The sequence below is a fragment of the Mytilus edulis genome, chromosome 13, assembly GCF_963676685.1.
Source record: "Mytilus edulis chromosome 13, xbMytEdul2.2, whole genome shotgun sequence".
Lineage (NCBI taxonomy): Eukaryota > Metazoa > Mollusca > Bivalvia > Mytilida > Mytilidae > Mytilus > Mytilus edulis.
Genome location: NC_092356.1, coordinates 30,261,228 through 30,322,330, shown reverse-complemented (window position 1 = coordinate 30,322,330; position 61,103 = coordinate 30,261,228). Strand labels below are relative to the sequence as shown.

The following is a 61,103-nucleotide window of genomic DNA, read 5'->3' as shown; positions in this document are numbered from 1 at the left end:
TTGAACCAACCGTTTTTTCAGAAAAATTACACTGGTTATATAAGAGGGACGAAAGATACCAAAGGGACAGTCAAACTCATCAATCTAAAACAAACTGACAACGCCATGGCAAAAAATGAAAAAGACAAACAAACAACAGCACACACGACACAACATAGAAAACTAAAGAATAAACAACACGAACCCCACCAAAAAAACTAGGGGTGATCTCAGATCTCATTTCTTTATATAGCAGTTGACAAACACCAATTTTGATCATTGAGAAGCTAAATACATGTATTCCTTTTACAGCACAACGTAATTAAAACGTTTAGATGACTTTACAGAGTTATCTCCCTGTTGTGTTAGGTACCACCTTAAGAATGCTATTTACAGGGAAATTTGAGGGCGGTCATACAGTCGATGTCTCAATAGTTTGAGGGCCAATCTCACTCATTGATGGATATAAATTTACAAGATGGAAAATAGTTTTAGGTGTAATACAACCAAACCATGGTACGTCACATCCGGTTGTTTACGAAAATAGGTCGAAAAAATGTATTCCCTTGGATTTGACAGTTGTAGGTAATTAATCCTTCATTTTATTGAAGTAAAAAATTTCTGTTTCATAAACGTATGTCTTGGGTATTTCAAATCACTATTATTATTTTATTTTGGGTTTCTGTAGAATACTTTATAAACTTGAGTTTACATGGTTCCTAAACCTTGTACACAGGTTAGATAAGGGGAGAAATTTGATTTGTTAACTTCCAGTTATGGTTATTTTCTTGTATGCAATGAAATATTATGTGAAATTTTTCGATAGTACTGGAGAGATTAAAACTCATGCCTAGTATTTCTTTATTCAAAATAAAAATAACTTCTGCACATTTTTTTGAAAAATGCAAATTTAACCAAGACTAATAGGGGAAAATCAATGGTGGTATTACACCTAATAACCCTGTAGCCCGATAGAGCAAATACACCGCTGGACCGTCACAAGTTAAGAGGTAGACATTTATTCATTCACATACACACACACATACCGATATACCGAACACATTTGTTTTATACATCTAGAAATAAATTGAAACAATGTCTTGTTATTGGACACACTTTTGGAACGTGTACGAAGTTCGGTTTCTTGGTTTAACGTATATTTTCGCATTTGAACTTGTAATAGTTAATATAAATCTCAAAGAGCAATACTCACATTATTTGTATCACAAACAAATTACAATTGTATAACAATCAAACAATCAAACCTTCTTGACAAGAAGAATCGATTCTACAGAAACAATACAACATCATATTAAACATGGTGAAATGCAACAACTATTTTATCATATCTTTTTTATCCTCCAATCAGTGTACATTTTTTTTTAGTTCGAGGTTTTCGAGGTTTTCTCGATTTGACCATGTATAGAAACTGAAAGTTAAACGTATTTTGTTTTTAAATCTTTGGCTTTCCATCCTTTTTGCCTCCTACTAGATGATTATTTAGAAAGTTTCTGCTTGACTTTGATAATAAAAAAGTTGAGAAAATGTCATAAACTAGTCGAGGTGAAATCACCGACCATTTCTACAGTTGCTACATCTACAGCATTCGGTCTCTGGCAATCATATCACATCTTATTCTATATTAAACTTTGAGTTAGTTTATCTAATGGTGAACTGAAGTGTACCCATATCCAGTTTAACATTCAATGCGATGCAACCCTTTGTCAAGGTCTTGTAGGGATTGTTGTCATGAATTTAAAAGCCATATCCTTCTCTTCTCTCATATGTAAAAAAAATATATTAAGTATTCACCAATTTACAATGGGACGATAGCTGTAGTTATTATGAGAATAATTATATTTTAAAATAGATTTCGTTTTCAATGTTACAAATGATTAAAAGTACTATATAGGTACCATCATCAGTTTTGCATGCACATATTTTGAATATCACAAAGAACTCCCCAATGATGCCCCATCGGATGGGGATGAGCAGAATTCTTCTTCCCATTCAATTAGTTCCTTCTTTAGTAACCAGAATGTCCTTTCAGAGGAACCGTGCTTCCTAAGTTCAACTCCAACCTGAAACAAACAAATTACCTTGATCTTAACACTAAAAACGAATAAAAAATTTTGAATTATGCTTAGTGTGTAGAATTATATAATAATCATTATTCCATCATGGTATGAATGTCAATGAGACAACTCTCCACAAGAGACCAAATAACACAGAAATTAACAACCATAGGTCACCGTACGGCTTTCAACAATGAGCACAGCCCATACCGAAATGTCATGTATTATATAATCAAATGCTGTTTTGAACCATCGGATTTCAGGTTTGCTTTAAAAAAAAATCATTTGTAAACTGCCGATTACCTTCGAAACAATAATGTGTCCATAGAACAAGGAAGCCCCAATCAAACTCTCATTTGTATGTTCAGTAGACCGTAAAATTGGCATATTAATGAGAAAGATCACATCATTGGAAACTTGTGTATTAAGTTTCTAGTTAATTGAAGTTCAACTTTAACCTGTAGCGGGACAGACGCACAGGCCTAAAAACAAAATCCCCATACATGGGGCACAAAAATAGAAAATCCTTCAATGAAAGAAATCTTGTTGGTACACTTACATCAGTTTGTAGTTCTCAAATGAAAAGCCATTATTATAGGATTAAACGGCATTTTAAAGGAATTCCTTTAAAAAGGCGTTTAATCCTTATAATTCTTTAAAACTGGAAATAGAGAAAATATGTTTCCAAACTCGTTACCTCTATCCCACGTAAGTTGTATATTTGTGTCATTGAATAGGCCTGGCGCATGAATTTGTTTGTTGGCTTACGCAAAGATATGTACTCCTTGAAATTTGCAATCTGATAAAAATAAACTACAAAAATTCTTATTATCATTCAAACGAATCTTTTTGTTTTTGTTATCTTATTTAACAATTAAAGTGCAGTGAAATAAATTTTGTTAACGTCTGTATTATTATCGCCGCCATCTTGTTTACATTGGTTACGAAAAGAAGTTCGGTCAACGTCGTCTATCGAAAAATAACCAACGTCGAAATCAACTACAGGAAGTCTTCTCGACCAATCATATCAACGTATTACATAATATGCAAATCATATATGAATTATTCAATTTTCAAGGCATAAAGCGACGAATGGAATGGTAATAGTATTGATCAGGGCCGTAACTAGTGTTCTAATTCAGGGGAGGCAGGGATTTGGGGCCGCCGACTGAGTGAGGCCCCCAAGAGAGGGGGTTGGGGTGGTAAAATGGCTAAAAATTACCCGTTTTCCTTCGATTTCCTTACTCTAAGAGACATCAGTATTGCTTGAAGTTGGAAACAATTTTTATGCAAAAACAAGCTGAGATTGCTGTTTGGGGTGGGCCAAGGCTCCTTCTTAAAGGCAAGTTATTTTAATAACTTATTTTATGCAAACGACGAAAACCATTAATTCATTTCTTTTTGATTATTTTCATAATCCTTTGGGGAACCCCTGCTTTACACTCTTTTGACTGAATGCCCATTGGTTAGTTTCTTCACTATGTATTTTATTACACTTTCTTGCTTATCTACAGATTGATAGTTTTGTAAACAAGATTTTCATTTTGAGATTTTATAAACTTTTTATTAGATATTCGGACTTTTATACCGATACAATGTTTGAATATGTGTAAGCAAGGAACTACGTAAATTTTATTTAAGCATTCGTTCGTGCATATTATTCCTTTTGAACTGATGTAGTGATGATGCAGCTCTCTCGATCGCCATCTTGAATATTTTATGTGCACGAACATAGATTATGAATATGTAAACATATCGTACACATTATAGGAACATTATGTAATAGTGTATTCCACAACAATGATCATGATGATATATACGATAAATCTTTTAAGCACTTGAGTTTTTGAACTTTTACCACTATTGTTGTAAGTCGGAATTTATTCAAGCTTTATGCGGAAGTTACCTGTTACCTATTCTGTACTTTCCACCTTTATCAGATGAACCACTTCAGTTGGAATATCCTCTTGAAGTGTAGAATCCCTTATATTCACTATTGGATTAAAAACATCTTCTTTATACACTTATATACACCGCCACCACACTTATTTAAAAGTATTCAAACTGTATATACAGTCATATTTTAAAATCTAAAACTTGATAGATTCATCCATTGTTATTTTGTCCTTTATCTCACTTGTGTCTCTCTCCTCATCAATAGAATATATATTTGATTTGTATGTTCGTTCTCGTCGTCCTAAATATTGACATCGTACCTAATGTTTTGATACTAATACACAGTTTTATTTCACGTCTCACTCAAGCTTTTTCAAATGAACCAAAGTTACAACCTGTGTTTAATTACGCGTCACGTAGCTATGATATGTAATGGCATTGTTGGATTTTATACAAACTGTATTCAGAAGATGTTTCGTTGGTTCGCTCTACAGTAGTCGTTCTATTAACCGACATTTTTTGTAAGGTATTGATAATACAAGAAACAAAAAATATGATTTTACGTCTCACTAAAGCTTTAACAAATTACCCAAAGCTACAACATTTGCTTTAATTCAGCACAACGTAGTGGTAGATATATAGTGTGAAATGGCATTGGTGGATTTATTCCAACTTTATTTTGAAAGAGTGTTGTCTGTTCGTTTCTCATTGTCCTATAAATTGGCGTTTTATCAAATGTATTGATACTAAATAACAACTTTATTACCTGTCTCACTCAAGCTTTAACAAATGACTTGAAGTTACAACCTAACCGGAATTATGCGTCACATACATATGTACATGTAGATGAGTGTGTAATGACATTGGTAGATTTTAAACATGTACAAACTTTATCCAGAGGACGTTTCGTTTGTTCGTTCTCATCATCAAGCTTTAACCAATAATTGAATGTTAAACCTGGCTTTAATTCAGTGCAACTTAGTGGGAATGTAATGGTATTGGTGGAGGCACAGTGGACAAGTTGCAAAATAATGCAGCCTACATTATACAGTTTAAACCATCAGTGATCAATTTGAAAATGAAAGTAATGGCATGTGCGATGCAATCTTAAAACCACATACATGCATAAGCATGTAGGAAGCCCCTCATGGGGGGGGTCCTAGTAATCACATAATCACCATTTTGCCAATATAATCACATAATCATTAAATATTTGCTTATCTTTAGTAATCAAATAATCATAAACTAAAAATACAGTCCTAGGTAATCAAATAATCATGAAATATTTGGCTTAATAATCAAATAATCATTAAAAAACGGCCAAGTAATCACATAATCAAAAACCCCATGAGGGCCCTCATGTAGATTTGATGTGAGATTTATAAAATAAATTATAATTTTGTAAATTTTGTTTGTGTGAAAACTATTTTCATGAACAACCCCTGATTCAGTACAGATTGAAAAGTAAGAGAGAAAAGAATACAATTTAACTATACAAAATGTATATACATGTACATGTATTGTCATACAATATATTTGGTTAAAAGAATGAATAAAACTACAGGGACACTTACTGTATATTTGGGTTATTTTATTGAAGAAGCATCAATGGTTCATACATGTGTTGTTATGTTAAACATGTTAAATGTAACTATTTGTTTAATAAGGTTTATATATTTGAATTTAAAAAAAACAAACAAAAAAAAAACCATAATTTTTTAAAAACAAAATATTTAGTTAATCAGTTGATGTTTAATTAAACACTGTATCTATTTAGAACATGTTAATCATGTCCATATATATATATTCCTTTATAGAACATAAATTGGCATAAATATTTAATTTAGTTAAACATTGTATATTAATTAAAGCTCATGTACATGCACTTGTTCAATATTTGTTGGTTAAATATTATATACTCATGATACTTGTTCCATAGACATAATAGATTTATATAGCGTATGTACACTGTATTTGTAAATTGATGTTCATAAAAGATTGATTGATAGGTGTTTCATCCCACTGTTGGTAATATACATGTACATGTACATATCGCTAGATGGAATACAATTTTTAGATATAATCAATTTATATTTACATGTTCTTCAATGTCAATAGAATATTCTAGTTTTGCATGTTAGATATATATAATGTATATACATTGTAGATTAGGTTGAACATGTTTATTTTCAATAGAATGTGATTTTTATATTTATACATTTTATTCAATTTAATTTAATGTATTTATTCTCAAAGAACATTTTTTATAAATACAATATGTATATACTTTTTATTTAGATCATTTATTCATTCAATAGAATATGAATTTTATTTATTATTAGAGATATATATATTTGATGTACACATTATACATGTATTTGTTCATTAAAATTAGATTTTTAGATACATACAATTTATGTAAACTAAAAAAAATGTTGCATGTTGGTAAAAGACCAATTTATATTACTTTTAAACCATGTATTTGGTCATAGATGTTAGTAACAGACCACGGTTTTGGTCAATACATGTATATGTATATTATAATACAGTATATTAACCATGTATTAGGTCCATGAGGTTGGTAACTGACTATGTTTTGTTTAATAGAATAAGATTGTTATGTATGATATGTATTTGTTCAAAAGAATATGAATTGATTTATAAAGATATGTACTTTTTATGAACAGAATCTATTTTTATTAAATAGAATTTTTTTTTTTTGGTTTTTTGTTTATTTGATACATACATTTAATACTGTGTGTGTTTTAATTTTGTTATTATACATGTATGTTTCGTTTTTGGTCATTTTATATTATACATTGTATATTATAGTTTGTTTTAGATTTATGAGTTTGACTGTCCCTTTGGTATCTTTCGTCCCTCTTTTATAGTAAAAGGCCATGTATATGGTCATTATATGTTACATAGACCATAGTTTTGGTCAATAGATATTAGTAAAAAACCATAGTTTTTATCATTATATGTTACATAGACATGGTTTTGGTCGTTTGATATTATTATAGTAACAGACCATGTAATTGGTCATTATATGTTACGTAGATACCATGGTTTTGGTCGTTTGATATTATACATGTATATTATAGTAACAGACCATGTATTTGGTCATTATATATTACTAAGACCATGGTTTTGGTCAATAGATATTAGTAACAGACCATGTATTTGGTCATTATATGTGACGTAGACCATGGTTTTGTTTGTTTGGTATTATATATTATAGTAACAGACCATGTATTTGGTCATTATTGTTACGTAGACCATGGTTTTGGTCATTTGATATTATTATAGTAACAGACCATGTATTTGGTCATTATATGTTATGTAGAGACCATGGTTTTGGTCGTTTGATATTATATATTATTGTAACAGACCATGTATTTGGTCATTATAGGTTACTTAGAGACCATGGTTTTGGTCGTTTGATATTATTATCATGATTATAGTAACAGACGATGTTTTTTATTTTTGTCATTATATGTTACGTAGACCATGGTTTTGGTCTATTGGTATTATATATTATAGTAACAGACCATATATTTGGTCATTATATGTTACATAGACCATGGTTTTGGTCATTTGATATTATTATAGTAACAGACCATGTATATGGTCATTATATGTTACGTAGACCATGGTTTTGGTCATTTGATATTATTATAGTAACAGACCATGTATTTGGTCATTATATGTTACGTAGACCATGGTTTTGGTCGTTTTATATTATATATTATAGTAACAGACCATGTATTTGGTCATTATATGTTACGTAGACCATGGTTTTGGTCATTTGATATTATTATAGTAACAGACCATGTATTTGGTCATTATATGTTACGTAGACCATGTTTTTGGTCATTTGATATTATTATAGTAACAGACCAATTATTTGGTCATTATACGTTACGTAGAGACCATGGTTTTGGTCGTTTGATATTATTATAGTAACAGACTATGTATTTGGTCATTATATGTTACGTAGACCATGGTTTTGGTCAATAGATATTACTTTTAGACCATGTATTTGGTCAATAGATATTAGTAACAGACCATGGTTTTGGTCATTAATTGTTTAGTTTAGACCATGGTTTTGGTTTTTTATATTATATATTATAGTAACAGGCCATGGTTTTGGTCATTATATGTTACGTAGAACATGGTTTTGGTCAATAAATTTTAGTAACAGACAATGCATTTGGTCATTATATGTTATGTATAGACCATGCTTTTGGTCATTTGAATGATGTAACAAACCATGATTTAGGTCATTATATGTCACATACGACCATGGTTTTGGTCATAAGATATTTGTAACAGACCATGTATTTGGTCATTAAGTATGTGTTACAGAGATCATGTATTTGGTTAATAGATATTGATAACAGATCATGTATTTGGTTTATATATTATTTACAGACCATGTATTTGGTCAAAAGCTGTTGGTAACAAACCATGATTTTGGTCAATATATATCATGTATATTACTTTAAGACCATGTATTTGGTCAATAGAGTTAATAACAGACCCTTAATTTGGTCAATATATATAACTTTTAGACCTTATTTTGGTCAATAGAATATAATTTTAAGTTATATAAATTATGTGTATGTATTTTTTGTTCAATAGACAATGATTAAATGTATATTAAGTTTATGTGACCTAACATTTGTGTATAGAATATGATTTTTAAAATCAAACATGACCAGTTTACTTTAACCTGGTATTGTTCATTAGAATATGATTTTTAGATATATACATTTTAGGTAGACATTGCATTTGTTCAATATATTATGATGTTTAGATACAAGCATGACCTTTTTATGTGAATCATGTTTTGTTTAATAGAAAATGAATTTAGATATCTATACATTTTATGTAAACCATTTTTTTATTGAATGAGTGTACAATTTATGTAGACAATGTATTTGTTAAATAATATTTATATTTTATATGTAAACATCAATACAATATGATTTTTAGATATATAGTAATAATATACATTGTACATATACATTTGATGTAAACCATGTATTTGTTGATTTTATTCAATAGATGTTGTTTTTAGACCATGTATTTAGTTAATAGATGAACTACAATAAAATACCATATATTTATTGATAGACTTTACTTTTCATAGAACATGTATTTGGTCAAATAAAGTTGATGCTCAGTTATGCATTCAATATAAACCCTGTATTTGGTCAACAGAATTTGATGTTTCATACATTTTTTAAAAAAATGAACCTTTTCTTATAAACCATATTTTTGGTTAGTAGAATTTCATTTTCAGATATACATAACACATATATTTGATCATACATGTTTCATATGGACAATAGATCAAAATATAAGGAATATAGCTTTAAAAATTTGTACAGCTGAGAGATGCTGGTCTGAGTTACAGTTATGCTGCAATGATAAAATGCTTTAAAAGAGACTCCAATAGACAATGTTTTGACATTTCTAATATAATTACCTGCATGGGTCGGTAGTTAGTTTTAGAACTTTTTGTTTTTGTTTTCAAAAGTTCTACATAAAGTAAGCCTTTCAAAAAAATTATTTTTATGCACAAAATATGAATGTGTCATAGCAGTAGGATATCATGCTAGTTTAACTAAACTTAACTGCTTGGGCCGTTAAGTCATTATTACAAAATGAATGCTTGATGTAATCTCTCATTCGGATATTTGCTTATATGTCTTGCTCATTTAGTTGTTTTGTTTAGGTGAAAACTGTCTTTTATTGAAGTTTGATATTGTAATATATATATAATCACTGAAAAGATTGTTGACAAGGACATTGTCTCATTGTTATTTTGTTACTTCTTAAATGCTGTTATGTGGCCTATAATTATTAACATTAAATACATTGTGACCATGGATTTTTTTCTCAATATGGCTATAAATGACCCGTTTTTCTTCGATTTCCTTACTTTAAGAAATATCAGTAATGCTGGATCCTTGAAGCAATTTTAATGCAAACAATTATTACCTGTATTTAAAGATATTTTTATTAGAAATCAAACTGGTAAGTTAAAAGAACATATAAAGCAACTAAGATCATGGAACGCAAGATAATTTTTTTTATCGCGGACCTTGAATTTCAATATTGTTTAAAGCTGAAAAGACATGTATATTACTAAAAACAGGAACTTTAAATACAGTCAAGTATATACTTAGTATAGAAAGTCCCTGCTACAACGAATGGGGGTGAACTACTAAGGCATTAACCATAATGTTCTCGTACGATCAAGAAAAGCGGTTAAAACAGCTGATTCAGCCGGTAACGAATTCCTGATATCATAAAATATTCACAATTCAAAGGGAGCTTCCTCTGCTTAATTGAGCCCCTAAATAAATGTGAATAGTTAAGCTTTATTCAAAATTGTCGAAAGGAAAGTTTCATATGTGGTTTCGTACGAATACTGAATAACAGACGGACGGCCACACAAAAAAAAAAACCCAAAATATAAATACTGTAACGGTTCACTTTCGATCAAAAATCCGGAAAATGACACATAAATCACGTATCATGATAACACTGTTAAAACTGTAAACTTGTGTTGTTTATTATATAAATTCAAGTTCTTGGTGTACATAATGTCAAAATTTCATTTTATTACTTCCAAAAAAAAATTTGGTGTAGAAAATTAACTGCCTCCCCTGCCTCATATGTAGTTACGGCCCTGTTGTTACTATCTAACCATGCCATTTTCTTTTGAGCACTCTTCATGTTCATGTTTGCAAGTGATGTATTTATAGTTTATTGTTGGATTTTCTCGCTCGAGCCGGTACGTATGAGATAACCAATGATAATCTGTTTATCGCTATTTTACCATGACTACGTTGTTAATTTTATTGACAACGCAATGTGGGCCTTTGTTTCTAGCGATAATTTTTCATATTATTCTACTTTGCTGAGAAATATAGATTCCACAACTGCAACAAGTGTATTACGATATTTCTCCACTCGAGACAGTTAACTTTTGATATTTTAAGCGTGAGGCTTGCAGATCTTTTTAACGTATTAAAATTTAACTGTTGAGAGTGGAGACGTATCGTAAAACTCGTGGTTATAGTGGTGGAATCTGTTTATTTTATGATTTTTATCCTTTTTTTTTTTTTATAAGATTTGGTGAAAGTAGTGTATTTTTTATGTGACGTCAACAGGCATAGCCGAATTTTTTCATGACGTCAAAATAGGAAAATTTTGAGAAAAAAAAAACAAGAAAATATAACGTCAAAATTAAATTTCGACCAATCATTTGCCAATAACAGATATTTTTACTAGTGAGGAGAAATATTTTTCTCGCACTGCTCAAGAAGTGTGAAAACAGCACAGACATTAGAGGAAGGCAAGTTCAAAGAAAAATTTCGTAAAATAGCGATAACTAAAATTATCCGTCCAATACTAGGTAAAATCTTACCGTAACTTTAGGAACATCTCTCGGTCTCATCTCAAATCCACCCATTTCATGCAGCAATGTGAATGTGGACTGGCTGATTTGAATCTTATTAACTAAAATATGCATAATTTATGTTTTTTGATTGAGTTAAACCTGCCAATTGATATTTTATCGTGTGTTGTGTGTTTTAATGTTGTGATGTTATGCTATTGTTTCAGAAAAAAGGAGAAGGTTTGGTACTATTAAAACGTTTAATCCCGCTGCAAATGTTTGCACCTGTTCTAAGTCAGGAATCTGATGTACAGTAGTTGTCGTTTGTTTATGTAATTTATACGTGTAGATTAGACCGTTGATTTTCCCGTTTGAATGGTTTTACACTAGCAATTTTGAGGCCCTTTATAGCTTGTTGTCGGTCTGAGCCAAGGCTCCGTGTTGAAGGCCGTACATTGACCTATAATGGTTTACTTTTATAAATTGTTATTTGGATAGAGAGTTGTCTCATTGGCACTCACACCACATCTTCCTATATTAATAAAGGTATAAATGAATTTAACGAATGAATGTGTTTTCAAAATATTTTAGGTATTGAGCATTGAATATAACAAGTTCGACCGGACAACAGGACCTATAAAGTAAATATATGCATACGGTTTGAGGTTTAATGATGACAATATATGTAAAACATATTCATTCAAGTGCAGTGGCGGATCCAGGAGGAGTAAATGAATTACGTTACCTTTGATCGCCACAAAAAATAAATATACAATGTTTTTCACGATTATCATGTTTTTAGCATAAAATAATTTATCCTGCAATTGGGTGTTCTACTATACAGATATAGCCCTACATATATCGCTATGCTGCATCTGTATACTATACAGATATCGCCTAAATGCTCCGCCCACTGTCGGACTGGGTATTGCATGAACAACTCTATATAGATTTAGGATGATGTAGTGTAAATGCTAATAAGACAACTTTTCATCCAAATGTGACTTGGATGGAAAGTTGTCTTATTAGCATTTACACTACATCATCATATATCTATATAGAGTTGTTTAATTGGTAATCCTACCACATCTTCTTTTTTACATGTAGTTTGAATCGATAGTTTCGTGATGTAGCACAAATAGTTAATTAAAACATTTTTTTTTAAGTTTGTAAGTATATATACCTTCAGCTGATGATTCCATTATGGCAGCAACACGTACTGTTGATCCAAACAAACAATACCTAGGATTCTTATTCCCAACGACTCCTGCTACAACAGGACCTATAAAGTAAATATATGCATACGGTTTGAGGTTTAATGATGACAATATATGTAAAACATATTCATTCAAGTGCAGTGGCATATCCAGGAGAAGTAGATGAATTACGTTACCTTTGATCGCCCCAAAAAATAAATATACAATTTTTTTCACGATTAATATGTTTTTAGCATAAAATAATTTATCCTGCAATTGGGTGTTCTACTATACAGATATAGCCCTACATATATCGCTATGCTGTATCTGTATACTATACAGATATCGCTTTAAAGCTCCGCCCACTGTCGGACTCGGTATTGTATGAACCCGCGTGACCTCAGAATGTGTATTGCAATCGCATTCCAACGACGTATCAATTGTGAATTAACGATTTCTTGTATACGGTTTATAACATTTATTTTAGAGCAATAATAATCACACCAATTTTCTGATAACACACACAACATGCACAAATAAACAGCAGTCTTTTCTACGATGACAACTATCGATGCAAAAACTTGAATGTTTATGATTGTGTAACAAAACTAACCATGTCAATTTCAGCATGCATGTTTAGTGAATGTCGAGTCTGAAGCGTAGGGCAACTCGTACACCCCTGTTTCAAATTGAACAATGTTTTGTTATTTGTTTTTACTGTTGAAATTAGTTGTTATGTTAAAATAGATAATTATTCACTTTGAGCGATGTATTATTGTTGACCATTCGAGATTCTTTTTTTGCGAACCCGTCTTCAACTGAATGTGTGATTACTGTACACGGGCCTCAAGAGATTTCAAATAAAATAAATGCGAAACATGTGTTTCTGTGTCTTTTAAAACACAAATAATATACAGAATTAATGGCAGGATAAAGACAATAACTGTTTAGTGTCTTTAAATATCAGCTGTATTTGTACTCGGCTCGAAACAGGTGTAGTAGCTTGCTAAAAGCTCGCATACACCTTGTTTCGTAGCCTCGTACAAATACAGCTGATATTTAAAGACACTAAACAGTTATTGTCTATGTAAATGTTTTTGACCACATAATTTTTTGCGTAATCTGTTATATATAACACAACCCCTATCAAAATCATCAAACCGAACCTTCAAGCGTAATAACTTTGATATAAAATTTAAGCGAAAATGTAGCATATACATATATATATATATATATGTAAGGTTATAATTAAGGATGTTACCTAAAAATCTGGAATGGTATAAAGTTCATGGTTATCTGATGATATTTTGTAAATACATAAGTATGGCCACATTGGTCTGCTTCAAATCGACAGAAAAACCATTGACAATGGGGTGCGTCATATTGCTCTGTTGGATGCATAGATATGCGAACACATTCGGTCAGAATGGAGACGTTAAATCCGATTTATAACCCTACGACCCCTAAACAAATAAGATTAATCACCTCATTTACCCTATACAGAGTATCAATAGTATAAAAATTACTAAAATATCAATAAACTTATAAACAGAACACTAACTCCGTATTTTTAAAGTAGAAAATCCCTGTTTGAAAAGACATTATCATAATATGTACTCAATCTTAATAACCCAAGATTTAAGATATAACTATTTGACCATAAATACTTAGTATAGACCTTATTGCTATTATGAATCCAGAAGTTGTGATACTTGAACTATTGACTTCTGGGACGTCTGCAACGGCGATCAAATAGCGAATAGCAAGGTTGTCGGCTCTCCGGACTTTCCCGGAGGATTGCCGAATTAATGAGATTCAGTTCTTGCTTGGAACTTTAGCTTTAAGGTGTATAAGAAGTATCACATGATAAATAGATAATGATGAAACCGACATCTATAAAAATATTTTTCACTCTTGGAACATATTCTTACATATTATAAAGGCAAGGTTAATCGATATCTGATTTTTAATCGTTACCTGAATGACAGCCGACTCTTATTTTGAACTTCTCGCCAGGAAATTGAGGAAGTTCAAGTCTGGTCACGTGATGCAATAAATCCAACGATAGAGTTGCAATTTCAGACGCGTGTCTGTGGTGGTTTCTTCTAGGCACACCTACAATCATCGAGTAAATTAATAGTGAAGATAAATCAATAATAAAAAAATTGTATATTTTGCATGATCAATACGCCGGCGGGGATTGCCACTGGTGAGAATCTGTTTTAGTATGATCTTTTGAAGGTGTGGTATGATTGCCAATGAGACAACTCTCAACAAGAATCCAAATGACACCGAAATAAACAACTTTAGTTCACCGTACGGCTTTCAACAATGATATAAGTAAGTCCGTACGGTAAAGTCAGCTATAGAAGACCCCAAAACGACAAATGTAAAACTATTCAAACGATAAAACTAACGGCCAAATTCATGTACAAAAATTGTTTTTTTTCCTTACAAATATGGTTTTAATTGCAACGTGTTGTCTAGTTTTGCTTGGATAGCAAAATTAGTCAACTCAGACTGGTTTACATGATAACAAAAAGAGGTCATAGAGATTTAGGCAGTTATTTCATTTGCTAACATATAAAGATCGTATTTCATCATGGTCCTTTGAAATATCGCAAGGTATTTGAATAAAAAGAAGGAATAATTAATACGAATCACGCGAATTATAAACGAAGTCAGACTACAATGTATATGCTTGAACTGTGGTAGCTAATTTTGAGGTTTCTGTTCCTATTAAATTTTGTTTTAATTGGTTGCCTCAAAACCGTTTTATTATCTATCTTCATCAGGAAAGCCCATATATCAGCCACTGCTATTTACGTAGTGGAGTAAGCGAAGAGGAACAGGACCGAAAGAGACCTTTAAAGTGAGTAACAAGTTTGAAATTTTGTTATTTAATATGATTTCTTATGACTAAAAAAGCTTTTTAAACAATAGTCATATGGATTACTAAAAAATAGACCAAGAAATTTACAATATGATTATATGTATGAGCAAATGAACAAAATTAAAAGTAACTAAAGTCGTGAATGGAGTTTCAAGAATGAATAGCATTTTCTGACTTAATATTTAAAGCTTAATTAGGAAAACACGGCTTTAAGAATTTTTATCGGAGTTCCTTATTTTTGGCATTTTACTTTTTTCACGCTAACATTATTTTTTTTGAAAGCATTACCTGATACAACCAAATAGCCGTCTCCTACCGTCTCTACTTTGTACACATCATACAAATTAATTCTGTTATCAAAGCAGGAAAAGAGGATATTCAACATTTCAGTCACTTGTAATGGCGAACTATTGGACGACAACTTGGTAAAGCCAACCATATCACTCTGTAGAATGGTGCATTCTTGGAATTGTTCGGCATTGACGGTATTGTTTTCTTTTAGGTGTTGTGCAACAGACTTAGGTAACATCTGGAACAGAATCGCTTCACTCTGTTTTTTCTCCTTGTTCAATGCTTTAGTCCTAGAAATAAAATAATGCTTTTTTATAAAGAAAGGCAACAGTAGTATACCGCTGTTCAAACTCATAAATCCATGGACAAAAAACAAAATCGGGGTAACAAACTAAAACTGAGGGAAACGCATTAAATATAAGAGGAGAACAACGACACAACACTACAATGTAACACACACAGAAACGGACCAAGCATCAGACAAAATCCCACGAGAATAACAAATATAACATCAAAACCAAATACATGAATTTGGGATAGACAAGTACCGTGACACGTCTTATCGCAATGTCAATTTACACTCAAAAATAAGAGAAAACAAACGACGCAACGTTAAATTGTAGCACACACAAAAACGAACTATAATATAACAATGTTATTTGTTGATTTTATAACATGTTTCAAATAGAAGATTTAGTAATCCTTTTCTGTATTGGGTAGTAGAGACAATACTGTTAATATGTTTACTACACATATAACTCTTAACTAGCATTTTTCCTGCTAATGAAATATCTGAACTTTTATTTATTTTTGTCTTATGTAATTATGAATAAAAATGGAATTTTCTAGATTGTTTTTGCACTTGTCAATGTTTAGTCTTTTGGCATTTCTAGATCTGAGGTAACCATAAACAAGTAGCCCTGTCATAAACGAGTTTGGAATGTGTCGGCCTTTTTTTTATAGCTGAACATACTGCACGAGTTTAGCATTGTTGATTACTGTACTGTGACGTATTATTGCTAATTACATCCTAATTTTTAATCAGGTAGGTAGTTTGCAAACAGATAAAATTTGCTGTCCTCTAAAGTGATGTTGCGAGTTTTGATGATTTCCTTAAACTTATGATGTCAGACCCAACGTATTTATGCATCACATTAGTCATAATTCCGTAAAATGTTTTCTTGGCAAAGACAATGATGTCTTATTTCATTTTATTATATAAGTTATGAATATCAGCGAGACTCCAGATTTTCATTTGAAGCTTGTTTTTAAAATAAGTATTGCCAAATGATGCTACAATATTTTGGAAATTCGTAAAGCTGCGTTTATCGTGTTTAAAGCTGTATGGTACAAGGATTCTTAATTGTATAACTGTTGAATCCCAAGAGTCGCATCAGTTTTAATATGGTTGTATGCAATTGAGAAAAAACGATATATGCTCAAAACAGACAAATGTCAATAAATGTTTTGGGGTACGTAACTTGTCTGACATAGTTATTTTCATTTGTATATCGTCGCTCCAACTCTGTAGTCGGTTCTTCCGAATCGACATGAGTTTATTTTTAAACCGATGTACATGAATTAATCAACCGAAGATAAATTACCCCCACCAACTGTTACAAATAACAAGAAATATTAAGCCATGTCACACGACAAGAATTGTCAATGTTCAAGACTTAAACATTTAACGTGAGAAAGTCGCATTTTTTATGGATCTCAACCCCCAACTACAAATATCATTGTTGTATCAAATACTAAATCTACATTGTACGAACAGTCATCGGCATATAAAAAAGTCTTTAAACTTATATATATTTATAATGTTACTTACTTCCTTGCAATCTGCAATGAGTATTTCTGAATATTAGACGTCAGCTTGTATACCGAGAAAGTAATGGTTGGACTGACCAGTATTATTCCTAAAAAGATGGCTGCTGCAATAATCATGTTTGTCATATCAATGGCTGCATTCTGTTCTAGTAGTCTATTTATTTTTGATGTCAGTAGTCTTTGAGTATTTCGCATGACATCACGATAAATGCTCATGTTTGAAAACCACCATTTTGCTGCAGATGTAGAACCCTCTTGTACAAGCGACGAATTAATTTTTATTTCGTTCCTCAATTTATTGATCTCTTGTAGAGTTTCGTTGTTTGTGTCGAGGTTCTTTTGATATATGTCTGATGCCGTTTCTGAGTACATTCTTGCAGATTCAAAATGTGCTCTAGCCGTATCTTGGCTTTCAATAAAAAGTATATAATGAGATCGATCACGGAATGAACCGACCGAGTAATAATAAATACCGTAGCCTCGTTCTCGACCAATATATTCACTTGAGATTATAAGTTCTTGATATCCTACCAATGTCTTCCAAATCAATCCTGTGTTCAGCTCGCTGACCGCTTCATACATCCAGCGTATGAATATATCGATGTGATTAGAATAAAAGTTAATTTCGGCAGTCACGCTGGTGTTTGTGGAGTCTAGTTCATAACGATGTCTATTTATAAAGTTAATATACCATTCACGTGACTGGAATTCCTTTAACTTGTTGCTTGAACTAACTGGCCACGATGATAATTTATCTAAAGCCTCATCTGTCTGAGGGTATGCTTGTAATAAATCTGATTTAGTATCGGAACCAATCCTACTTAAATACAAGGAACTCATATCACGTTCATTTTGGAGAGCCATGAGGAAATCTCCGAGTTCTACACCGAATTCAATCCGCATCATCACCTCAGCTGTATTCATGTACATTGATAGAGAGTTAGAGAAATCGACTGCAGTGATTGCTGTTAAAACGGCCAGTGGAAATAGAACCACAGTCAACATCTTTGCCAGTTGTTTTCTTTGACCAGCTGTTGTAATTGGGTTGCCTACAATTGGAAAAGCATACTCCTGATTATGATTTAACGTTTAATAACATAACAATGTTTTAAGGGGGCTCCTGGGTATAAATAATTTTTTTGTTCTAATATAGGATTTCGCTATATTTTTTTATAAATGAACTTTATCATATACTTAAAAGAAAAATGAAATAAAAAGGTGGGGTCACCGTTTAGTTAAGCTCACAATCTGCCTCTGAAAGAAGCATACATATTTGTTAATGTCCTTTTTTTCTGTTGAACTAATAGGAGAAATAGATGTAATATCGAAATAAAAAAATAACCTTATTACAGAAATCTCTTAAATTTTACAATTATTTAGTTTATGTACAGCTTATTTAAAAACAATAATAAACTAGAGGCTCTCAAGAGCCTGTTTCACTCACCTTGGTCTATGTGCATATTATACAATGGACACAGATAAATTAATGACAAAATTGTGTTTTGGTGATCATGATGTGTTTGTAGATCTTATTTTACTGGAAATTCTTCTTGCTACAAATATCTCTATCTATAATGAACTTGGCCTAGTAATTACAGTGGAATATATTTTCTAAAAATTTACAAAAATTTACAAAAATTTATGAAAATTGTCAAATAATGACTATAAAGGGCAATAACTCCTTAAGGGGTCAACTTAAAAAATTTGGTCATGTTGATTTATTTGTAGATCTTACTTTGCTGAACATTATTGCTGTTTACAGTTTATCTGTATCTGTTATAATATTCAAGATAATAACCAAAAACTGCAAAATTTCCTTAAAATTACTAATTCTGGGACAGCAACCCAATAACAGGTTGTCTGTTTTGTCTGAAAATTTTAGGGCAGATAGATCTTGACCTGATAAACAATTTATTCCCAGTCAGATTTGCTCTAAATGCTTTGGTTTCAGAGATATAAGCCAAAATCTACATTTCGTCCCTATGTACTATTTCTAGCCATGGCGGCCATCTTGGTTGGTTGGCAGGGTCACGCCACACATTTTTAAAACACGTTACCCAAATGATGATTGTGGCCAAGTTTGGTTATATTTGGCCCAGTAGTTTCAGAGGAGAAGATTTTTTATAAGAATACTAAAATTTTAGAAAAATGGTTAAAAATTGACTATAAAGGGCAATAACTCCTTAATGGGTCAACTGACAATTTTGGTCATGTTGACTTATTTGTAGATCTTACTTTGCTGAACATTATTGCTGTCTACAGTTTATCTCTTTCTATAATAATATTCAAGATAATAACCAAAAACTGCAAAATTTCCTTAAAATTACTAATTCAGGGGCAGCAACTCAACAACAGGTTGTCTACTTGTCTGAAAATTTTAGGGCAGATAGACCTTGACCTGATGAACAATTTATTTACGAACAGATTTATTCTAAATGCTTTGGTTTCAGAGATATAAGCCAAAATCTACATTTCGTCCCTATGTACTATTTCTAGCCATGGCGGCCATCTTGGTTGGTTGGCAGGGTCACGCCAGACATTTTCAAACTAGATACCCAAATGATGATTGTGGCCAAATTGGTTATATTTGGCCCAGTAGTTTCAGAGGAGAAGAATTTTTATAAGAATACTAAAATTTTAGAAAAATGGTTAAAAATTGACTATAAAGGGCAATAACTCCTTAATGGGTCAACTGACAATTTTGGTCATGTTGACTTATTTGTAGATCTTAATTTGCTGAACATTAGTGCTGTTTTCAGTTTATCTCTTTCTATAATAATATTCAAGATAATAAGCAAAAACTGCAAAATTTCCTTAAAATTACCAATTCAGGGGCAGCAACTCAACAACGGGTTGTCCGATTCATCTGAAAATTTCAGGGAAGATAGCTCTTGACCTGATAAACAATTGTATCCTCTGTCAGATATGCTCTAAATGCTTTGGTTTTAGAGTTATAAGCCAAAAACTGCATTTTACCCCTATGTTCTATTTTTAGCCATGGCGGCCATCTTGGATTGTTGGCCGGGTCAAGCCACACATTTTAAAACTAGATACCCCAATAATGATTGTGGCCAAGTTTGGTTTAATTTTGCCCAGTAGTTTCAGAGGAGAAGATTCTTGCAAAAGTTAACAGACGACGCCGGACGACGACGGACGACGGACGCAAAGTAAAAGAAAAGCTCACTTGGCCCTTCGGGCCAGGTGAGCTAAATATATAGGTCACCGATGAGTTAAAAAAGATATTTCAAATTTAATGCCAAAAAATGGCATTTTTGCACCATAGAGAGATAATTTGGAGCTTTTTCAATGATATAAACATTTTAAAAGTCATCTGGGGCCAAACTGAATGAATTTTTTGGGTTTATTTTGTACCATATCATAAAGTAATAACTTATAGTGTAATAAATAAAATTTGTGATGAAAAAATAAAGGTTCAATTTTTTTGCTGAAATTTTTGTACCCAGCAGCCACCTTAAGCTAAGTCAATGGGTTGAAGACCGTCTTTTGACATATAATGGCTTACTTTTACAAATTGTGACTTGGATGGAGAGTTGTCTCATTGACACAAATTTGCGTATATCGATTGTCTATAAACAATTTTTAAAACGTATAGGTGTATTCCTTAAATTTTACATCTATAAATATAACCTTTGTCTGAAATATGATCAACACAAATATATTTGTTGATTAGTAGAGTTGTTATGTCATTCCTCTATTTTTGATACTCCATTAACATCGTAGAAAATGTGTCTGCATTGTATCCATGACAAATTTTAAATCATTCCTACTGTTTTTTAAATTATTTGCTTACTGTCCTCATCAGTTCATCTTGGATTGTCACACATTACATTATATATATTAGCATTTTGATGAAGTATCTTGCAGATAGGAAGTTTTGTCAACAAACCAGACAGTCGTATCCACACATTGATATTTTACACATCAAAATATGTTTCAACTCTTCGACTGATATACTACTGCGTTTTTGTACTGATGGTTATTTTTTTTTTTTTTTTGCCATGGATTTGTCAGTTTATTTTCGACTTAAGTTCGAATGTCCTTTGCTGTCCGTTAACATAAGAAAGTGCCTGTACCGAGTCAGGAATATGACAGTTGTTATTAATTCGTTTGATGTGTTTGATATTTGATTAGGAACTTTCTGTTTTGAATTTTTCGCCTATTTTTCTTAGTAGGGTAACGTTGGTTTTCATGTGTCAAATAAGAAAGAAGCAGATGAAATTGGTGTTTATTCACTTGACTCTATGTTGGCACATAGTAAAACATTTTACGTATCATACGTACATTATGACGTATAATAGGAGGAATTGAATCAGCTACGAGCCCAAGAAAACAATCTTATATTTTATCTTTAAAAGATAATTTTAAAAAGGGTACATCTACCATTGAGTTATGAAGAAAAGATTAAAACGTAGATATGCTTTTTTTCTGAATTCAACTTCACCTTGAACGCATAAATTAAAAACATGCTGAAACCAAAAGATTGATAAATACTGGTATATGTTTTTAAAGAAGTTAAACGTTAGCAATACCATACCAATGCATACTCTTTTGCAGGGCTCTAGTCGTTTACCAACAGTTAGCATTCCCATTATAGCTTCATTCAGTTCTGTAGGTGATAACGATAGCGTTGAAGAAAGACTATTAGAACGATGTAACTTAGTGCCTGGAGATTTTCGATTCTTTATCGATTCCACAGGAATCACTCTGTTACGACCAGCCATTTTTAGCTGTAAAAATATAACGAATAACAAATATATGTAGAGCAGAAAAAAGAGCAGAGGTTTAAATAGCAATTTGTGGAGCCCTAAATTCTTTTTTAAAAGCACATTGACCCAAAGCTTATGTCGATATTTTTATAGAAGATAACGGAATGGTTCATTTCCTGTCATCTTGACTAAAATGACATGCATCTTGTGTTGTTTTACATTTACTATTTACTAAAAAGTATGGAAAGCAGAGCTATATATTTTTTACAGTTGTGTTATTAATGGGTCATTATACATATTGACCAAAAGCTTCTGCCCATATATTTCTTGGAGATAACGGAACGGTTAAAATTCTGTCAACTTGCCTAAAATGACATGCATCATTTGTTTTTTTTTTTAACATTTAATCCTTAATAAAGATTTGGGAAGCAGACCTTACGGTAATAAAACTTTCGAGTCAGTTTTTTGTACTCGTATTAGAAAATCAACCAATCAAAATGTTGGATTTCATGTTTCGAGCATGATTTTTATGCTCCAAGCACTGAGTAAAGTTTTATGACTTCAACCCCAGGTCTCTATTTCTATTTACAGTTGTGTAATTAATGGGTCATTACAGATTGATGCAATGGTTTTATCAGATTGACAAAATTGATTGGCAGATACTTGTATAATTGTAATACTATATTTCATACTTCTAATAAAAGCTTATATTGTGTTTGTAAGTTATAGCTTCCAGACTAATTTTTTGTGACTCCCCTAATTTTGTTTTAGAACTAAAAATGATACAATTGAAGTCAATGTGTCTTTCCTTTGGATTTCTTCTTGTAAGTACCAAATGTAACATTTGCTCAGTAGCTAGTCTTTTGGCACTGGCATCATTTAAAGTTTACATAATATCTATAGACGTCATGTCAATAGTTTAAATATTTGTTCTAAAAAAGGGTTATAATTTTGTCAAATAAATTACAATTTAAGCTGTTTTTGATGCGACTGTCATACAAGTGAAAGGATTAGCGCTATAAAACCAGGTTCAATCCACCATGGTTACATTTGAAAATACATGTACCAAGTTAGAAATATGACAGTTGTTGTCCATTCGATCGCTGTGTTTTATCATTTGATTTTGTCATTTGATTACGGACTTTCCGTTTTGAATTTTCCTCGGTGTTCATTATTTTTGTGATTTAAAACTGTTTGGCTATTTTTCTGTAGACCTTTTGATTTTGTTGCTGATGGTTTTTGTTTTCAAAATCTTCGTCTTCGAGTCTTCTTCATGTTCTCATGAAAAGTTCTTTATTTTACGTTGTTTGCATTTTTTTAAACACATATTTTCCTTTAGAATCAAATGTTTCAAAACAGGTATTTCTGATAACTGTTCATAAAATGTTGAAAACTATTGAAAACTCTCTACTCCTAACATGAAAACCTATTAGGCAACATTTGCTCGAACTTTTCGGCTTTTATTGTTTTTCAACATTGTTGTTGATTCGGCTTTACAATGTTTTTAAAGGAGCTTCATCGATGAGTCGTACGTAGCAATTTCTGTATTATCCATCTCTCTTTTTTTTACATCCTGTCATCACTTTCTGTCATTCAACTGATTGTATTTCTTAAACTGTTTGAGTTGAAAAGAACCTATAATTCTTAAATAACATTTTACATTTCATAATTCATATTTTTCATAAAAAAGATTGTGGATAAACGTGTGCTGTAATAAATTTGATACAATTTTCTTGTTTAAGGATGTTCGAGATATAAGCCATTGAAAATTAGAACCCTTTTTCTTTAAAAAAAAAGTATGAAAAAATAACAAAGAGTTTATAGGATTTTCATGTGTTGCTTTTAAAAAAAATAGATGTAATAAAATTATCAAAAGAAAAGGAGAGGTTAGAGGGGATTTTTTAATGCCACTACATGTACATGGATAAAACCAGAGAATTCCGATATCTGGCAAAAAATTCAAAAACAAGAGGAGCGAACATCCGAAATTCGTTTATCACGTGACATAGAGAAAAATGAGATGGAATATTTTTCTAATTGAATTCTTTTCACAATCAATCTTAATGAATACAAAATAATTGTATATTATTATTTAGAAATCATAGAATCTCTTGTTAAAAGATTAAACTAATGTATGACAATCAGTTCGTCAAATAAACATACACAAACGTGTTTGCAATCATACCACATCTTCTTATTTTTATAAAGCAATGCCTTGTTTGCAATCATACCACATCTTCTTATTCTTATAAAGCAATGCCTTGTTTGCAATCATACCACATCTTCTTATTTTTATAAAGCAGTGCCTTGTTTGCAATCATACCACATCTTCTTATTTTTATAAAGCAATGCCTTGTTTGCAATCATACCACATCTTCTTATTCTTATAAAGCAATGCCTTGTTTGCAATCATACCACATCTTCTTATTCTTATAAAGCAATGCCTTGTTTGCAATCATACCACATCTTCTTATTCTTATAAAGCAATGCCTTGTTTGCAATCATACCACATCTTCTTATTCTTATAAAGCAATGCCTTGTTTGCAATCATACCACATCTTCTTATTCTTATAAAGCAATGCCTTGTTTGCAATCATACCACATCTTCTTATTCTTATAAAGCAATGCCTTGTTTGCAATCATACCACATCTTCTTATTCTTATAAAGCAATGCCTTGTTTGCAATCATACCACATCTTCTTATTTTTATAAAGCAGTGCCTTGTTTGCAATCATACCACATCTTCTTATTTTTATAAAGCAATGCCTTGTTTGCAATCATACCACATCTTCTTATTTTTATAAAGCAGTGCCTTGTTTGCAATCACACCACATCTTCTTATTTTTATAAAGCAATGCCTTGTTTGCAATCATACCACATCTTCTTATTCTTATAAAGCAATGCCTTGTTTGCAATCATACCACATCTTCTTATTCTTATAAAGCAATGCCTTGTTTGCAATCATACCACATCTTCTTATTCTTATAAAGCAATGCCTTGTTTGCAATCATACCACATCTTCTTATTTTTATAAAGCAGTGCCTTGTTTGCAATCATACCACATCTTCTTATTTTTATAAAGCAATGCCTTGTTTGCAATCATACTACATCTTCCTATTTTTATAAAGCAATGCCTTGTTTGCAATCATACCACATCTTCTTATTTTTATAAAGCAATGCCTTGTTTGCAATCATACCACATCTTCTTATTTTTATAAAGCAATGCATTGTTTGCAATCATACCACATCTTCTTATTTTTATAAAGCAATGCTTTTTGAAAGTTTATTGAATAAAACTAATACGATACAACAATGTTTTAAACCTTACCTTTGTCCTTTCCTTTAGAGAAAATGATATATACTGGAAATCAATGTTACCAGTTGAAAAGGAAAATGAAGCAAATGAAAATGTAAGCGATAATGACGAAATAGCTCAATTAGGCAGATGTCTATATTTAAATTATTTTTTTACCACTCTAACAACTGCATCAACTAATATAAATAGCAACAGTCTCATATATAATGAGGCAGTAATTGATGAAGTTTTTATTTTGCTTCCTTTTTTGCAAATATTGTTTTTGATGTGAAGCATACACGAAATTATTTAAATAAAAAAAGTATCAAAAAATGAATTCAATAAAATTGAGAATGGAAATGGAGAATGTGCCAAAGAGACAACAACCCGACCATATAAAAAAACAACAGCAGAAGGTCATCAACAGGTCTTCAATGTAGCGAGAAATTCCCGCACCCGGAGGCGTCCTTCAACTGGCCCCTCAACAAATATATACTAGTTCAGTGATAATGAACGCCATACTAATTTCCAAATTGTACACAAGAAACTAAAATTAAAATAATATCAAGACAGTTTTCAAGGACCGTCTCAGAAAAAAAGGAAAATAACAAAAATACAAAAGTGCGTTTTTAAATGGCAAAATTAAAAGCTCATCAGGATATCTATATATATATATAAAAGGCAACAGTAGTATACCGCTGTTCGAAATTCATAAATCGATTGAGAAAAAAAAAAAAATCCGGGTTAAAATAGGAAATTTGACTCTGGCATAAATGATCTATCTTTAAATATTAACATATTCTCAATTCTACATTAAAATGTTCTGGTAGGAATGTTATAAGGAATGCAGTGTGTTTATAAAGTGCCCTCTGTCATGTTAAATTAATGACATCAAACAAAATGATATGTTAAGGCAAATCAAAGTGGGACATAATCAGAACTTATGCAATTCAATTAAGTTCAAATAAATTAAAAACCAGTACATATAGGTACAATAATCGTGACGGCTAAAATATATATTAACTTAATAGTTACTCATTGTATGTGGAATTTAACCCTTTGATCAAAGCCAGGACCATGTTCGTATCATATAAATGAAAATTATATTTTTCCATTAATTCTATACATAAATATTTGACAAATAGTAAAAAATATTTCATGCGATTTAATTTGTGTGATTTTCTTTTTCAATTTTATAAAAGATATTCTGAAAAAGTTGAACCCTCAATCAAAAGCTGATAGTTATACCGAAAATATTCAAGTTTTATGAATGCCATACATTGCGGGTTTGAAATAATTTGACCACAAAGTAAGAGAGGCAATTAGAAAGGTAGTAGTTTTAGTCCACCAGATGATGTGCGTTTCTACAAATAATGTTTCTTCAGTGAGTCTCAATGACAGGATATTTGAAGAGAGCTAAATCGACCAAGAAGGACTAATTGAATCGAAAAAAAACAGATAAGGAATAAGAGCTATGAAGGTAATACATTCCTTCATTTAGAATGACTTAAAAATTGTCAACACAGTAATATTCGTATGCTAGTATCGAAGAGTTGGCTAATGTGATAACATCGGAGACCACCAGCCTACAAACGTAAGTGTCTAGTTATAACATAAAAGATACTAATTTTAACTGCATCAGATGCAAATTTTGACAAAGAATGATTCTTCGGAGATGATCTTCACCAAAATATTTGAAAAATCCAGAACCTAAGACAAAATTCGATGGACGGATTAAAACAAAAGATGACAAAAAAAAAAACCCAGTAAAAAATAGGAAAACAACGTAAAGAAATGCATAAAGCAGATACATTCCTTTATTAAAAATTACATCCAAAATGTTATTATAAAAAATGTTAACAACACAATACTCGTATGTGTATGCCAATACCGAAGTACTGACTACTTGTAGCCACTTGTTGTCAAAATTCTTATTATCCTTCAAAGCATTTAAGGTAGTCCCTTGTTTTATTTTGGTTCAGGTTGTTGCTCTATCTTTAGTTTCCTATGTTGCGATTTGTATACTGATGTTTGTGTCTTTGTCGTTTCGTTATTTTTTGCAGTGGCATTGTCAGTTTGTTTACGACTTAGGAGCTTGAATTATTCTTTGATATATTTTGCTTTTCATAACATGTATAAAATGCCCTCTCTCATGTTAAAGTAATGACATTAAATTATAGACTTAAAGCTAATAGTTCAATATTTTAAATCAAACTTCAGCACACTTCATGTCCTTATCGATCAGTTGTTGCACTAGGAAAATACAAAAACAAATTGGTTAATTACAACTGCCTGGTAATAATGCTAATTTACTTAAAACCTGGATGTATATCAATATTTATCAACCACCAACCACCCATCAGAATACAAACTGTTGAAGTACATTTTTTTCTTCCATGGTTTTACCTTAAACTCATCATAGATACCAGGATTTAAATTGTTAACACCGGACGAGATTTGCGTCAACAAAGACTTAGCAGTGGCGCTCCAATAAAAAAATGAAAAAGTATAAAACGAAGAAAAAGAGCATTGAAATACCAAATTTCCGAGAGGTTTTCCAAAATACAGCTTAGGTTATACATTCCTTGTGTATCCTTAGTATTTTGAAAAAATTAAAAGTTTTTAAACAGTAAAAATGCAGAATAAGACTATATCAATGATAATTCACGTCAACGCAGAAGTACAATTTTTCCGTTAATTGTTCAAATAAAAGAAAAAAATATATTTAGCAATAGCTTAAACCTTGAAGTGCTATTTAACCATATAATATTTATTTTTTATAGATATTCAGGAAAAAATTAAATACTTTGAATAGCAGGGTAGTTGCTATTTTTTTCAGTTATTTAAGACACATGTTGTTCCATGTGCTTCGTTCCCTGCCATACTTCTTTTCAATATAATATTGTATACGTCGTTGTTTTTTTTTGTTTTTTTTTTTTTTTATCATATCCCGTTATTTTGAAGAAAAACAATTAATTTTAGAAGATTTATGTTATGCAAACATGACAGTATAAACAAATTAAAAAATAAACAGTCAAACGTATGCTATCAAAAGAAATACGAATAAATTGAAAACTTTATCATATGTCCTACCAATTCTACCTCTTTAGAGCAGATGTACGTACAATTTTAATCCGATAATGTTGCGAATGATAATGATGCTAGCGATAATATTGATATAGACTAATAGTCAAATAAGGCAGGATATAGACTTATTGTCCAATTAGACAGGATATAGACTAATAGTCCAATTAGGCAGATGTCTATGTTTTCTATATTTTCCCGACACTTGCAATTGATAACTTGACAAACGAAATATACCAAACAAAAATTTCTGTGTTTTCAGATTTAGACGTATTTTGCACAACTTTTTGAAATTTTTGGTCCACTATGCTTTTCAACTTTGTACTTGTTTGGCTTTATAACTATTTTGATCTGAGCGTCACTGACAAGTCTTATGTAGACAAAACGTGCATTTGGCGTTTTTAATTATAATCCTGGTACCTTGATAACTATTGGCAACGAAATATAACGATCAAAAAGGTCTGAGATTTCAGATTTAAACACTTGATATTAACTTGACAACGAAATATAACAATAAAAATGTCTGTGTTTTCAAATTTTCAAATCGCTGCTGTTCTATAAAGCACTTATTTTTCCAAATATTTAGTCTTCGACTTGATAATTTGATTAGAGCTTCTCATTGATGAATAAATCATTAGGGTGCTATAAACAGTTTCGTATAAAAAACTATGGGTTATTCCCCAACTAAAGATAGACATGGAGGGAAGTCTCTTTTTATCAACATAATTGGTGAAAAAGTATCATGTTTTTTGTATTTGGTTGTAAAGATACATGTATGCTAATTAACTTCAATTAAAGCTGGTTGAATGATTAAACTAATTTAAAAAAAAATTAGATTAAATATACATGTTTTGAGGGGAGACAACACTGTAAACAGTCTGTTTTTTTTGGCAGTGAAAATTGAAAACTTATTTGCAGCCACTGTAGCTCTTTTCGGAGCAGGCGAACGTATCCTGAAGCATGAATTTTTTGAAAGACCAGGTAAAAATCTATGAAATTCATACAATTTTGATTATGAAAAATGTGCAGGTATCATGTCTTCAGGGGTGTGCACATGACCTGATTTCAGGTTTTTTAAGCTTAAATTAGGCAATGTTTTTCCCAGTTTCTCTGGATAAAACTTTTTTATACTATTAAAAGTACACTTTTTGTTATTCCATTATAAACTTTGCTATTCCATTATAAACTTGAGAACATTCTGATTCCAGTGATATCTAGTTTTATACAAGTATCTTTATTAATCAGTCCACCACTAAGGGTCACTTATACATGGTCCCTCAAAATATGACGTTATAGAAAAAAACTGTTGATTGCACCCTCAATCGATAGAGAAAAAAGCAAATCCGGGTTACAAAATAAAACTGAGGCAAACACATCAAATATAAGAGGGTAACTACGACAAAACAGAAACACAACACTAAAATGTAACACACACAGAAATGAACTATATATAACAATAGCCATTTTCCTAATTTGGTACAGGAAATTTTCAGGAAAAAAGGAAGGTTGAACATAGTTTTTCGGCTAGCAAAATCTCGCGCTTTAATGGCAATTTTAAATATAACATTAAAACGACAACATTACATGACAGGTCTACAGTACAAATAAATGCAAAAACATTCAGGACAAATAAATACACACATTTCGACATGCTAATAGTTATCAAAGGTACCAGGCTAATAATTTAATACACCATTCGTGTGTTTCGTCTACATAAGACTCACCAGTGACGCACAGATCAAAATGATGAGTCTTGTGTAGACGAAACGCGCGTCTAGAATTTCAAACCAGATAGTTAAACTTTGGTACATTTAATTTAAAAAAAACTTATCTTCATGAAATTAGCAAATTTTGCGAATGGCGTAGTTAATCAATTTTGTATAAATGTATAAAATGGGAATAATATAATGAAAGAGATGCTGAAAAATTTGTTTGTGTTTAATAGGAATGTATTTTTTTTAATGGAAATCACGAAACGCCATTTGAATTTAGTGCTTTTTGTTCATTAGAACTAGTGTTTTTTTTTTTTTTTTTTTACAAATATGCTGATTTGCAGGGAAAAGATACTAAAATATTATTTGCATTGCTTATAAATGCAAACATTTCTTCTTTTTAAATCAGAAACGATGCAATGTCATTTGCGATCAGTCATTAAAAATGCTGTATGATAATCATTAGATATAGGAAGATGTGGTGTGAGTGCAAATGAGACAATTTCCCATCCAAATAACAATTTATAAAAGTAAACCATTATAGGTCAATGTACGGCCTTAAAAACGGAGCATTGTCTCACACCAAACAATTAGCTATAAAGGGCCCCAAAATTACTAGTGCAAAACCATTCAAACGGGAAAACCAACGGTCTAATCTATATAAAAAAACGAGAAACGATAAACACGTATTAATCAGAGGCGGAATTAGGGGGGGGGGGGCCTTTTTGGGAAAAAAATTTGTTGCTTATATAGGGAATCACTGAAGCGTGACTGTAGCGGGCCCCCTCTTAGGTCAGTCAGTGGGCCCCCACTTATGAAAATATCTGGATCCGCCACTGTAAATTACATACAAACGACAACTACTTTACATCAGATTTCTGCCTTAGGACTGGTGCAAACATTTGCAGCCGGATTAAACGTTTTAATGGTACAATATGTATGAGAAGTGAATAATATAAGGATAAAGATACTTAAACTTTTATTGTGTTGCAGTTTTTTTTTATTTTTTTTATTTTAAAATTTAATAGAAATCATGGACCGCCATTAAAATTTAAAAAAATTTGTACATTAGAATTGGTTGATTTCATAAAATATGCTGAATTTCAGGGAAAAGATACAAGCATTTTCTTCGAATTGCTTAAAAATGCAAATAATTCTTTTTACTATCAGAAATGATGCAATTTTATTTGCATGATTTATGAGCAGTCATTATAAAAGCCTTTAGATTATAGATTTTTATTTAGGCACTTTATAGACAAAGATCACATACGCAAAAATGTAAGACAAAATAAAAAAATGTAAGACAAAATAAAAAAATGTAAGACAAAATAAAAAAATGTAAGACAAAATAAAAAAATGACCATAGCACTAAGTCAATATGTATAAATACGCAATCAGATTAAAGGTGAATTACAAAAAATGAACTGAACATAAAAGGCAAATAATATGCAAATAGGTGTAAAGAGTTCACTAATTAAGATGACACACAACGTCAGTACCTAGAACATATATTTCAAAACCATAATGTTTTATCTGTTCAGCTGATACAGAATATTTACCGACAAGGTATGGTATGTTCCAATGATCTTCTTTTTTTAAAGAAAAAAGACGAGACGTTCTTTGACGTAACTCTGGTTCATCTACTTTCTGCTCAGACACTGACGACGCTTTATAACGTCTGAATAGCAGTTACAAGCTCTTGAATACCGAATGAGTTAAGAAATAGATATCCAATTTTGATGTCACGTTGGTATATTGCTGCTAAGATTAAGGAAATTTAAAATATCGAATTATCGACTGTTACATGAGACCATGCAATATGTACGCACAAAATCAGAAATTGAGTTGGTTTTAAAAGGTTATTCAGTAAAGTTGTGTTTCAAATTCCTCTTTTATAATGTATTTATAGGAGTGTTATTTTTATCAGTAGCTTTCCATCTCTTTGTTGTAACACAAACAATAGAAGATATCATCTGAACAAGTGCTTAACAAATCGTTGACAAGGAAGTTTTTGTTCCAGCTTCCTGAAACGACTGCTATTGATTTGACTTCTTATCAGAACTAATATTTTTTATATGTTATTAAATTGTAAATTGAAATACTGACTAACAAACTTAAAAAAAAGAGTCCTTTGGTCTTTTATTTTGCATGTTGATTTAACATTCCAATAACCGATTCATTCATTGCTTAGTGTTTGCCTTTTGTCAAGTCGCAAAAGTTGCATGCATATTCAGGAGAAATAAACCATTAATACAATAAATAGGTTCCATGCTAAAGGCCGTTCTTTGAACTATAACTGTCTACTTTCTACAAATTAAGACTTGGATTGATAGTTGTCTCATTGGCACTCATACCATATTTTCTTGTTTCGGTCCCACTTTCCAAAGTTTTTCATGCCTGGTTTGGAGGAGGAGACCAAAGTGACAATGTTTGTATTCCCCAGTTTCTCTTTAGGACTAATAACTGTAGAAAAATGTGTTGAATCTAATATTATTTTCATCTACATGCATTTCTTCGAATTTCATATTAGTCTAGTCAATTTAGTGAACAAGCTGCAACTAATTGCAACACAAGGGTTTTCTCCGAAGAAACAGTCTGTTACTATCTATGAACAACATACTAAAACTATACAAAAATATATTTTGCGGAAAGTGGTTTAATTCATGAAAATATTTTGTATTAAAAGTAAGGTAATATGAGTTGCTTCCCCTTATTTCCCAAAGTTTAAAAAAAAATTTATACAAAAAATGTTCTGTATTTTTTAAAACAGTTTGAGTTATACAATACAATATGCATAATGATCTCAATTCAAAAGAATAATGTTACAAATGCATCACTTTCCTGTCTCAACATTTGTATATTTAAATAAAGATATAGACCGAGATTGTGTTCTGCTATTTTACAATTCAAAGATCTAATTCTCCACAATAGTGAGGGTATGTAACCGATAACAGAAGATTATTCTGAGTTAGATTAACCAACATGGTCACAATCTTACTAGGATTTTAAAAGAAATATACCCCTGTGTTTAAGATAGTTTTAGCTGGGGGAGGTGTTCTCGAAACACATGTTTTGGCCACTAAAAAAATTCAAAAAATAACTGCAAGACTTAATTTTTGAAAATCAAAGTTTTTAATTCATTTTTTTACCACAACTTTTAAAAGGAAACATTTTTTTTCATTTTTCTTCTTGAACAAACACGTTAAGATTTGATGAAAAGAATGATGAGTGTTAAATGATTGTATGTTAAATATTTTTTCACAAATGAAAATTCCAGGGTCCTGAAGGAAATAACTACTTATGTTATTAGCGACGATCTCAGTACTTACATACCATATAAATAAAGCTTTGGCTGAAACCCACAAGGGTGCAAGTTCCATAGCAGGAAAGTCGCCTCCCAAAACATCATTATAATATATAATAATAACACATAACCCACTTTTCACTGGTTTCTAATCGGATGTGTACTGATTTATATCTTAGTCGGTGCCAAGAGTATTTATTTATCAACTGTAACTAGTTTTGAACTAGCTATTGGAACTCAGTCTCATTTTTTTAATTGGTTTAGTATATACTCTGTGCTGACCTTTTGAGTTGAGCCCTTTCCAACTGAGTTTTACAATTTGCACTTATGTTGTTTGCTATTTTACAACGGTTCCTGATCTGAGTGCTTTCAAACATGGTTAACCCTTCACAATATGAATATGATTATCACAAGTAAGTGGCCCTTTAGTACATATATTTTTCAGCGTTTCGCAGTTTAGCGGAAAAATACTGTCTTAAAGTTTCTATAATATTTTGTATGGGTCAATGATGTATGATTTGATAGGTCAGGTGACCTAATGTTTTGCTATGTTAATTTGTTTTTTGCGGGTTCGTGAAAAAAAATTCTAGTTGGTCATTCTAGACGTGGACATCGTACAGTTAAAACTTCCTTTTTTGCATAATTTTTTTTTTTTTTTTTTTTTTTTTTTTTATATATATAATCATGATCATGATGGAGTACGGCACCATTACCCAAAAAACGGCTCATTGCTCCGTGCGCAGGTTTCCAAACTATATAAGTTTTTTAGGTTTTTCCTGGGCGGCGAGTGTCCGTTTATGAAGGGTATTCATAATATGATATTTAACATTTGGAATGTTCTTGAAAGTTAATAAATATTTATTACTATTGTTGCCGGAAGTATATTTTTTGGTTCACAAAGTTGTGTGTTAAATTACTTATTATAGATACTATTACTGTGTTATATAGGATGTTTGCATATGTATATATGAGATTATTATATTGTACTGAATTACAAATTTGATTAAATGCTGGCTCCAGTCTGTCTGCACGGCAAAATGCATATGTTAGTTGATTCAATTTAGTTGGCCAAAATTATTGTGTAGTTAGGACATGGTGGTTATTGTTTGCCGTCTGTCATATTTATTTTTTCATTCATTGTCTTAACTGTTTTATGTTTTAACGATGAACTATTATAGTTGTTAACATCCACAGCCTCCTCATTGTTATCTCCTGTGGACAATTTTGTCACTTCCAATAATACAACATCTCCTTCGTATGTTTTTAGAGTAGGGAGATTTTACACAAACATACTACCAAGAGATCACTGATAAAGTTTAGTGGACCTTCAAAGCTAAACATTTATATTCTTTAGGCATTAGGTGTATTTTATTTAAATATTTTTTTAGTTTCGTTCAGATGAGTAATATAGTATAATTATGAATAAAGAGAGATTTGAGGTTTTTAAAGTCAATTAGAAAAAAACCTAATCAACTAACAAAAATTTCAGATTAGACAGGACTAACTTTGGCCATAAGTCGCCCAGTTTTTTTAAAGTTCTTAGGCTAAAGCGGATTTCCTTTCATTAAATTAATTCAATGAGATATCTTAAAGAAGGAACTTGGTAATGCCTTTCTTTGTATACTTATATATCTTTGACTATAATATTTCATACAGCAGACAACCCATGTTAGTTCTTTGTCATTATCCTTTGATTAATGTTTCAGACCACCACATACAAGTTTACAGGGTACACACAAAAGGCGCTGTTACTATTAACACTTCCTCCAGGAAGTGATCCCATCAGTTCATTCAACAGTGCCTATCTCATTTTTAAATCGAAAAATAGACAACTTTGGTACAATTACTATTTGAATTCAAGCTCTTGAGATAAAATTATAATCATATTGACAAAGCTTCCCTTGAAATTGCCTTAAACAATATCTACATTTCATGCTGATTCAGTGAACTAGTGTATGTTCCAAAAAATTAAAAAGCTTACATATCTGAAATTAAACCTGGATATTGATAGAGCTTGCTAAATAAAATTGGTCTGTGTTTAACTGTGACTTTATGCAATTCAAATGTTGAAAAGGTAGCTAATGAAAAAATACAAAAAAGGGCAACAATCAATGACGATGCAATGACACTTAGAAAAATATCTCTTCCAGCATTTAATATGACAAAATCAAAGGCAGTAACCAAACTGATTCAGTTATTTTTTAACACAATAATTTTTTGGGGTTTATTATACCTACATATTTAATTACTATAAATACATAACAGTTACATAAGATAACAATTTCAAACTTCCCCAAAAGGCACTTCTTTAAAACTGAGTTTTACCGAGTGTTTATTTATTCTACATTGTCTAGAGAAACTATGGGAGGGTTGAGTTCTCACACTACATGTTTTTCCCAGCCACATTATTGCACTTATCCAAAGTCAGGAACCTCTAGCATTAGTTTGTCTTGCATTTATGGTTTTTGTTGTTGATAATTTTGGTTCATGTGTATGTATTGGAGTTTCAAGGGTGGTTTCCATTTCGCTGAACTAGTGTACACAATAATTAAGGGGGTCAGCTGAAGCCAACCTTCGTGTGCCGGATTTACTTGCTTTGTTGAAGACCGATTATAGGGGCGTTGTTTTCTCTTTGACACATTTCCTGTTTCCATTCTCAATTTTACGTTATTGAAAATCAAGCTGGAAGTATTAAACCAAGATTTTAAGATTTTTATTTGTTATGCCCTTCACTTAGGCGTCTTATATTTTTCAGTCCGTGCGTCCGTTTATTCGTTCGTCCGTCTGTCCTGCTTCTATTAAAGTTTTTGGTCAAGGTAGTTTTTGATGAAGTTGAAGTCAAATCAACTTGAAACTAAGTACACATGCTCCCTGTGATATGATCTTTCTAATTTTAATGCCAAATTACAGTTTTGACCTCAATTTTACGGTCAACTGGACATAAAAAATTATAGTGCGGTGGGGCATCCATGTACTATCGACACATTCTTATTTTGTAATTAGTTCGTAAAACAAAATATTTCACAAAACAAATTGGTTATTATTGATATCAATAACAAGAGGAATACATATGCATATACACATAAGATAATAAACTCTATCTATAAAGATCCTATGTTAAAAGTTTTAACCACGAATAACCATGAATAATCGAGCGTTTTTTTTTCATTTTCACAATTTTTCTGTACACATCATATTTAGCAAAATAATTACATTTTTTTAATATTAATTACTATAGGACTTCTTAAGAGAAACATCAGATAAGATTTTATATTTTTATCCCTTTTCGAAAGTTCTAACCACCAATAACCAAGTTTTTTTCATTTCCAGTTATTGGGTTTTCTGTCTCAAAACATATATTCAACTAAATTACCCAAAAATTAATACTGATAACTAAAGGACTTCACAAAATAAACATAAAATAGTATGTTCTTTTTTCTATTTAGATCAAACTTCAAAAATATTAAACATTAACAACGGAGATTTTCTGCGTTTTCAGTTTTCGACGTTTTTTCACTAAAAATCACTCATTTCACCTCAAAATTACTTCAATATGAATAATAATAGCTAAAGGACTACATAAAAGTCTATTGAGATAAGATTTCCTGTCTTCCACAAGCTTTAGGTCTAAAAATGCAACAATAAATAATAATTTTTCTTCTTTTCCAGTTTTCAGCATTTTTTCTCTAAAAACCACATATTTCACCCAAAATAACCTTTTCCGCAAATTATATTAAAGTATAGTTTTAGTATGTTTTTAGTACAAGTCTATATAAGAATCATCACGGACGCTCATATCAAAATAGTTATAAAGCCAAACAAGTACAGAGTTGAAGAGCCTTGAGGATCTGAAATTCCAAAAAGTCTATATTATAATTTGCACTAAAAAGAAGTTTGTGTTGCAATTAGTTGGAGGTTGAGTGATTTTAGAGCTTAATTGACTAGGCTATATCTGACTTATGACAAATATGTTTCTGTTATACGTATTTGTGACAGATATTTGAATGAAGTTTATTAGACCAGTTAATCTCTCAAGCAATAATTTTAGAGGTTTTAATAGTTATCAATATTAATGTACGCCAGACGCGCGTTTCGTCTACATAAGAATCATCACGGACGCTCATATCAAAATAGTTATAAAGCCAAACAAGTACAGAGTTGAAGAGCCTTGAGGATATGAAATTCCAAAAAGTTGTGCCAAATACGGCTAAGGTAATGTATTCCTGGGATAAGAAAATCCTTAGTATTTTGAAAAATTTAAAGTTTTGTCAACAGGAAATTTATTAAAATGACCATATAATTGATATTCATGTCAACACCGAAGTCCTGACAACTGGGCTGGTGATAACCTCAGGGACGAAACGTCCACCAGCAGTGGCATCGACCCAGTGGTGTAAATATATAACACTAATGCATCTCAAGAGTTATATCCTTTTTTTTTAATGGTGTTAATAACTATATATTTTAAGGGCTGTACAATGTATCCTCCATTTAACTTAAATGAAAATACAAAAAAGCAGAAAGTTGAAATTGTTTTACAAACATTGGTCTTCAACACGGACTCATGGCTCACACCTAAGAATACTAATGTGAAAACATTCAAACGGGAAACCAATGGTCTAATGTATATAAAAAGACTTATGAACCACATCGACAAACGACAACTACTGAACATCAGATTCCTGACTGATTCGACCACAATTAAAATGTGTTTTCTTAAACATGTTTCTTCGATCCAAATCACAAATAATTCTATCCTCTAACCTGATTTCTAATGTCTCTGTCCTCAACCCTATATACTGATGTTTCTATTCTGGATCCCATTGGTAATTTCACCGTCCAAGACCACAAAAAAAAAATATTCTGTCCTCGACCCCAATTGAAAATGCCTCTGTACTGGACCCAAATCATTAGGGTTTCTGTCATTGACCTCAATTACTCAAACTTCTATCCTCGAACCAAATTACAAATAGTTCTATCCTCAACATTACATGTTAATGTTCCCCCTCAACTTTCGAATTATATGTATCTGTCCTGGACCCAAAGTACTTATCGTTCTGTCCCCGATCAAAAATTATGATTTTTTTCTACCGTACAGCCCAATTAAAAATGTTTCTGTCTCGATCCCCTTTACATTTATATCCTCAAACCCAATTACGTCTAAGGTGTTTTTGTCCTGGATCCAAATTAAACAGTACTATGCCCTCAACCTCACTTACAAATTTAACTGTATCGACCCTTATACGTTATCATTCTGTTTTCTACCCCAATTAGAAATGGCACTGGATCGACCCTTATCATTAATGATGCTGTCCTAGACCCGAGTTAGCATTGTAATGAATCTATCCTAATTAGTAATGATTTTGCCCCAGACCAGAGTTATCAATGTTAATGAATCGATCCTAATAAGTGATAATTTTGACCTAGACTCGAGTTATGAATGTTACTGAATCGATCCTAATTAGTGCTGATTTTGACCTAGACCCGAGTTATGAATGTTAATGAATCGATCCTAATTAGTGATGATTATGTCCTCCATATCAACTACTAATACTCATATCGTCGATCTCCAATTACTTATATATGTCCGTTCTTGATCCCAACTAGACATTTTTCTTTTTCGATATTTATTACCAATATATTTTTAGCAACCCCTATGTATAATATGTATGTTATTGAAGCCAATTTCTACTGTTTAAGTCTTCATCCCTACCTTAAAATCATATGGCCTTGACCCGAAATACTATTATTTTTGTAATCGATCCCAGACATTAATGTTTCTTTCATTGATCCCAATTACTAAGTTTTCTTTCCTCAATCCTTAAAACGAATGTTTCTATCTACGATCCATATTCCTAGTATTTCTGTTATAAATACGAATTTATAATTGTCTATTTCCCCGACCCCAATACATGGATTTTTGATCTTCAACCCCATTAAATAATGTGTCTCTCTTCCATCATAATATCTGATGTTTCTGTTTTCAATCAAATGTAATAATAGTTATAAGATTGCTAACACTAATGTCTCTAATGCACTCAGAATTCTGTTCCCAACCCGATATACAAATGTGTCTTTCTTCGATCCTTATTCATAATGGTTTTGTCCTTTAACCCTATCACAATTGTGTCTGTCCATCACACCGACAGTTATTGTTTCTTTCATTCGTACCGAATACAAACATGTTTGTCCTCAACTCAAACTCATACTTTTTCTGTCTTCAACCATAATTAGTTATATGTAATGGTAATGTGTTTATAAATTTGTTAAGTGATGTCTAAACCTATATTCTGAACAGATATAACTCGTGTTGATATAACACAAAATGGTCTTAACAAATCATCGCAGGCCAACTTTGCACGAACGAGGTCGATTCGTCGTGTCTCAATGATTTATTAACTTATCAATTAGTTTGTTATGAGTTATATTTAAAGCACACTCTGCACTTGATTAAGCCAAATAAGTTTAAAAAAACTATATTTCTTTAACATTTTTAATGATATAATTAAGATACCACATTGGGTCACACATGCTATTTCTAATATTATCTATATCAGCAATATTTCATGCTCCATTTTTTGTTGATGTTATAATTTTATGCTAAATGTCTAAAAGTTTTAATCTCTTTGATTCTGCTGAAGGACATACATACTCAATACACTGTAAAGCTTCCTCGTAGCATTGGTAGGCCATGTCTTTATCTCCGGATATTTCAAAACATACTGCAAGTATTGTTAATGCACCAGAAACCGTATTGTTGGATCTTATTAAACTATCTTTCACAGTTATATATAAATCGCACAATGCTTGTCGTCTGTTCAATATATCACCAAGATGATGATAACATAGAAATCTTAGACCGCGAGACATTACATTTGGTAGGATGCTCATCGCACTGTTCAACCTCCAACTGAAGTTCTTCTGGTATTAATTGAGAGTGTTGCACGTAATGGACATGTTTAGCAGTGGCTAATGTCATCCTCTCATTAACTGTCATGGACGATTGCACATTATTTTTGTAACTTATTGTCCATTAGTCATTTTTGTCAAAGTCTATAAGCATCATATATGGTGACCATCTTGATAGAAAATAATTCGTTATTTCGAGTGTAACATTGAACTGTCCCGTTACATAATAAAACGACGCGTATAACAACCAACCCGATACAGCATCAGTCTTTATGTCGTTTTGTAAATGTCTATGATATAATTTGCGTATGTAAATCGTGTTCCCTATTATGTTTGGTGAAGGTAGTAGTTGTACTATAAATTGACTCAAAAAGTATTTTTTCAATTTACATGAATCAATAATAAACGTAGACGACTCGGAATTTAGTAAAGAATTCACACATGACAGTGCTTTATAATAATTTAAAATATCTTTAGTTATCGTGTTAAGCATGTGACAAGTAGTCCTGTAAAGAAGAACGTCCAGCGGAATGAACGAAAAATCCCTCTTTGTACTTATTAAACGATGATTTTCATTGTCAAGCGGAAATAAATTATGTATCAATCCATCGATCCCTCCAAACTGTATACTCTGAAGAACACGCAGTAGAATCTTATTGTTACTCTGATCGATCTTTCCGAGGAACATATTGTGTTCGGGTATAAAATAGTTCGGACAGTAACATGTGAGGGATTGTGCCTGATATTCATATGATGAAGACATAATCTTTCTATCAGTTTAATTGAGGTCTGGTCTGTCAGTTAACTACTAGTATAGTCTGTTGTTATGTATGAATTATTGTCATTTTATTTATTTTCTTTGACATCGGACTCGGACTTCTCTTGAACTGAATTTTAATGTGAGTATTGTAATGCGTTTACTTTTCTACATTGGCTAGAGGTATATAGGGAGAGGGTTGAGATCTCATAAACATGTTTAACCCCGCCCCAATTTTGCGCCTGTCACAAGACAGGAGCCTCTGGCCTTTGTTAGTCTTGTATGATTTTTAATTTTAGTTTCTTGTGTATAATTCGGAGTTTAGTATGACGTCCATTACCACTGTACTAGTATGCATATTTTTAAGGGGCCAGCTGAAGGACACCTACGGGTGCGGGAGTTTCTCGCTACATTGAAGACCCATTGGTGGCCTCCCGCTGTTGTCTGCTTTATGGTCGGGTTGTTGTCGCTTTGACACATTCCTCATTTCCTTTCTCAATTTTATGCATAAGTGTGCCTCTTAAAGTAGAGCAAAATAATTTCCCATAAAACTAGATACATTGTATGTATATAGAATTTTTACACCAATCAATATATAGAAATCCACAGTTTGTTAGAAAGGTCAAACTTTTAATTTTCTTTATTTTGAAAATGCATATGATTGAAGCGTTGTGTTTAATCTGTGTCAAAAAAGCGTTTACCAGAACGTAATAGGTGTTTGCACATAACGTAATAGGTGTTTGCACATAACGTAATAGATGTTTGGACATAATGTAATAGGCATTTGCACATAACTTACATGGTGTTTGCACATAACGTAAGCGGTATTTACACATAACGTAATAGTGGCTGCACATAATGATGTAGTTTTTATACATAACTTAATAGGTATTTGCACATAACGCAATAGGTGTTTGCACATAAGGTTAACTATGTTTGCACATAGGGTGAACGATCGATGTTTGCACATAGGGAGAACGATGTTTGCACATAAGGTAAACGAGGTTTGCATAAAACGTATAAGTTGTTTGCACATAATGTAAAAGGCATTTGCACATGACGTAATGAATGCTCACAGAGAGTATCAACTGTACGGCAAAACGCCTATGAATTATACCATGATGTATTATGTTTTTCACTGGAGATACATATGTATAGACACAACATAACGCCAAAGGACTATAATATCATGAGATTTACATAGAACAAAGGTGTATCAAAACAAAACGTTTAGAACATTTGACATATAACAATAACACTTGAGACAGGACGCAATTATTAACTGACTTACGTAAAAGAAGAATAGACACAACATAGATAAAATATGAGAGAATGTAAAGGTGGTTGATCATAAAGTTTCGAAGTATTCACAGAATATATAGTAGTTTCAGCATAATGTAATGCATATTTTACACAACAAAGTTTAACAATGACATATCATACAATTGTTTGACCAAACAATTACTAATTTGACATAACACAGATATGCCGTGTCAGGAAATAAAGGCATCTGTACATAACATAAAGAAGAAATGACAGGACGTAAAGGCAAAGCGACAAAACACATTAAATATTTACACTATGAGACAGTTCCGGCGTTCCATAGACCTTTATCAAAGCTAATTTTTTCGGCAGTCATAAAAACAGTTCTACAACCAAGTCCGTCTTTTAAGTTAACTTTATTGTAATCCACGGACCAATCAGATAAGTTCTTAATCTTGTAGCAGGTTAAATTTGACCAATCAAAACGATAAGTGAGTAAGTAAACTAGCTGTACAGATTATGACTGCACTCATCTGTATATCTATACATAATAGTGGAGCGGCGGAGCAGACAATTTCAGAAATTTAAATTACCTAAATACCTCATGGACTTTTAATAGCTCGTTGGAAAGCTGAAATCGTGTACTTTTTGAAAATATGTGTCGTCAATATGAAAGCTGGTACCATTATGCCGAAAATCAAGGTCAAAGGTCATCACTTAAAAAATCCTATTTTCATCTCGAGAAACAATACCATTGATATTTTTCAAAATTAATAATCTATTCAATAAATTAAATGAGTATTACTATGTATCAATGTGTTAGTTCATACAACTTTGTTTTTTTATTTGGACTTGACGTCAAAAGAACGTTATATTTAACTTTTTTGAAGGTATTCCGTGGTATACAAATTTTAAAGCCTAATAAAAACCAGTAGCAAAATAACCTTGATATTTCACCTCGACAAATAGCATTTCTTAAATACTTCAGGAAAAAAGTGTTTAAAAGAGTATCCGAAATGCATAGTTTATAAATAAAACAATAAAAATGTGCAGCCGTGCTAAATTTCCTTTCAGTTTTGAAGGATAAGACATGTCAATGAGTTTTCCTTAAATGAACTTTCTCAATACAAGATACCTTTTGATATAATATAGATATTGGAGTGGTAAACTACACAATGAGAGCAAGCATTTTGTAGAAATTATTCAAACATTAAGACGTGAACGTTAATTTTGGTACTAGTATCTATGATGAGTTTAATTTCATAAAATTGAAACGTGGGACAAAAAACCCATAATAAACCAAAATAAAACTATCAAATATTGTAACAAAAACTATTTTCATGATATTTCATCTGTGTCATCAGCTATGTCAGCGGATACTGACTGGACATTATTACAATTTCCTACATTTTGGCAAAAACATAAATCAGTGCAGGGAAGACCCTGCTCCTTGCAAACACATGCTTCCTGGCATGCTTTTTTCCCCTTACACGAACAAATAAGATCTTGTAGAAAGTCTGATGCCATTTGTCCTTCAAAGAAAACTGGCTCTAACTTGTCATTTTGTGCAGTTTTCCAACCAAAAGCACATGGGGAGCCATTATTTGGGTTGGCCAAATTTGCCGACACCCAAACTTTGCTTTGCCAGATTGCACGCAGTACGTGTTGTTTAAATACGGATTCACATGGCGGAAGCTTTATAAGACTTTTATCTTTATTGATAGCCAACTGATGTCTCAGCAAATTTAAATCGTTGTGACATTTCTTAAATTTGTACTTTGAGTCGTATAAAGCAGCAACAAACTCCCTAGCAGCAACTACCGCACTATCAACATCATCTTGTGTTAAGGCTACAAGATTACTGAAACGGCTTGGTTTTAATCTCAGGAGGTTGAATACTGACTTTTTACCGATTCCAAAAAAACTTGAAGTGGAATCACACCCACTCAGAGCATGAACGACCGGCAGAATACCGGTGACAACTGGGTCAATAGACGAAACAATGTCGTGAACTGGTATAAAACGTCTATTATCCTTCAAGCTACCTATTGAACCAGTTTGAACCCATAATTCTTTTGTATTTTTAAGCATTGGGTAGAAATGTACAGCCAGATCAGAACATCAGTATCATCTGATTTTATAACAATTCTACCCTTGACGTCTTTCCCAACAAACATTTCATCCGCGTGAAAAGCATGAAAAATCATTCTGGTATCTGCTTCTTCATGGTTACACCGCAATGTCGGACAACTTATAACACTACTATGTGTCAGTTTTTTTGCAATTTTCGGATCAGTAAAACAACCAGCCATGTACAAAGCGTTTGGAAACGGCAAGTCAAATTTAGTATTTACATTTGATGTAACATATTCACCAAGGAAATGTAAAAAGGATTTTTTGTTTTGAGAGACAGACAAAAATCGTTTCCAGTCTGGCACAAGTCGACTTTCAATGACCTGGTAAAGTCCTGAATATCCTGTTTTTGACGACCTTCGTTCTCTTTCACTAGATTTGACTGATAGTAATACGTCGTACCTGTCAAATACATCGATCACAGTTTCACTTTGATGGTAATTGGATAGAGCCCTGGCAACATAGTCATTAGCCAGGTCACCGAAAGTTGAACTTTTTTTCACATGAAATGTTTGAACAATTGCCATTCCATCTCTGATAAACACTGTTTTTGACTTATCAAAATCAGGAAGCACTGGAACAGACGAAGCAGTTTCCTCGAGCTTGTGGAGCAACTCAGCTTTAACCGATTTTCTCATTGATCCGTCATCATGAAAAATTGAAGTTGGGACTGGGCCAATGGGATGCTCCATGATTTTTTGAAGGGAGACGTCATCACGTGAGCTACTTAATGTTAAGGCTCTTCGAAACACAAGCTCTGGGTCAACATGAATGTGCAGAGTGTCTCCTGTACGAGAACGAAACGGGGTTTTCTTGGACATGTCGGCAAATGTTTTTAGATTAGACCGCGACAAGGGACTATAGAAACTAGACTTTCCATCGGTTGAGAATGCGTTGTTTACAAAGGATCGGAGATTTTTATCACCTGTTTCGATCGCAGTTAGAAGGGATTTCTGAATTTCTGGTGACACATGCATGCCCGTGGAAATGTTTATCAAGCATTCAGGGTGTAAACTTATATCAAATGGGTTAGTCATGCGTTCGGTTAGATGATTTATTAACGTCCTTACATGCTCCTCGTCGCGTTTCATGGCAGCTTTTTGAGTTTGCCCATGCATGTGATCCGCCTCGGACTTGATGCCTGATCGATCGCGCATTGTACTGGCAACGACATGACGAGATAATGACCATCTGATTAACGCAGACTTCTGTCCAGCAATGTTTGCTATACCCCCACTACCTTTTGAATCCTTGATCACAGTTTTTTCCACGGCCATATCGCTCCAAATCCCGTTTGAGTTTGCCCATGCATGAAAAATTGAAGTTGGGACTGGGCCAATACAATACTAGATTTACCTTATCCTTGTTGAGCAAAAAATACAATTGCATCCTTGTAGTGCTTCTCAAGTTTAGCCTTAAGCTTGGAGGAATTACAGTAGGTCTTACTTATTTTATCAGGTAAAAAAGACTGGTACATTGTCAAGAGTGATGACAATAGAAGAGACTTTTTGTCACAAATGAGGTCTCTGTCTATTATTTCAACCACTCTTTCAAATGCCAAATCATACGCTGATTTATCATTTGATTTTGGTCTATATGCCAAGTATGTAGTCAGACATGCTGCATGATACACTGCTTTATTGAGCAAATTCTCTTTCTCTATTCGATCAATCATTTCAGCGTCGCATGCTCTAATAGCAGCATCTTTAAGATTGGCTAACCGTTCAGCGGATGAAATGGTATGTAATGTTTTCACCCTTTTATGTGACATTTTGCGGCAAATAATACACTTTGATGTATCGAGAGGGTGATCATATTTTCCAGGCACCAAAGAATGAGAGAAATCGTAATTTATGTCTGGTGTTTCCTTTTCAGCTGAAGAACATGCTACTGCTTTTAAATTATGTTTACTTGTGTAGCTTTTAAAACATGCTCTATGGTACCTAAATACGGGTAATTTACTAGATATTTCATTGCAGAACTCATCCAAAAAACTGAACAAATCATCACGTCTCTTTGCTGCAGCATTTATCAGGCTTTTTCTTCCAGATTCCGTTGATGTTATCAAATTTTCATCATCAACAGAATTGCAGATAATGCAATTGTCAACACCAACTTCCACTCTCCTTTTTTTGGCATTCGGAGGGACTAGTTTTAATGAGACTGATAAATTGTCCATTTGATGAAATAAGAAACAAATCAAACACACCTGAAAACCAAACAAACCCTACAATGATATTCACTTTTCCCGTTGAAATCAACAAAATCTAATACACAAACAATATAAATTAATCACAAAGCTTCGGAAATTACAAAATGAACAAGAAATATGCTTGAAAACGACTACAATCAACCTTCGAAAAATTGCTAAATGTTGGACTATAAATAGAAACCACAACAATGTCGGTAAATTTGTGACAAATATTCGGACTTCAAATCTCAATAAAAAGCCGATATTTAGCCAAATATTTATCTTATAAAGAATTTACTGCAAAAAGTAAATCGAGTCGATTGAAGTATTATACGACGGCTTTATTGTTGTGCCTTTAAAATACAACTATACTGCACGTGCAAATAATGCTAGGTGAAAAACGATGATTTTTCACTGTTATTTTCAACCATTTTCAGATGCATTGTGCTCTCCATATAGGACTTTTTAAAAATGCTCTTAAATTGTATGAAGTTCAAGAATAACTATATTTACCAATTTCGTTCACAAATTATTTTTTTAGAACGTGTTTGATATGACATATGAGTACCGAATCAGCAGTGGGGTATACGATGCAAGTTGGGTAACGTCAGTTAAGGCTATTTTTAACGTCATTTGTACCACATTTTATTTTGACGACAAACATTTTTCAGAAGTTGAATAATCGATAGACATTTTAAGCCATTAAAATCCCATGAGGTATTTAGGTAATTTAAACTCGTTAACTAAGCGACTTTTTTAAACTTTCGTCGCTCCACTATAACCTATATATATTTAAAAAACAAACAGATGCAACTATAAATACGAGTCTGATTTTAATTAATTTCCCCATTCAAGATTGTTTACTTTTCCTGAGTTCGGATGCGAATGATAACTGGTAAAATTGAGAATGGAAATGGGTAATGAGTCAAAAAGACAACAAACCGACAAAAGAGCAAACAACAGCCACAGGCCACCAATGGGTCTTCATTGAAGCGAGAAACCTCCGCACCCGGAGGCGTGCTTCGACTGGCCCCTGAACAAAAATGTATACTAGTTCAGTGATAATGGACGTCATGCTAAACTCCGAAATATACACAAGAAACTAAAAATCGAAATGAAACAAGACTAACAAAGGCCAAAGGCTCCTGACTTGGGACAGACGCACAAATGCGGCGGGATTAATAGATATAGGAAGATGTGGTGTGAGTGCCAATGAGACAACTCTCCATACAAATAACAATTTAAAAAGTAAACCATTATAGGTTAAAGTACGGCCTTCAACACGGAGCCTTGGCTCACACCGAACAACAAGCTCTAAAGGGCCCCAAAATTACTAGTGTAAAACCATTCAAACGGGAAAACCAACGGTCTAATCTATATAAACAAAACGAGAAACGAGAAACACGTAAATATTACATAAACAAACGACAACTACTGTACATCAGATTCCTGACTTAGGACAGGTGCAAACATTTGCAGCGGGATTAAACGTTTTAATGGATCCAAACCTTCTCCCTTTTTCTGAAACAATAGCATAACATCACAACAAAGAAAAACATACGATAAAATATCAATTGGCAGACTTAACTCAATCAAAAAACGTATGATTAAACAATGAACGAATAAATTTGATCTGCGATATCTGAATAAAAATGCACAGTTAATTAAATATTAGAGACAAACATTCATGACCAAAAAGCTAACAAACAAATTCAAACACAGGACATGACTGAGAAATATTTAACCAATAAATGTTTTTAGAAAAAAAACGTTTTTTTTATAATCTTGAAGTTTATACAAATGTTGTAAGAATAAGTGAAAAATTGAAGATATTACAAATAATCAAAGCTGGTGTACAGACAAGATCCATATAAATAAAAAATAACAAAAAAGCATTATAAACAGTATCAACTGGTAGAATTAACAAGAAAATACGATTTGAGAGTACTCGCAGTTACTGACAGCTAGTTAAAAGCCCAAACCAATTAATAATAAAAATTCATGCATCAGAGACTAAAATCGACTAAAACACATCACAGGGATTTAGTATTTTAACGTCATTAATAGTCAAAGAAGACATGACTTGTGCAATGCCAAAAATAAATGTATCGACAGGTAGTAGTATAGTGAAGAGCGACTTCTATAGAAATAAAAGTTAACGTGTCTGTGTCTCTATACATCTCGCCTCAAAAGATAATGAAATTTAGTTATGTTTTAATTTGCTAATGACAATATCAATATTAGTGCCAATGTGAACTATATTCAGAGATCTTATTACAATATTGGTACGATAACCCTTACTTATAAGTTTGTTTAAAGGTTCGATGAGTTTACAAGGATCACATAGTGATTTCCTCGCTTTAAGTACAATATTACCATAAAATTTAGGATGTGAAATACCATTTTTAATAAGCTTTCTACAGGTATAGCCAAATTTACTAATCAAACCTTTGTATCTATGAAAGAATTTAGTAAAAGTTTTAAGTAATTTATGGTATCGAAATCCCTGCAACAACAATTTACCAGTGATGCATTGATTACGTTCGTTAAAATCTATGACATCAGAACACACACGGGCAAACCGAACGAGTTGCGATATATAAACACCGTATGATGGAGCCAAAGGCACATCGCAGTCTAAAAAAGGAAAATTAACAATAGGAAATGAAAAATCGTCTCTTTTGTCGTAAATTTTAGTGTGAAGTTTCCCGTTTGAAATTGAAATGTCTAAATCTAGAAAAGGACAACTGCTGCTGTTTATGTTAGATTTAGTTAAAGTAAGTTCGTTTGGGTTAATTTCTGAAGTATATTAAGAGAACTCTGGATTATTCAACGAAAAAATATCATCCAGATTAAGGTATTTTTGAATGTATCAACCAAATGTAACAATGATGGGTCTTTACTGAGTTTGGTCATAAACTGAGATTCATAGCAATATAGAAATAAATCTGCTATTAAAGGGGCACAGTTGGTGCCCATAGGAATACCTACTACCTGACGATACACTTTATCGCCGAAACGTACATAAATGTTATCAAGCAGAAAGTTTAAAGCTTCAATCATATCCTCACATTTCCAGTAAGTGTATCTAGCATACTTTCCTTTTTCGTTACAGAAAAAGGCCTTAAACGAGTTACAGATTATAAAATTACAATGAGATTTTTCGAAAGACCATTTTATCAAATACAAAAACTTTTTCTTTATAAGATTGTGTGGAAGTGTAGTGTACAGAGTAGAAAAATCATAACTGTCAACAGAATTGTAAGGACCATTGAAAGCATGCATTTTATCTAAAACCTCTAAAGAATTTTTAACACTCCAAAAATAATTAATACCATTATTTTCATACATGTAAGCTTTATTACAAAAGTTAATAACCAGTTCTTTGATAGTAGTAAGGGAGGTGGTTAGAAGCACTGATAGATTAATAGTAGAACACTTACTGGAAGCGGAGATGAAACTGAATTTAAATGTTTTTTTGTGTAATTTCGGTAACCAGTACATGGTAGGGACTTTCAAATGTTCGGAAGATGCTTTAAGCTGGGCAGTGGCAGTGGTATGCTTGTTAACGATTTGACTCTCTGTGGTGCGCACTGACCTGAATGTAGAGGAATTGATAATTTCGTTTTGAAGAACTTTCGTGTAGTATATGCGTCACACCACCACTACATTATTTGCTGCCTTGTCTGCCGGTACGAACACAAACTGCTCTGCGAGTACCTTGAGTTTGTTTTTTATTCTAGAAATGGGTATATCATGGATCCTATTATTAATTTTAGAATTGTTTTTGTTAGGTCTTAATCATCAACATGTTTTTGTTAGGTCTTAATCATCAACATGTTTTTGTTAGGTCTTAATCATCCCCCTATACCTGTAGCCAATGAAGAAAAAACACACACAACAATACGCATGGTAGAACTCAGTTTAAATTAAGTTCGATTTAAGAATAGGTAACAAAAGAAACTAAAACAATTAAATGATACTTTAACAACTACTAGCAGCTACTGAAATGCCAGCTCCAAATTTTAACTGATTGAAAGATTATGTCTTCATCATATGAATATCTAGCACAATCCCTCTCGATAGGGGTTAAGCATTTTACCATCATACAATATATGAGAAGAACATAACCCGTATCATGCCAACAACTGGTTTTAGAATAAATGTGTTTATTTCCGAAGCATACAATGAAAGAAACGCCTGGACCTATTGCATTTCTCTGTTGAAGCATAAATCACAACATTGGTTTTATCTTTTGAATCGTTTTATATGCTTTTGTTTAATCGGGGGTAACATATACTACCATATTTAATTGTTAAATCTGTTAATAGTTGTCACATTACATTCCTCTGTTCGGTCTTTAAGAAGTTCACTTTTAATGAGAAAAAACTTTTGCATAATAAGTTTGATATATCATTGGTATGAGCAAATAACTTATCGGGTAAAAAACAATAAGAAATAATAAAGAACATATGATCATTGGTAAAAATATGTTAAAGATAAACGTCCTTGACCTTAAAATACTAAATCTCTGGCATGTGTTTTAGTTGATTGAAGTCTCTGATGCATGATTTACTTTTTTATTAGTAATTATTTTTGACTTTTAACTAGCTTTCCGTAGCTGCAAGTAATATAAAATCGTACTTTCGTGTTAATTTGACCTGTTGATGCAATTTGTAATGTTTTTTTGTGTTATTTAATGCTTACTTATTTAGTGATATATCTCGTCTCTCTATTTTTAATATATACCAGCTTTGATAAGTGTTCGGTATGACTAGAAATTTTTACTTTTGTTCTTGTGATATGAACAACTTTGACCGCATAATATCCTTCATTTTTGTAACATTTAAAATAAACAAAAATAGCTGGCTATGCAGAATGGGCTTTGTTCATCGTTGAAGGTCATATTGTGAACTGTAGCTGTTCTTTTCTGTGTCATTGTTTCTCTTGTGGAGAGTTGTCTTAATGGCAATCATACATCTTCTTTTTATGGTACATGTACCAATTTTTGACCTCTTACTATCCCAGCGTAGAGTAAATGATACAAACTATAGAAATGATGGCAAAAATTCACAAATATAAAGTTGTATAGTCCATTAAGGCAACAGTAGTTTATCGATGTTCAAGTCTCATAATTTGATTAAAAAGACAAATCAAAGAAATAAAAAATGAAGGGGAAATCGCGATAACTTCAAAAGGAGCATGGCATGCTATGTTATCATTGTCCATCACGCGAGTCCATACTTAGTCAATATGTCAATATCTGGAATAAAACACTATTATTAAAATAACAAATTAAACGAGCATTCCTGTAAACAAAGATCTAAGAGTGAACAAACAGGTGGCTAGTGATTTGAGACAGATTTATTCTACTGTTTAACCAAATCGGGATATTTCTCGTGCAATTGATGGAGTGCCGATTTCAATCTTTCTTCGTCATAACTCTGTTCGAACATTATTGAATATACAGGAAGCACAGGTCTGCGTTTGAAGTCCGTATTGTGCGAATATGTATGAGTGTTAATTGAGACAGGTATATGATAAATTATGGAGAAGATGGTATATTTTGAAAATTGGGAAGTTGACAACTGAAAAATTGGAATTATCATGTTTGCCATAGATTCATGTTAGAAATCTTCATTTTGTGTTAATATCGATGAAATGATAAAAGTATGAACCAGACTTTCTACTTTTTTAATATTCCTTTATCAAATATAACATGTAAACACTCAGTGATGTGTTGACTTTGAGTGAAAAATCATCATCAATATATTTTGAAGGGAAATAACCCACATTTTAAGATTTTTTTCATTGTAATTTTTGCTTTTTAAAAGGTTCTATATGAATTCTGCTTCATATGAGTATAAAAACAAGTCGACCAAAATGAATGCACAATAATATAGCCTCTTAGTCGTCATTTGACCCCTTTTAGTAATATTTCTATCAACGATCCCAATTAGTATTGTATCTATAGACCCCAGTCATTAACGTTTCTCTCTTGACATTATTAACTAATCGTGCTTTTCAAGACCTAAATTAGTTTTATTGTCTGCGACTCATAATTATTACTACATTTGTTATCGACCAAAATAACTGACTATTCTGATAGAAATGTTTGTATTTCGGCCCTAATAAAACATGTTTCTGTGTTCAATTCTCATTACTTATAAGTATGTCCTCGACCACTACTTATGTGTTTGTCATCAACTTAAATAACTAAATGGCAATCCTTGAACCCAATGAGTGATATTACTGTCCTATACCTCATTAATTCATTTTCTGTTCTCTGCCGAAATCACTAATGTTTCTGCCATCGGCCCCAATAACTTATTGAGTAACGACCAAACGAATTGCTAACATTTCTTTCTTGACCTAAACTATTATTATTTCTTTCATCGACTCCGATTATTAATTAGATATAAGAAGATATGGCATGAGTGTCAATGAAACATATCTCCATCCAAGTCACAATTTGTAAAAGTAAACAATTACAGGCCAAGTGACGATCTTCAACAAGGAGCCTTGGCTCACATCGAACAGCAAGCTATAAAAGGCACCAAAATGACTAGTGTGAAACAATTCAAAAAGGAAAACCAACAGTCTAATGTATATAAAAAGCGAGAAACACTTATGAACCACTTCCACAAACGACAACTACTGAACAACAGATTCCTGACTGATTCGACCACAATTACAAATGTTTTTGCTCAAATATGGGTCTTCGATCCAAATCACAAATAATTCTGTCCTCTAACCTTATTTCTAATGTTTCTTTCCTCAACCCTATACACCTATGATTCTATTCTTAATCCCAATTAATTTCAATGCTCAAGACCAAAACAAACAATATGTCTGTTCTCGACCCAAATTGTAAATACGTTTGTACAGGACCCAAATCATTTGGATTTCTGTCATCGACTTCAATTTTTCACAATTTTACCGTCGAATCAAACTACAAATAGTTCTGTCCTCAACATCAATTGTTGATGTTTTTCTCCTCAACTTTTGAATCATATGTGTCTGTACTGGACCCAAAGCATTGATCGTACTGTCATCAATAAAAAATAATCATTGTTTCTGTCGTAGAGCTCTTTTGAAAATGTTTCTGCCTCGATCCCTTTTACATGTATATCCTCAAACCCAATTACTTATAATTTTGTCCCTAACCAAAATCACTAATGTGTCTGTGAAAAAACTGTTTGTTTTTGTCCTGGATCCCAATTAAACAGGACTATGCCCTAAACCTCACTTACAAATTTTATTGAATCGACCCTTATACGTTATTATTCTGTTTTCCACCCTAATTATAAATGGCAATGGATCGACCCTTATTATTAATGATTCTGCCCTAGACCCGAGTTATCATTGTTAATGAATCTACCCTAATTAGTAATGATTTTGCCCTAGACCCGAGTTATCAATGTTAATGAATCGATCCTAATTAGTGATGACTATGTCCTCCATATCAACTACTAATGTTCATATCCTCGACTTCCAATTACTTATATATGTCCGTCCTTGATCCCAACTAGACATTTATCTTTTTACATATTTATTACCAATATTTCTTTAGCAACCCCTATGTATAAGATGTATGTTATTGACCCCAATTACTACTGTTTAAGTCTTCATCCTTAAGTTAATATCATACGGCCTTGACCCGAAATACTATTATTTTTGTAATCGATCCTCGACATCAATGTTTCTTTCATTGATCCCATTAACTAAGTTTTCTTTCCTCAATTCTTAAAACGAATGATTCTCTCTACGATCCATATTGCTAATATTTCTGTCATAAATACGAATTTGTAATGCTTATTTATCCGACCCCAATACATCAATTGTCTTCAGCCCAAATAAAAAGTGTGTCTCTCTTCAATCATAATATCTAATGGTGCCGTCTTCAATCATATATAGATATAGGAAGATGTGGTGTGAGTACAAATGAGACAAATCTCCATCCAAGTAACAACTTATAAAAGTAAACTATTATAGGTCAATGCACGGCCTTCAACACGGAGATTTGGCTCACACCGAACAGCAAGCTATAAAGCGCCCCAAAAATTACTAGTGTAAAACCATTCAAACGGGAAAATTAACGGTCTAATCTATATAAAAATATGTAATAATAGTTACTCGACCCCAAATTATAAAGTTTTTTGTCCTCGATCCCTACCACGTATGTCTCTAATGCCCTCAGGATTCTGTTCCCAACCCTAAATACAAATGTGTCTTTCTTCGATCGTAATGTTTTTTTTTTTCCTTCACCCCGATTACAATTATTTCTGTCCATCACACCAACAATTCATGTTTCTTCCATTCGCACCGAATACAAACGTGTTTGTCCTCCACACAAATTAATATTTTTTTCTGTCTTCAACCATGATTAGTTATATGTTATGGTAACGTGTTTATGGATTTGTTAAGTAATGTATAAACCTATATTCTGAACAGATATAATGTGTGTTGATATATCACAAAATGGTCTTAACAATGCATCTCAGGCCAACTTTGCACAAACGATGTCTATTTTTCGTGTCTCGGGATCGATTATTTATAAAGAGCTAGAGCCATTGTCCCGTGAATTCTTTTTTATTCAATTAGATAGGTAAATCATGGTTTTAAATAGCCCGATAGATGCTTATTATAGTACATGAAAATACGTCATATCATCTATTTTCATACCTTGAACAGGTATTCCTACAAAACCAAGGCCAAGACTATTGATTTTGTTTATATTGATATTGTTTAATTGTTTAAAACACCCTTAATGCGCATAAGGTACCATACCACGTTACTTTTCAAGAAGCCAAATAATATCGAACAAATTCAAATGGGATGTTGTTTTTCTCATTCTGAATATATGTATATCTGTATTTGTCTTGATCTTTTAAGGTTTTATCGTCTATAAGATAAGATAATATAGATTTTAACCGGAGAACATCTTACCTCAGTTGGCCATAGAACACCTAGTGTTACTAACACATGTTATATGGCCTTTTCTGGCATTTTAACAAATCGGCTCTTCGTTGTGATACAGATGCAACAGGTTCTTGATGTTTTACCTACAATCACGATTTGTAGTGTAATTGATTTGTTCTGTGGTGTTGTTTTATTTTCTGATGTTTGTGTTGTTTTGAAACTTGTATAAAATGGCCTTATTTTACGTTATGTGTATACTACACTCGCAACATTTGGGCTTCAATGCTATAGAATCAATTCTCGTGTTATTGATTATGTACAGATACCTACATCAGTTTTGCGGCAGTTGTTCCTGGCCTATATGTAATAAATGTAAACACATGAATAGAAAGTAAGTCAAGAGTATGGACAGTCATGTGAATGCACACAATAATAACTTTTTTGGTTTGAAATGTCCTTCTGGGGGGATTCCCTGTTTTTTTCCACCTTAACACACCCTAAATTCTGCATATTGGACTTTCACCCTTTTTGAGGTTTAAATTAACTATTATCACACATATCATAAAACATAAAATCGAGATATTGATCAAAAAGCATTTTTATTTTTATATTTATAGTAAATTTTATTCTGTCGGCACTTTTTGAAAATGGCCCTTCTGTAGAAAAATCAGGGCAAATTGGCCCTACCTCAAATTTATCAATTAATTTGTTATGTGATATATTTAAACCACACTCCGCACTTGATTAGGCCCAATAAGATTTAAAAAAAACTACATTTCTTTTATGATATAATTTAATAACACATTAGGTCACACAGGCTGTTTCCCAAACTATTTACATCAGCATTGCATACTCCATTACAATAATTTTGTAATGTTATGCTAAATCTGTAAAAGTTTCAATCTCCTTGCTTTTGCTGAAGGACATACATACTCATCACACTGTAAAGCTTCCTCGTAGCATTGGTAGGCCATGTCTTTATCTCCGGATATTTCAAAACATACTGCAAGTATTCTAATGCATTAGAAACCGTATTGGTCGATATTGTTAAACCATCTTTCACAGTTATATATAAATCGCATAATGCTTGTCGTCTTTTCGATATATCACCAAGATGATGATAACATAGAAATCTTAGACAACGAGACATTACATTTGGTAGGATGTTCATCTGACTGTATTCAACCTCCAACTGAAGTTCTTTCGGTATTAATTGTGAGTGTTGTACGTATTGGACATGTTAAGCAGTGGCTAGTGTCATCCTCTCATTAACTGTCATGAAAGAGTGAACATTATGTTTGTTACGTTTGTAACTTATTGTCTGTAACTCAATGTTGCCATTGTCTATAAACATCATATAAGGTGACCATCTTGATAGAACATAATTCATTATTTCGAGTGAAACATTGAACTGTCCCGTTACATAATAGAACGACACGTATAACAACCAACCCGATACAGCATCAGTCTTTTTGCCGTTTTGTAAATGTCTATGATATAATTTTCGTATGTAGATCGTGTTACCTTTAATGTTTGGTGAAGGTAGTAGTAGTACTATAATTTGACTCATAGAGTATTTATAAAATTTACATGTATCAATAATAAACGTAGACGACTCGGATTTTAGTAAAGAATAAACACATGACAGTGCTTTATAATAAATCAAAATGTCTTTAGGTATCGAATTCATCATGAAACAAGTACTTCTGTAAAGAAAAAAGTCTAGCGGAATGAACGAAAATTCCCTCTTTGTACCTATCAAACGACGATTTTCATTGTCAAGCGGAAATAAGTTATGTATCAAGCCATCGATTTCTCCACACTGTATACTCTGAAGAACACACAGTAGAACCTTATTGTTACTCTGATCGATCTTTCCGAGGAACAAATTGTGTTCAGGAATAAAATAGTTCGGACAGTAACATGTGTTTACCCATGATATTAATTTATCAAGACAGAGAATAAAACAATGATAAATTTTAGATAATTGAAAAGTTTCAATATCTATTTCCCCCGAAACCCAAAATAGAGCGGTCTTTAAAAAGTAAGAACACAATGAATCGCTTACTTGATCGTGTGTGTTAATTATACGCTTGAGTGTCAATTTGAGTAGACCGTAACATAAGATCTGAGCAAAATTAAACGAATGTACCAGTAATTTTTCTGCCTCAGAGAAAGATATTCTCCATAAAAAGTCAGTATCTGACGATACCTTAGGTCCTATAGGTACTAACAAACATCCGAATTTAACGATCCTGTCAATAACAAAACTAGTTGGCCATTGACGTCCATGACGTGATGCCCATGGCATTGCATTATGAGGTAGATATTTACTTCGTAGGCAGTATGCCTTATCAATTGTGTGGTCTTTGTTTGATAGACATGGACAGTGTATAAATGACTCAAAAGTACTATTTTGCATACGTGCATTAAGAAATTCGTGTGCTGATTTAAAAAATTGTGTACCAATACATGTACCTGCGGGACAGCGTGCACATTGTTCACGAAGGGATTTTCTATTACGTGTTGCTACCGGTTTTAGTCTAGCAAATCCAGGATGAACAATATCTGTCTCCATAACATACAATAATACACCATTAACTGGGTTTGATATGTCCTTTTCATTCTGAATTATTTTTTCGTTTTTTCTTACGTACATAACATATCCATGTCGCTGCCTGGTAAATCTTGTCGTTCAGCCAAACTTCCACTTAATATTTGTGTAAGAACACCTAAACCTGACGAATTGATGATCATATCTTGTATTATAAATAGTCGTTGTCTTTTTCGTATATCTATTTCACTACCAACTATATTTACTAAGTGTTCATATAAGTGATGTTTCCTCGGGTCAATCCACGGCAAGTTATCTATTAGAAATATACGTATTTATTAATGTAAAATCAAACCCTAAATTATTTTCAAACGTAAGACTAATCACCCCCTGATATTTTTCAAGGATTTTTTTTTTATCATATCGTCCATGGTGAGTGCTATATAGACGCACTTGACATCTAAGGTTGTTATATTACAAGTTACAACAATACTAAGCATTACGCTGTGTTTTTGTTAGATGTATTTTTATTTATATCCAACTGATGAGTTAAGCCTTTTTCAACTGATTTTTATAGTTCGTTCTTTTGTTGTACTATTACAAACATGTCCCAGATTAGGGGGTCGGTTTGGATCCTGCTGACATGTTTAACCCCTCCACATTCTGTATATGTATGTGCCTGTCCCATGTGTGTTGATGTGTTGCATCTTTGTTTCTGGTTCATTTTTGTACATAAATTAGGCCGTTAGTTTTCTCATTTAAATTGTTTTACATTTGCCATTTTTTTTATATCTGACTACGCGGTATGGGATTTGTTCATTGTTGAATGACATACAGTGACGTATATTTTGGTCTCTTGTGGAGAGTTGTCTCATTGGCAATAATACCACATCTTCTTTTATATATATAGGCTAGTTCGTCTTCGCGATAGGAGTGTTAACGGCCTGGTATTTAGAATTTTTAATTTTACTGCAATTGAAGATGTTTTGTTATATGGAGATATCTTATTTCATTGTTCATATATGCATTTTATTTATCAACTGTTGAATTATCGAAACACTATGGTTTTCAAGACATAAGCTGTGTTTTTTGTTTAAAGCACTCCTGATTAACACGGTAGGTATAGTGTTCGTCTAGAATCGTGTTTTTTTGAGTAATTTGATCGGTTTTTTTATCGAGTGTGATCGATTTTTGTCGAATTAATATGATCAAAAATCAAAACAAACAGAATTCCTTTCTGACAAGACGTGATGTAGAAGCTTGAGTTATACATACATAGACAATAATAGTGCATTGACTTGACATATCAACGATATAAGGATGAGGCTTAGAAACGGGGAAATGCGAGGCACTGCTGAGCTTTTTCCCCGTTTCGGGCCGAATCCTTATATCGTTGATATACCAAGTGAATGCACTATTATTGTCTTTATACTGCAATTTAAAAAAAAACAACATTTTCAATTGTAGTTTAACGTGTTAATGTTATTTTTTGAATTAAATATTTGAATATATCCCCCTTTTATATAACATTTTATAAACAAGTATCGTTCATGGGTATATATTGGTGCTTGTCATATCTTATAAATTGCATGTACAGTATATATTGAATATAATATTCGTGATGGCAACAATCTGATGTAAGCATAGACAATTTGGATAAAGACTTACAAACATATAGTGTGTTAAAATTACGAACTATTCTTACACCTTTTTGTAAAAAGTCAATGGCTCATCACAAGAAATGGTATTAACTTTTAAAAACAAAAGTAGCAAACAAGGAAGTTGAAAAGATTATGAGTCCCCTGCACTGTGTTCTAAAAACCGTTTGATAAAGGATCCACTAATTTCTAATTTACCACTCGAAAGTTGTAGTAGAACATTTTCCGAACAGACAATTTGCATCCAATTGAAAAAGATTAATTTTGAAATACGTAGTAAAATGTTTTGGTGATCTTTTGGGAAAATATGATAATGCCTTTAATTACAGGTACATGTATAAATTAGAAAAAGTCATTTTTTAAGGTTAAGAATACTTTATTTCTTAAAAATTTCTTTAAACAAAAAACCGGATTTTTGGTTTAAAAACCTGGATGGTTTTACTGTTACTCTCAAAACCAGGACAGTATCACCTTTTTTGGTTTAATACAAGGAAATTGTGCTTCTTTGTTTTTCAAAACATTCATAATATTCAAAATGAAATGGGTAGTCATGTAATAAACTATTGTAACTACGAAATAGCAGTTAATTTACCTTATCGTATGTTTTATCACTCGAAAAATCCAGATCTACAATCGAAAAAACCGCGATCCTATACGGATACTATACCTACCGTCATTGGGGTAAATAAAGAATAGTGGTTTAGGTGGCACGGTAGTATTTGCTTTCAAGAATTTAGGTTGCTCTTTTGTGTACCCTACTTAGGTAAATGTATCTAAACAGTGTGATTGGACAAAAATACAGTATCAACTGAACATACTTTCCCAAACTGAGTGATGAATCAGGTGTAGAAAAATATAAAATAATTTTACATACAGATGAAAATGATTTTTTGAGATTTTTTTTAAATTTTGTATTCACTGCACCATAAAAGACCTAAAAGTACTAGTGGCCTTAGGTTTTTAAAAATAGCAAAAAAAAAAAAAAGAAACGGTCATGATACATATTCAAATTCATTTCTG

The 61,103-nt window shown here is 32.2% G+C and overlaps 1 protein-coding gene across 1 annotated transcript; it reads right to left on the bottom strand.

The window, feature by feature from the left end:
- Window positions 1–1,253: 1,253 nt before the first annotated feature.
- LOC139501767 (atrial natriuretic peptide receptor 1-like) lies at window positions 1,254–17,692 on the bottom strand. The gene is made up of 6 exons (XM_071290909.1): window positions 17,576–17,692; window positions 15,742–16,034; window positions 14,538–14,675; window positions 12,548–12,646; window positions 11,395–11,486; window positions 1,254–2,060 (listed from the first exon to the last, which is right to left on the bottom strand). The coding sequence occupies exons 1-6, from the start codon at window positions 17,689–17,691 to the stop codon at window positions 1,929–1,931; spliced, it is 870 nt and encodes a 289-aa protein (XP_071147010.1). The 5' UTR covers window position 17,692; the 3' UTR covers window positions 1,254–1,928.
- Between the last annotated feature and the right edge of the window lie 43,411 nt (window positions 17,693–61,103).

What these genes read in the sequence shown, in the direction of transcription:
- LOC139501767 (XM_071290909.1), bottom strand. Translation starts at nt 17,691, where the DNA reads ATGATTATTGCAGCAGCCATCTTTTTAGGAATAATACTGGTCAGTCCA. An exon ending in CGGCTATTTGGTTGTATCAG is followed by an intron (nt 14,676 to 15,741) that starts GTAATGCTTTCA and finishes CGATGATTGTAG; the next exon opens with GTGTGCCTAGAAGAAACCAC. An exon ending in AAGAGTCGGCTGTCATTCAG is followed by an intron (nt 12,647 to 14,537) that starts GTAACGATTAAA and finishes TTTACTTTATAG; the next exon opens with GTCCTGTTGTAGCAGGAGTC.